The 72089-nt window shown below is 44.8% G+C and overlaps 2 long non-coding RNA genes across 3 annotated transcripts; one reads left to right on the top strand and one right to left on the bottom strand.

Moving 5' to 3' along the window:
* Nucleotides 1–16256: 16256 nt before the first annotated feature.
* On the bottom strand, nt 16257–34872 carry LOC128332072 (uncharacterized). Of its 2 annotated transcripts, XR_008310547.1 has the most exons (3): nt 34752–34864; nt 32431–32547; nt 16257–18025 (listed from the first exon to the last, which is right to left on the bottom strand). It is a non-coding gene; the product is annotated as an uncharacterized LOC128332072 (long non-coding RNA). The 2 variants fall into 2 exon arrangements; XR_008310546.1 differs by lacking the exon at nt 32431–32547 and having other exon boundaries at nt 34752–34872.
* Nucleotides 34873–35113: 241 nt separating this feature from the next.
* Nucleotides 35114–37641, top strand: LOC128332073 (uncharacterized). Its single transcript, XR_008310548.1, has 2 exons — nt 35114–35206; nt 37404–37641. It is a non-coding gene; the product is annotated as an uncharacterized LOC128332073 (long non-coding RNA).
* Nucleotides 37642–72089: the final 34448 nt, after the last annotated feature.

The following is a 72089-nucleotide window of genomic DNA, read 5'->3' on the forward strand; positions in this document are numbered from 1 at the left end:
AGACAGTGTAAGATTCAATGGACAACTAGTGGAGCTAACAAGTACATCTCAACTGAGGTGAGGTAAGAATGTAGATTAGCATAAACATATCTAGGGCACCTTCCCCTCAGTTGATCCAACCTTTCTTCACCACCATAATGCTCCCAGCCCATCACATCAATAGGGCTACTGCTACTGATAATTGGCTTTCAAACACATTAAAGACTATCCCCAAACCACTACTTCCAACATACTGTGGATCTGATATTAACATTCACATTAATCTATTCACATTAATTGTGGCCCAAAGTGTGGCTGTTGGCCTCTATTCCCTGTTCACTGCCTTTAGCCACCAAAAAAGGTCCACCATCCAGACCCCACATTACTACATTACCAATTACAGATTGGCTACCCCAAAGGCTGGCTATCTTTGCTCAGTGTGGCATCATTTTTTGTTCATGCTCTTGTGTGAGGCTGGGTATCTTTCAAGTGGCACCGGTTTTCTCTTTTGTTTGAGTTGTGCTTGTATTGTTCACATGGTTGGGAACTCACTAGAAGAAGCATCAGCACCAACTATCACAATCAGCGATGAGGCATCGGCAACATCATTTCCATTTCAGAAAATACAGCATAAAGGTGGGGGAAAGTACCACCACAGCAATTTCAGATTAAATCTGTATTCATTCACTCATCCTGCTGTCAAAGGCAACAGAGCTACAGGAGCCAGATGGTGAGAGGGAGCCCGTGCTTCCCAAATGTCACTACCACAGGGATAAGGGCTAGAAAGGAAGAGAGAGCCCTTGAATGGAACAGAAAGAGACCAGACTGCTCCAGTCACAGGGGTTGAGTAAGTGAACAGATTGACACTTGCTTGAAAGGAACAGAGAGACATCCTAGACTGTCAATCCAGAAGTGGCTGGAGAACTCCAGCCAGTTAATTTGCGCCAGCTAATCAGCAGCCGGTCTGAAGGGAACCACTGTGACCTCGCAGTCAGCCCTCCCGTCATTCAAGTCCCAGGTAGTGAGTGGCACTGGCAAAGGGTCCGTTTTCTGCTTGAAATCCATTTCTACACGCTTAATGTTAAATTACACAAGCCAGTGGTCAGGCAGCTCTAGTCAGAGGAGACAAATGTCAAGCATCTGGGGTCTATTTTGCTGCTGCTTCTAATGAGCATGCTTGTGCACTTACGGAGCTGGCTGCCCCCAAACGGTGCTATATTAGCAATCACAGTCTTTCTCCCATTGCTAAGAGAGATTTGATTTGGCAAGAAAAAGAGGTCTGATTTCCTCAAAATCTAACAGTGAACACACCACAACTATATAACTATACAAGTCACAAACTTACAGTTTCCTAGCACTGAACGTTTCCCAGTTTACATTTTTTAGTAGAAGTTAACTGTCTGGGCAGGGGCAGCTTCCCCATGAGGCGGATCGAGGCAATCGCCTCAGGTGGGCCTTTGGGGTGGCCTTTTAGGGGGTGGCAGAATGTGCCCCCATTGCCCCCACACCTCCTGTCTAGGTAGCTGATGTTGGCCCTAGGTGGGCCAGAACCAATGTAACCTTCACTAGCCCAACCCCCAATGCCCAAACCCTTAATGAGGACAGTCACAACTAGACAAAGGATTTAGGAGGATGAACAGAACTAAATGGAAGCATGCTTTTCAAGCCAAACATCATGCACAGGGTTGAGTGCTTGGATTGGGGTTGAAAGCTCTGGATTGGGGGCTTGGTGGGAGTAGCCTTAAAGCCCCATATCCCCTGCCATAGTTCCAGTCCAGATAACCCCTCAAGCATACCTTTTACATAAGAAAAAGCAAAGTCATGCCTAGTTTGGCCCTAACCCTCCCTAAAAGAAAATGTGACATAAGCCTGAGTCCAGTCCCCCCCTCCCAATTCTTTGTCTCATTGTGACACCATGATAATCATCGCTGCTGAACAGTAACCAGATCCCTAGAAGCAACCAAGGAATTTCCTATATGAGAAACTAATACTTCAAACAGACAGTGCAATCCATAGTTACATTTATTTCCTTTTGATATGAATGGAGAGTATCAACCAGTCTATTTCCCTTACATTTGTTAGTTCCATTGAAAGTTCAGAAACATATCACTATTCTTTGTATAGAAGAACCTGTAGCAAGAGCAGATTGAGTACTATAACCCACTAATCCAACTTCATGTTCAAAGAAAAGCTAAGAAAATCCCTGGTTCTGTATTATAAAACATTTTGGTACCTAGCCTTCAGAATATCATCAAAATTCCCTTATGGTGTTGCCTACTCTCAATCTTCCTGCCATCTTCCACTTCTAAGTAGCTAAAGCAAAGCCAAACATTTATTCAGTCTTGCTCTTCTTTGTTTCCCAGCCCTCATAACAGTCACCAGTGCTGTATTCCCAATTCCTTATTATTTACTGCTCTAAAAATCCAATATATTTAGTTGGGTTGGATAGAAGCCATATACCAGTACTGGCAGGTGATCCTGAATATTGAGTTGTGTGCTAATATCTTCCCTAGGCTTGTTTTCCTCTTCTCCAGAATGTAGTTTTGCTTAATTTTACCTCAGTGGTCCAATGCAGTCATAATGCAACTTACTCATCTAACCATTGTTAGGCAATTGGGAGAGTTTTCCCCAAACTTTTATCTTTCATCCATATTTAATTCATCTGCACAGTTATAGCCACCTTAACGGACTCTTCCATTCCCTGATTAAGAAAAGAAGGCCTCCAGCCTTATGTCCGTTTTCCTCCTCTCTTCTTGTGTGAACATTGTCCCCTCTCTTTTAGTTTTGGAACTAATTAAGCTTATGCCCCATTCTGGAAGTTGAATGGGGCATAATTTGTGTATGTCTGAATGTGTGAAATTGTGGTTTCACTGCAAAATCAACCTGTGCTTTCCCTTGCCAATCTCCAATTTGGGCCTTCAGTTTGTAGTGCGATTCGCTGCTCCAACCTGAGGTTTGGAGGTGACAGTGTTACGTCCAAATGAAGATGCCTCCATAACTGTGGTTTCATGCTGTTTCTTGAACCAAAATCATAAGAGCGGGCAGCCCGGACCTGGCCAGGAACATGCCCACTCCATGCTTGTTGCACTTCTCACTGGCCACCTCTCCAAGCACTTGCCTTGCCCCTGTCTCCACGCTCCTCAAGCCATTGCCTGGCAACAGGGACACCACCTTCTCCCATCCCAAGCTTCTCAGTCAGTCAAAGTGAAAGGTCACATTGGGGGGATGCCCGCTTTCCACTGTGTCTCTGCCCCCCCCAACCCGGTAATCAGTAGAGAAAAGGGACAGGATGGCAAGATGGGAACTATCTGGTCTCCAAAAGCTGCAGTTGTGGCAGCAACATAAACCGGGCAACCCAATCATCTCGCTGCAAAGATAACATATGGCTGAGCAGCAATACCTGGGGTCAGGTTTAAAAGTCAACCCCACACAGGAATTCTTGAATGTCTCTACTCTATCTTTTGTACAATGATGTTGGGGAAGGGGAGACATCCCCTTCCCCTTGGGTAAAAGCATGCAATCTCTGGTGTTACTCTTGAGAAGAACCAACCAGGAGGAGCAGTATTGCCTCCAGACAATGAAGAGAGTCTTCCTGTGTAATGACAACGAGGGCTGCTCTGGAGTGGACCACTCTCTCAAGAGTGAAAGGCCGTGGAGTGACACACTTGGGCTGGATGGTAGTTGTCACCCAGCCTGGTTGCTTGACTGGTTGCTTGACACAAGCAAGCTGCAGTGACAGGTACTCCAGCAACACCTTTCTCTGTCCTGGCAACTGCCATAAAGAAGCAGTCCAAGCAGTCCCTCTGCCAGTCCGGTCATCCATTGACACATATCCATGTTTGGTTTTGGCCACTATGGCCATCCTACTGTCTTGGGATTGCTCATAATCAGGCCTCTCCTCTCCCACAATCCCCCACGGTGGCCAATCTTCATATGCTTTAACACCAGTCCAAACCCAGGAAATCTGAATGAGAGTAAAGATCTGTCCCAGGTCCTGGTGTTTCCTTAGTATGCCTACCCGGTGCCGCACAGACTCAAGGAGCGGCCACAAATCCTTGGGGGTATGCCTGGATAGGAAGGGGTCACAGTGTACAAATTTTATTATTTACCAGAGAGAATGGTGGCACTACTTGGGGCCCTCTTGATTTGGATGCCCTTACTCATGAGAGCACAATCCAATGGAGGCCTGAAGCTCATTGAACCTCTGGTCTTCCCCAGTGGACTGGCCCTCTCATGAGAGGGCTAATCCCCAGGCAGCAACCTGACATGGGAGCAGGAATGTCCTTGATGGCTTTGCCAGGGTTGGCCATTTCAAGAGCATCCTTCATCACAGAGGACAAGATCCCAGGATCCTTTGCCTGCCCTCATATACATATCCCCTCCTAGGAAGTAATCATGATCCCTTCCCAGAGTAATAGAAAAATAGTGCCCTTCTGCATCCCCCTAGTGCCAGTAGTTGTGCTTGTGGGAGACTGTTTTGCTGTGGGACTCTTACGGGAGTGGTGGTGCAATTGCTAACAGGAGAAGGGCTTAATTAAAGGGATTTAAATGGCCTTTCCCTGCTGATGGTGGGCAGTCCATTCCAAAAAGTCACGATTGTGCTCGGCATACCACCTTGAAGATTGTGGCCAATGGCTGCCACCCTGCAGACATTCTGATGCCTTGCCCACAGTCTGGCAATGTGAGCATGATGGAGTTTCCTGGATGTGGCCTCAGCGGACCAGGAAGAGGGAGTGGCTCCCCTGCCCTGAAACTGGAGGTTGCTGACCTATGGTTGGATGAATGTCTACGATGCAATTCATGATTACAAAAATTAACCTCAAGTTCATCTACCATGGTTTGCCGTTATGTGCAAATGGGGCCTTAGTATAGTTCATACATAGCCATGGTTAGCATTATGTCTGCAGTTATTAAAGCTCTTCTCACAATCCATGAGAAGAGCTTCTGTTGGGCTTGTGGGGAGAACGGACTTAGCTTGCTCTCCCCACAGACAAGCAGCCGCTCATAGCTGGGCAACTGGATCGGCCGCCCACATGGCTGCCAGCTCTGTCACAGAACCGGCAGAGGCTGTGGGAATCGGGGACTGCGTGGCCGCCGGAAGTTCCAGGATGCCCCGTGCAAGTGCGTGGGCCATCCTGGAGAGACCCTCAAGCCTAGGAGGCTGCATGCAGCTCCCAGTTGTGGGTCTACCCGTGTGTCGCTGCATGATGCGGCAACACACAATCAACCAAATGAGGTTAACGGAGCACTCACTCCATTAACCTTATTTAAGGGGAGGGGGAATTGGTGGGCTAGCCGCCTTGGGAGCACCAGGCTCACCTGCAAGCCTGGTGGTTCCCATGATCCCTGGGAAGCAGGCTAAGCTCCCTTAGCCCGCATTCCAGTGATCATGGGAATAGCCTCATTGTAACACTAACCATGGTTAGCCAAAACCAGTTTGTAAACCAGCTTCTAATAATAGTTGCTAATTGTGGTCTGGCACTTATTATAGAGCCAGGTCTCATGATCAGTGAGACCCGGTTTTGGAGTGTGCGTGGCGAGGGAGCCCTGGGCGGCTGGATCGGCTGCACACACGATTGCCGGCTCCGTGACGGATCTGGTGGGGGCTGGGGAGCTCGGGGGCTGCGTGGCCCCCGGAAGCTCCAGTATGCCCTACATGAGAGCGCAGGGCATACTGGGGAGATCCCCGGAGCTGGGAGGAGGCTTTTCACCTCCCCTCCGGGGTTCTACTCATGAGTTGCCACAGCGCGGAGCCGTGCCGTGGCTACTCACCATCGGAAAGCCCAGGTTTGTAGAGCGCTCGCTCCGCAAACCCGGGCTTTGAGTAGGGCTAAAAACGCGGGCTAGCCACTTGTAAGCCCGCTTTTGTAAGTTTACACAATCAGCAAAAATCAGGCTAGGCTCTCCTAGCCTGATTTTTGCTGATTGTGAGAATAGCCCCATAGTTAGCTAAAACAATGGGTTAGAGGACATGCAAAGTATAGCTCTCTTCGAAACCGAAAGGGGGTGGGGGAGATTGCCTGAGAATGCAAGGGTAGTTGTTCATGAGCCCATAGGGCACTCTGTTTACCTAACCATATGTTAGCTAATTGGGCAATGTTACATCTACGGTATACAAAGGCAATATGGCAATTTTATTCTAGTTCTCCTCTAATTCATATTGTTCTCTATAACCTCTTCCTCAGAAAGACTATTGTCCTGACCATTCAGTAGCCAGTTGCCCTTTACAAAATCAGTTTCATTACTTATCTTCAGCTAAATGTTATGCCTGCCTTTCCGTTGGTATGCAATGGATTTAGCTCTGTTGAAACTGATATGGTGTTAAGCAGAGCCTCGGGCCTGTGATCAGGGAGTAGGAAAAACATTCAAACCAGTAGAGATACATTGATTTACACCAGCGAGGGATCTAACCTTGTGTCAAGCTCCTTCTAGGCAGAAAAGGCTCCATAACATAATGATCACTCTCTGGAGACCTCATTAATGTATACGTGAATTCTTTAGTCAAAAGTGTTATGATTTTAAAACTGCAGCTTATTGACATGAGTTAAAATGAAGGAACACAAAACCTTTATCTTTGATCCATATTTAATTCATCAGTTTATGTATAGCCACCTAACTCCTTAACCAACTCTCTCTTTCATTGTCTAATTAAAAAAACCCAAAAACTAGGTCACAGCTTATGCCAGTTTCTTTAGGACAAGCATTCAGAGTCTTATTAGAGTACTGGAACCTTTAACAGTACTTGCCTTTTCTTCATAATTACATCCCTGGCTTACCTTGGCCTACTTCAGTTTGCCAAGTGGTTGTAGGTTTGGCTTAAGCCACAACAAGATAGCTAATTTTACTTCCAAATATACTGTAAGAGTGCAGCCCACACTCTTCCAGAATATTCTGTGGTATTAGTTATTCAAGACATGAACATGTTTTGAAAATTTGAGGAGAGGAAGGGCAGTCAGAATGGTGCAATTTTAATTTAATATTGTTGACTGTACAGTAAACATGATGTGGCTGACACTGTGGCAATGAAAAATGTCACAATCTTGTACGTTTCTCTCTCCCTCACATCAAATCTATCCATTTAATTGCACAGCTATACAGATAGCTATCAACCACTATCTTATTGGCTGCATCTTCTTGGCAAAGTGATAAAATAGGTACTTGCATCCCAAATCCAGGTTCTTGTCAGTTCGAACTATCAGCTTTTCCCTTCAGGAAAGCAGCTTATCAGGCAACCTTAAATCTGCCAGAACTCAACAACAACTGTTGTTTCCATGGCCCGTAACCAACCCAGCCATTGCTGGTTCTTTTCCTTTTATTGGTTCTTTATGAAGAAGACGGTTGCCCGGAAGGTCTTTGTGAAACCCTCCTGAGCAATGTCAGTTTTCTTATCAATATTCTTTGGATCCCCCTCCAAGTTCCTCAGATCTTTAACTGGAAGAGAAACCACCGTTGCTTTCAATTTCACCTCAGGCAACATTTAAGTTGCAACGATATGCTTTATTCCAAAGGCACATAGAAGACAATATGGATGGAGGACCCCTCTACTAATTCATCTGCCCATCTTTATCATTAACAACTTCACACTTAACATATGAACATAGAAAGCTGCCTTATACCGAATCAGATCATTGGCCCATCTAGCTCAGTATCGTCTACACCAGTGGTGTCAAAATGCAGCCCTCCAGCTGTTGTTGGCCTACAACTCCCATCATCCCTGGCTACTAGCCACTGTGACTGGGTATGATGGGAATAGGTCAATCACAGCTGGAGGGTTACAGTTTGATACCCTGGTCTACACTGACTGGCACTGGCTTCTCCAAGCTTTCAGGCATGAGTATTTTCCAGACCTAGCTGGAAATGCCTGGGTTGAACAGGGACCTCCTGCAAGCAAAGCAGATGCTCTACTACTGATCTATGGCCGCAGCCACAAAGGTAGCATGTGTAGGAGACCCATTTAGCCTCAACAAGATGTCTGTATTGAGTGCCCTTAGACCAGGGCTGCACAACTTCAGCCCTCCTGTAGATGTTGGCCTACAACTCCCATAATCCATGACTTTGGCCAATGTGTCTGGGAATTATGGGAGTTGTAGTCCAAAAACAGCTGGAGGGCCAAAGTTGTACAGCCTTGCCTTAGACCCTACTCTGGGACTTTTATTTAAGACTAGTATTTTTAAGCCCGTTATGATAACGGGCGCTAGCTTTCTATCCCGTCTTTTCTGTCTCTCTCTCTCTTTCTGTCTCTTCCCCCCACCCTTGTCCCCTCTCTCTTTTTGTTTTTTGTTTTGTTGTTGTTCTCTGTTTTTGTTCTTCCTTATTTTGCTTTTACTTTTTTTTGGGGGGGGGGTGGATGAATAACGGCCAAAATGGCCCATGAGAAGGTGGCCGCCCCCGCCTATCGCCCTCCCGCGCACCCAGCTGCCGGAGCCCACCTTACCCGCTCCAGCCCGAAGGAGAAGAGAGGAACTCGGAAACAGAGCTATTCTCTGTGTTAAGCTGCTGCCTATACTGTCGCAATGGACGCAATAGGCGTCCTTTGCGTCCATAGCGGCAGTTTGAGCAGTGACTTAGCACAGAGAGGAGTTCTGCTCGTGAGCTCCTCTCTTTTCCCTCGGGCTGGAGCGGGTAAGGTGGTCTTCAACAGCTGGGAGGGCGATAGGCGGGGGCGGCAACCTTCTCATGGGCCATTTTGGCCCTTAATCTTTTTTGGGGGGGAGCAGGGAAGGTGATTTTGGGCAGCTGGGAGGGCGGGTGAGCAGGCGGCGGTGGCGGCTGTGAGCGGGCGGGAGCCTCGTTGGCGGATTCGCCGCCACCTCGCCCAGCTTCATTTTGGGCAGCTGGGAGGGCGGGTGAGCAGGCGGCGGCGACGGCTGTGAGCGGGCGGGGGCCTCATTGGCGGCTTCGCCGCCACCTCGCCCAGCTTCCCTGTCCCCCGTCTCGGTCTTCCCCCGCCGCCATTGCCCTCGCCTTTTTCAGGGCGGCCGCTTCTGGTTGCCTCGGCCTCCTCTCGCCGTGCCGCAGCTCATGGCCGAGGCGGCAGCTCCGCCGCCGCCTCGGCCACTTTCCCCCGCCGCCACACACCGGCTAATGGCCGCCCGTGGCTGTGGGACACTGGTGTCTGAGGTCCTGTGTCCCTTGGGCTCTTCTGGGCCTGTGCTTCGCACAGGCCCAGAACAGCCCAGGGAGGCAGGGACGCAGATCCCCAACATTCCAAAGCCATGGCCACTCACTTAGCCTTTTATTATATAGGATACTGGGGTCATACAGGTGATTCTGTCTTGATACTTATTAAATGAAAGAATTACTCTTGTCTTTTGAATTCTCCATTTTGAAGCAGTTTGTTTTTCTACCAACTTGTTCTGCTGCTCTGGAAAACACTATGGTGTGCAGAACAGAATTATGGAGTTGGGAAACTCTTTACACCAAAGTGAAATTTGCTAGAATTCTCAGATAAGGATAAAGAAGTGAGGAGAAGTAAACATTTCAAGATTATAGCTATATTAGTAGTCACATATTCTAAGAGTTCTCTGTTTCATAACATGTACACCCAACTGAATATAGTCGCACATACAATTATAAATATGACATTTCAAAATTTGCAAGTGTTTGATTTTGCCACCTACATTACAATCTCTAAAAACAAATCTGCTTGCATAACTGGTATTTTAAAAAAAGAAAGAAACATACATGCATCTTTTTGTTAACAAGTGCAAGGGATAACACCATTGCACTTTTCATTCATATCTAATGAATTTATAAAATAAAAAATATTTAAAAATATTAAAAATATATAAAATAGAGATCTAGATCTATCTAATGTAGATAATATCTATTTTTATATTATCTAACTTTTTTCTTAAACAAAAAGGTCTTAAATCCAACAAAACATGCATGGATCAGCAAGAGCTACCTGACCAAAGCCCTTTTTTAAAAGCTGAAATCAGGGGTTAGCTGTGCCAGTAGTGGCCAGTGCAGGTGCTGCCAGCGGGGGAGCCCACAAGAGGCATCTTTAGGGGAAAAATTAGTGCTTACCTCCACTCTGGCAGCACCTGCAAACTGCTCCAAGCTAAAGTGCACCGCCCAGGACTCCCTGTGGTAGGAGATCAGCTCCGCTACTCACCTGGTTTCCACAGAGCTGATCCCCTGCCAGCAGCCAGGTGAGTGGCAGAGAAGACTCACCACCATAAATAGTGCTGGGGGGCACGCTGCAGCTCAGAGCGGCTTGCAGGTGGTGCTTGAGCAGAGGAAGCACCTTCTCATTTATGCTTAAGGGTGCCTCTTGCCGCTCCCCCTCCCACCGGGCAGCGCCTGCACTGGCCGCTACTAAGCTGTGCAAGAACTGGAGGGGGGGATGAGGCACCACCTGCTTTCTATTCTAAGCAGCTGAGCAGTGAAACTTTTGACTTTTAAAAAAATCTGTGGGCACACAACCCTGGGTTTTGGATCATGGAGGGGAATTGTGTACACACATCTGTTTGCTTGGAGAACATTGGAAGTTGCCTTATGTCAGCCTATTTGCTCTCCTAGCTCAGTATTGTCTATGTCAGGGATCTTTCCCATCTTTCTAGGAGTTACCAAAGACTGGACTTGGGACCTTCTGCATGATATGCATGCATTCTACAAGCTATCTAAAGCAATTCTTCCAAGCCACAGCCTCTCCCTTTAGCCACTCCTCATACAGCTAGTATGCAAAAGTCCTCTAGCTGGTGTGGAACAAAAGAGGTTAAGAACTCTTCCATCATTGAGATTCATATAATGGAGATCACATTAAAGTAAAAAAGGGGAACAAGACACAAAGGACCTAAGGCAGAAATCCTACACATACTGACCACATGGTTAAGTAGTAAGTCCCATGAAACTCAGGGAGAAATACTTGTGAGTACACTTGTTGAATCAGGCTGAAAACCACTTTTTTAGGTCATACAGTGAGGCGGGTCTCATGATCCGTGAGACCCGCTTTGGCCGGGTTTGCAGGGACAGTGGGCTAAGCCCTCTCTCCCCGCAGACGAGTAGGGAAGGAGCCCTGGGCGGTGGGATCAGCCGCCCACACGATTGCCGGCTCCATGACGGAGCCAGCAGGGGCTGGGGAGTTCGGGGGCCGTGCAGCCTCCGGAAGCTCCAGTATGCCCTGCGTGAGTGCACAGGGCATACTGGGGAGACCCCCGGAGCCGGGAGGCAGCTTTTTGCCTCCCCTCAGGGGGTCTACTCGTGTGTAGCCATGGTGCGGAATCGCGCCGCAGCTACTCACAATTTTGAAAAACGGGTTTGCGGAGCGCTCGCAGGAGCAGGACAAACCCGGTTTAAGGGGAGGGGTACTTAGGTGGATCAACCGCCTGGGAGTCACCGGGCTTGCCTGCGAACCCAGCAGCTCACACGGTCAGATGAAATCGGGCTAGGCTCCCCTAGCTTGATTTCAGCTGATCGTCAGAATAGCCTTAATGAGGTGGGTCTCACGATCAGTGAGACCTGCTTTGTAAGAGTGAGTGGGGAGAAGGGGCTTAGCCCGCTCTCCCCGCACATGAGCAGACAATCTGCTCTGGGCGGCCGAACCAGGTGCCCACACGACTGCCGGCTCCATAACGGAGCTGGCATGTGCTGGGGGAAGCAGGGGGCGATGCACAGGGCATGCTGTGCACAGGGCATGCTGGAGAGACCCTCAGAACCAGGAGGCGGCTTTTTTCTTCCCCTCCGGGGGTCTATCCATGAGTAGCCGCCGCACAGAGCTGTGCCACGGCAACTCACGATCTGGAAGCCCAGGTTAGCGGAGCGCTTGCTCCGCTAACCCGGGCTTAAGGGAGGGCTAAATAAGCGGGTGACCCGCTTTGACTCAACTGGGCTCAGCTGTGAGCCTGGTGAGTCTCACGATCAGTGGAAAGCAGACTAAGCACCCTTAGCCCGCTTTCCACTGATTGCCAGAATATCTCCAACGAGGTTATTCTCACGATTGGCCAAATTCAGGCTAAGGGAGTTTAAGCAGATTTTGGCAGAACATGAGAACCACCAGGCAAGCATAAAGTGGGTAACCTGTGAATTTACCCCTCCCCTTAGACGAGGTTAGTGGAGTGAGCACTCAGCTAATCCCATCTTTTTGATCATGTATTGCTGCGGCGTGACTCCGCATCCAGGCAACACATGAGGAGACCCCCGCCAGGAGGCTGAAACAAACCTCCCGGTAGGCGTGTGCACGGAACCGCCACACTGCGGTCCGGCACTGGGCTGGGGGGTCGCTTTAAGAGCAGCGGGAGGGTTTACTTACCCCTCCCGCCGCTTTCCGATGTGGCCCCCGTAATTCATAGTGTAATTGGGGTGCAGGATATCTCCCTGCCGCCCCTGGTGGCGCAGTGGTAAAACTGCCACCCTGTAACTAGAAGGGTTAGGGTCCTTCCGAGGTCGGTAAAATGAGTACCCAGAATGTTGGGGGGCAATATGCTAAATCATTGTAAACCACTTAGAGAGCTTCCAGCTATAGAGCGATATATAAATGTAAGTGCTATTGCTATTGCTATTGCTATTATGAAGCATCTCCTGTTTCACACCTGTCAGTGCTGACCATGACTAGCAGTGGTTCTCCAGGCTTTCAGTCAGGGATCTTTGCTATCATTTCTAGGAGTTACCAAGGATTGAACTTGGGAGGGACCTCCTGCATGAAAAGCATGTATTCTACAAGCTAGATGAAGCAATCCTTCCAAGTTACAGCCCCTCCCCTTAGCCAATCAAAGGTTTTTCATATACAAGTCCTGGCAGGACTGGGAACAGAACTGGCTAAAGTATGGAGGCAAATCCTCATTTGGGTTGATAAGAGCCAATATGAATTTGCATGGATTTTCGTACGATTATGAAAATTTCTATATCACATTTCAGTAAAATATTCAAAGTGGTTTACATAACAAAAGGGTCTGCAAAGGGTCTTGGACGATACAGATTGTCTAGACCCTCTCAATCTGTCTTTGGAACTGAAACTGCCTTGGTCGCCCTGGTGGATGACCTACGCCAGAAACTAGACAGGAGGAGTGCTGTTGGTTCTGCTGGACCTCTCAACAGCAGATAATTAAACGGTCCGAGTACTGTACAGCTGAAGTGTGAGTCTAAAGCCAAATCTTGTCCTCATCTTCAAATCATCCATACAAATGGCCTACTGCATGAGAAGTTGCTACAGATTTAAATGTTAGTGCTGGCTATTCAATTCCGTGCTTAGTACCCAAAGTTTTTTTAAACTTTATTATGATTATATGGTAATCTCCAAAGGGTTCAGCTTATGTGTGAAGACAAAGTTTGTCAGGACCTTTGAATGACTTCTTTGCACAATTTGGAGATAAATTTCTGCTGGCAATTTAGAATGATCAGTGCTATAACTGGAGAAATGTGATTGATATGAACAGGGTGCAGAGTTCTACAGTTTGGGTGAACTACAGCAGTTGTTGATTAAAGCACTCTGTTTACACTCCAGTAAGTTGTAGTTCTGAGTTCTCTTTTGTTTTACCTTGTCTTCACAAATGAAAATAAAAGCTTTGCCTTCACAGGAAAGCTCACACAGCTGGTTTTTCCTGTTGCAAGGACATACCGTCTGACATTTCATAGACAAACTAGGAGCTTACTTCTAACACCCCAAATCTTCTTCCAAAGATGACTGTCTGAATCCCCACCCACTATTATACATTAGTGAAGGCACTATTCTACCTGTCCTATTCATGCACTATGCAATGAAGTGCTCCACACGAGTAGTGTGGAGAGCCGGATGGGGTTAGGCGGGGAGAGCGGGCTTGACCCACTCTCCCTACACACGAGCACTCAGCGCATCCTGGGGGGCCAGATCGTCTGCCCACACGATTACCATTATCTGTGATGGAGCCAGTAGGGGCGGCGGGGATCAGGGGCCGCCTGGCCCCCAGAAGTCCCAGCATGCCCTGTACAAGTACGCCAGGCATGCTGGGGAGCCCCCCCAACACCAAGAGGCTTGTTGGAGTGCTCGCTCTGCTAACCTCATTTCAGGGGAAGGGCATTTAGGGATATATGCTGCTAGGAGCCGCACGGCTACTGTTGCAGCACACGGCCTCCCAAAACTGGGCTGGGCTCCCTTAGCCTCCTTTTGGGAGTTCATGAGAATAGCCTCAATAACTAGTTTAATTAAAAGCCAGAAGAGTGGTCCCCACCCCCCGCTCTTACTAAGGAGACAAGAGAAATCCATCATTGTACCAAAAAAGGGTTAGCAGCAGTTACAGTGCATATCGCAGCAGGCTCTGTGTTAACGAGCTATCCAAGTGCTCATGTCTATGCATTTGCATGTATGTGCAGCAGAGACAAGATGCATCCATTCTCTACCCTGAGATTTAACTTCGCGAGACCTTGCAGATGGAGCTGAATCGTGACGAAAATTAACGGCAATCCAAGCAACTTGCATTTAAAATGTTGACAAGGCATGCTTAAAAGAGGGGGAAATAGGAACGGATTTTCTGGAGGCAGGGACCAAAATATAGACTGTTCCTGGCAAACAGGGACAGTTGGAACATATGTGTGGTATGCTGAAAGTTCCCTATAGTGAGGCATGGATATCTTCTTCTTCTTCTACTGCGTCTACTACTACCACCACCACCACCAAAGTCCTCAAAGCAGAAAAATAAATAAATAATAAATAAGATGGTTCCCTGTCCCCAAAGGGCTCACAATAAAAAAAGAAACATAAGGTAGACACCATCAACAACCACTGGAGAGATGCTGTGCTGGGGTTGGATAGGGCTAGTTGTTCTTCCCTTGCTAAACATAAGAGAATCGCCATTTTAAATGGTGCCTTTTTAAAAGGGGTGATTCTCTTTTATTTAGCAAGGTGAGAGCAACTGGTCCTATCCTTTTATCCCGCTGGAAAATCAAAAGTTCAAGTATTCTAATCAGGGTGGGAAACTGATTGTCTTTAGTAAGCTTCTATTAGTTTTGGCACTGCTGGAGCCATTCTGTTAGGAGACAGATAATGATTGGGTTTTGTTACCAGCCAGGCAACAGAATTCTCTGCTTCCAATATACCATTCTGCCTTCCAGAAATCTTTACATTGGGGTTTCATTTGTCTTAACCCAATAGGTTATATTTTCAGGTGATTCTTATTGTAAGGGGACAAAACTGTTTAATGTGAATGGGGGGAAATAATAAAGAGCTGATTGGAAATACAAGTAACACATCCAAGACGCTGCTGGTGTAGAAGTGGGAATATTGCTAACCAATAAAAGCTATGCATGAGGTAAGCAAAATGAAGAGGGCTCGGGCATTCTGCCAAAGGATGCCTTGGTGGACATATCTTTTTTCAATAATGAACTCCCACTAGGGCCTGCGCTTTATGAGTCTGACACATCTAAATTACATCCCGCAACATTTTAAATGTTGAAATAATAGGATAAATTCAAAGCAATTAGAGAGCATATGGAATACTGCCTTTCTAATAGTATGCATAAGCATCTTTTGTCAGCTCTATCAGATTTAAGACCCCTGGTGCCTGCAGTGATCCGATCTGGGGTGATAAATGGACACGGTGGTGCAAACTGAGAGTTCTGAGCGAGGTCTGATACACAAGAAGAAAATCTGCATTGCAGTTTGTTTGCCGCGGGGTGGGGGCTTTGTTCCCAAAGAGTGTGAAAGTGAAGCGGAGATCTTCAGCCCAATCAAAAAGCCATTGTTTTACCAGGTCAATGTCTTCAAAGGGGTGCATTTTGGTATTCTCACCTGGCACCACTGCCTTAGGAAGAATGCCCTGCAGAAAACCCCAATTAACCTTCAGCTGACAATGAGACACTTAAATCATTCCTTTTCTTTTCTTTCCATTGGACAAAGGAAAGTGGGCAGGAATCATCTATTCCAAGCATTAAAACCAGGACATGCCTTTTACATTTGATAATAGAAGGAAAAAGCAGTGAGGTAGGCCTCTGTAAGTGTTATTAAAATAAATCAGCAATGCAACTAGAGAGGATCAAGGCCTTGCATCAGGGCAGAGGGGCAAAAGGCCAACAAAACAAGGTGAGATCTCCTTTTTTTTACACGGTGGCTGTTGTTGACACTGATTGAGGATTGTTCTGTGCTCAATAGGCAATAAAATACCAGGGAAACTGCCTGTTCACAAAAGCTTTCTTTCTGATGGGTGGAACTCACACTTTACATGTTTCCAACCCACGCAGTGAAAAGTGTGGTGATTTGTTCCTTTCTGTGTGCTCCCTAACTCTCATACTTAATTCTCTCATGAGGATTGCTGTTTACACAACTCCTCAGAAATATGTGAGAACAGCAGCACACGGAAGATATCTTCTGATAACTTAATTATTTATTGTCTACAACTTACTGGAAAAAAGTACACAAACTTAAGTTGGTTGGCAGGGAAACCAAGCACAACATACATGCAGACCTAGGTTCTAGTTTGCTAGGCCTATGACTGTTCAGGACTCTAAGCAAATCATAAAGGCCCACCTTACAAAGATTTCCACTGCAAAACTGAAAATGTGCCTTGAGTTTTCTTATGTGACCTTCTCATCCTGAGGCCTTCTGAGCTTGCCTCTTAAAAATGCACTAGGCAACAGCTCTCTTGCTGAGACAGTTATTCTCTGGACATATGTGGATATGATGGAATTCTAGATCTGGAAAGTACCACAGCTCCTGCAGGTCCAAACATCAGGTCAGTATCCTCCATTGGTTAGCTCCTGTCTTCTCCCTTGAACATGAGGAAAAAGGCAAGGTTTTGCTATTAGCATTTTCCAGCTCAAATATATCTTCTCTTTACTGTTTGTAAATTCAAAATACTGAAGCTGTACACAAGCTCAGCCTAGCCCAGGCTAGGGTAGCCCAGCCTGGACTAGGCTACATGTGTGATCAAGCCTGATCCCAGCGCTGCCCCTGAGCTAAGCCTGAGTTTTTAACCCTCTGTTAGCTGAGGTTCGCTTAACCTCAGCCAGTGATCGTCTGGGTGATTGTCGCCGAGTTAAATGGCTTCCCCCCAATCAGCCGCTGTTTCTGGAAGCAAGCCAGGGGGAAGGACTGGCACGCCAACCACGGTAGCTGTGCAAACGAGAGCAGCCACCATGCTCGTGTCCTGGGGCAGCCTGGGATGTGGGAGGGGGAAGTCCTCCCACTCTAGCTTCTGTAGACACTGTGCTTCCACTCATGGTCACATGGTCACATGGCATGGCAGAGAGGAGGGTGGCTTGTGCTCACCTGCTGGGGAAGGCAGGCAAGTTCCTAGGCAGCGCACTCAGCAGCGGCCTCAAGATTGCGTGAAAGACCTCACTACATAGTAGTGTCAGCGTTCCTGGGGGGAAGCAATTCTCCAAGGCAAACCTTCTACCCTCCAGCACTAAATTCTAGGAGTGGGCACGGCCTCAGAGCTGAGGAAGGAGGGAAGTTCATTCACTCCCTTCTGCCCCTATCAGCGGGAGCAAAAAGGTCTGAGCTCCTCTCCGGGAGACAGTCAGACTGACAAGCCCATCCCATCTGATCTTCTCAGTCCCTGGCTTAAAAAGAGCCCTGCATTTCAGACACTCCTCCCCCACTTCCAACCTGCTCCATCTTCCCTGGCTGAGCAGTTCTAGTGGCCCGCCAACCCCTGGCTCCCAAAAGGGACTTCTTCTCTACCTCCACCCCCTTCCTTAATATCCCTGCACCCATTTGCAGCTGTGGAGTTAATATTGTTGCTATTCCCTTTCCACCAAGCTGCCATCTCCTGGGATGTCCCCACCCATCCCCTGGCAGCTGTTGCACGTCTCTCAGAATCCTCCCTGACTCCTGAGAGGTAATTGCTGGGTTGGCCTTGGCGTTTGGAGCCTCTGGCTTCTCTTGGCACCCCACCGTTTGGCTGGGTACACAACCCCATCTCGCGGGGAAGGAGAGGAACTCCCGGCAAGTAGTAAATCCATGTATGTTCAGCTTCATCCAGTCCTGGCTCTCTTTCATGTATATCAGTGTGATAACTAACTTTCCAAATACGTGTTTTCCTCGGTCACAGATTACATTTCAGGTGTCCATTTAAAACTCCTTTAGTCTTCTCAAGGCCTGATTTGAAGCTTGATTTTATGCATTCTGCTGCTGTGAGAGGATTAAAAAAAACTGTGTTATGTGTATTTTAAAATTGTGTTATCCTTATTTTTATATTGTTTCACATGTTTTTGTAAGCTGCTTTGGAATGCTCAAATGAAAAGTACGATACAATTTTATAAAAATAAATACAATAAAAATGTACTATATGTATCAACTCTAATTTTCCATTATATGTCACCTGAAAACCTCAAATCTGCAGATACAGTGTTGGGAGGGGGGGACCTCCCTTGCAGGACTGCCTCTTGGATGATGAGACAGTGTGAAGTAGTCACCTCCAAAAGTGAGGTGCAGCAAGTACTGCTGTCCCTCCCACCACTACAAGCACCACCCTATCTGCCTGCCTGCTCACTGCTGCCTCTCCTACCTCCATTCTCACTGTGGTGTTTTTGGTTAATCCATTCCTTAATCCAGGCCAGCTTTTGAATTGGACTTTAGTTACTTGTATGCCTGTCCTAGAGTAGAAGCAGAGCTAAAAAAAAACAGCAGCCAGCAGCAAGAACACAGAAAAGCAGTCTGCACTTGCCTCTCTGTACATAATACCTATTTTAATAAATTATTAATATTCCTGATTCCACTCCACTGCATTGTTCTTGCATACCACAACTCTTTCCTTTGGATTCTACACTCACCTCGCTTCTTCCCTGTGATCTCCCTCCCTCCCTCCTCCTGCTTGCTGCCAGTGACTTGCAACATGTCAGTGCATGGCATGCCAGCCACCACTTCTTATCCTCCTCCAAGCCTTAGGTAAGGGGTGGCGGGTGGAGATGAGTAGTGAGCAGTGCTGTGCTGGGGATGGGGGTGGATGTTGAACTAATATTCATCCCAAAATCAGTTCTGGATTCCATTCTGATCGAGACTCAGGAAAGTAGAGACCAAAACTCATTAAGACTTGAAGACTTAATCTGTTCATGAATGTCTGACTGGAGCCAACAAATTTTCCATTAGTATTCCTTATGTGGTTAGATATGCCCCTGCAGTGGATTAAAGCCTTTGTCTCAGAGCAGCTCATGTGAGGGGGCGGGAATGCTGAATCATCCCCTGGCGAACTGCCTGGCTGGGCTCCTCATAAAACTAATCTATATTTCTGGTATAACTAAATTACTGCCACCACCACCCCTCTTATTGACAGAGCTTGAACCTCCCTGGGTCTGGGGTGGAATCCCAGGGAAAACTTTATTTTGCTATTGGAGAAGTACAAAAACCTTCCACGTGAAGGCCTACATGTGATGAGAAAACTGATAGCTGCTGAGTTCTTAAGGACACTTTTGTACCAGAACACTTTTGCACTGAGCGCTTGAGGATGCTTTTGCCCCTTTCCACCCTCCCTTTTTCTTGAATTAAAAACCAACTCTGAGAGGCTTGTAAATAGGAAAGAACAAAAACACAAATTTTATTCAGTTACTACAGACTGCTTCCGTTTGAGGCTTTAGCTTTCTTAGATACACTCAAAAATACTTAGTAGGTTACAAAAACAGGTTGTATTAGGCTTCAGTTTAGGTTGCATTTAGGTATGCTTAGATGTTTATAGAGTCTTGTGCAATGTAGTTAGGCTAGTGTTTCTTATGTTAATTACATTGCAGGTAAGCTATAATAGAACAGTATCAGGGATATGCAGAGCACACACACACACACACACACACACACACACACAGAATTCCTAATGCACAACCTGACTAAACAAACTGTTCCCTATGCTGAATTCCCCTTTCCTTTAAAACTCATGAAAACTCCAGATAAGAATCAAACTTCCTGCAATTCTGTTTTTCAAGAATCTGAAGTTATTCAGTGAGCAAAATCTTCATGCTGGCCTCTGCCATGAGGGAGCAAACTCCATGCCCTTCACTAAAGTCTTTCTACATGTGCTTCTCTCCAGCACAGACTGCCCTTCTTGTTCTCAGAATTGCTAGCAACTGTTCTCTTGGGTCCCACCTACCTGGTGTACTGTTTGGCTGACCTGGAGTTCACCAGCCTGTCAGTTGAGACAAAGGTTCACTCCCTGTTAACTCTTTAGAGGGAGGGGAGGCTGATCACTACAGCCCCAGATGATGTTGTCCCCTTCCTACATATTCTGATCTCAGATTACAGACTTCTAGCCCCAAAATGTTGCACTTGCATCACTCCCAGTCCTTTGAGATGTCAAGGTAGAAGAAGACCCCACAAGCCCATGTCTCTAGAGAGTAGGGTCAGGGGCTGTGGACTTTGAATTAGGAACTCTTCGTCTGACTCCTAGCCCCACAGAGTGCAGGAGAGAAAGCTAGTGTTGTGTAGTGTTGTGGCTGGAAATGCAGGCTGCAAACTGGGTCCAAATCCCTGCTCACCTACAAAGTTTACTAGATGATTTTGGGCCATCCAGTGAGGCTATTCACACGAGTGAGCAAAAATGGGCTAAGGGAGCCCAGCCCAGTTTTGCTCGCTTCTGTGAACCACCGGAATCGCACCTGATCCTGGTGGCCACACAGCAGCAAACCCACCTAAGTTCTCTCCAGCTTAAATGAGGTTAAGGGAGCGAGCCCTCCCTTACCCTCATTTTTTTGATTGTTTGTCTGCCATGACTGCTCGCAGCTGGGGCGGGCACACAAGGCAGGGAAGTGGGCTGCCAGTAATGCACCTCGCACTCACACAGTGCATTATTGGGGCTCCAGGGGACAGGGCACCGTGAGGCAGTACTTCCCTGTGCCTGACCCCTGGAGTGGCTGAGTGAGGCACGAACATCAGGAGAGTTGCCGCTCATCTGAGTGGGTGATCCGCCAGCCCAGGGATCAACTACCGATCATCTGCAGGGAAAGTAAAGTTAATCCTCCTTCCCCGCAGTTAGCCCCAAAGCTTTTCTCACTGATCATGAGAAGAGCTTCAGTATCTTCCTGTTTAACCTACTTAGTAGGACTTTTGTGAGGTTAAGAGGGGAGGCCATGTAAGCTGCTCTTGGAGAAAAAGAAGGATAAAAACAAATTAATGGTAACAATTATAGACAGTTTGGGCTACAACACTAGCACCACAACCCTGGTCCTGGGAATAATGTGATCAGAGAGAGACAATCCTCTTCCAGTTTCTGTTATACAGTTCCCAGATCTGCTGGGCTCTCTCTGAGGGAGACCCCCAAGTGATGTCTCTGACCTGGCTGATCATTGCTGCTACCTACCTACCTGCTTCAAGTACTTGACAGTACCTGTATATGAATGCCTAATAGTTGTAAAACAAGTTTGGGGATCACTGCAATCTGTAGGAATGTCTGTGGGTGGTAATGGAGACACTGGAGCAAAGAAAGCCAATTGCAGTGGGAAGGCTCTGGTAAAACCTATTCAATACAGCAACAAAGTACTTTGAGCATTTTCCAAACAGCTGACCCACTTCTACAAGCCATCATGCCTTCCAGATTGAACTCTGCCAACACTACTGAATGCCAGAATGATGACTGTCCTGCGCTCTCCCTATTAAAATGTTAACTGATACAGTCAAAAACTGACATTCAAACCAGCACAGTCTGATGTAGCAAATTAAGGCCACAAAGGTGGAAATATCTCTGGCAGCTACAGAGGCCACCTGCCTTTGGGTTCATTCCAGTTCCCTTTCCACAGCTGAAATATTGCCACAGATTAATATCTCCACAACCCAGCAGCCCAGGGAGCTTTTCTACAATAACAACAATGGGAACTTTATATCTGTAATAAATTGTTTAGGTTTTCTGACAGTGGAAATGCCTGTTAGCAATGGGTTCCACAAATATTGCTAAATGATGGGTGGAACCATTTGCTTCTGCTCCATATGAACTGCATTTTCTAGCTGGAACATCACTGGTTGTAAGAGTGTTGGAACATAATGAGGCTGTTCTCACAAGTAGCCAAGAGAGGGCTAAGGCAGCCAAGCCTGCTCTTGGCTGCTCATGAGAAGCAGCGGGAGGCAATCGGCTGTAGGCACCGCTGCTGCAGCAAACCCACCTGCAGAGCCCGCAGCTTAAACAAGGTCGAAGGAGAAAGCACACCCTTAGTCCAATTTTTCCAATCGTCTGCCAGGGCTGGCAGACGGCAGGGCTCCCGGCCAGCACAAAGGGATACCCACAATGCACCATGCACCCACATAGTGCATTATGGGAGTTCTCGGGCAGCAGAACGTGTTCTAGCCCTCAACCTTTGTGCTCCTGGAGATAGTGGAGGATTGTCTGAGTGTGTGAACCATGTACCCAATGCCCTCTGTGGATTGTCTGTGGGGAAGGTAAGGTGACATAACATTCCACCCTGCACACCTGCCAAGACCTTCTCACAGATTGTGAGAAAGGGCTCATTGTCTGAATAGGTCTAACCATGCAATAAAAAGCATGCAGCAACTTGATCCAGTATAATTTTCTAATCTAAAATATTCTCAATCTAAGATAAGACAAAGCACAACAATTGGAAATCACATAAATGGAACTAAATATGTCGCATTAGAGGAATGGCGAAGTCCCTTGTGTGGAAAGTAATATAGTCCGTATCCGTAAGATCCATATGGTATGGAACTTATTGTTTCTTGTTTGATTGATTTAAGAGATCCCAGTACACAATATTTATCTTTTGGAATAGAGCTAACATCAGCACAGTTATCATGCAAGTGGAAAAGCTTCAGAACTGGGTAGACAGTACAGGTGAAACTCGGAAAATCAGAATATTGTGCAAAAGTCCATTAATTTCAGTAATACAAATTAAAAGATGAAACTGATATATGAGACAGACGCATTACATGCAAAGCGAGATAAGTCAAGCCTTAATTTGTTATAATTGTGATGATCATGGCGTACAGCTCGTGAAAACCCCAAATCCACAATCTCACAAAATTAGAATATTACATGGAACCAAGAAGACAAGGATTAAAGAATAGAATAATATCGGACCTCTGAAAAGTATAAGCATGCATATGTATTCAGTACTTGGTTTGGGCCCCTTTTGCAGCAATTACTGCCTCAATGCGGCGTGGCATGGATGCTATCAGCCTGTGGCACTGATGAGGTATTATGGAAGACCAGGATGCTTCATTAGCGGCCTTCAGCAATTCTGCATTGTTTGGTCTCATGTCTCTCATCCTTCTCTTGGCAATGCCCCATAGATTCTCTATGGGGTCAGGTCAGGCGAGTTTGCTGGCCAGTCAAGCACAGTACACTGTATACTTTTGCTGCTCATGTGCGGGGAGAGCAGGCTAAGTCCGCTCTCCCCGCTAACCCTCCCCAGGTGACTCCCACCGATCATGGGAACCGCCTCAGTGAGTCCCTCTGGAGGTGGGTCTTAGGTTTGGTCTCACCTCTCTTTCAGCTGGATTGGGGTGTATGGAGGAAAATGTTTAGTTTCATGGTAAGAACACAAGCTACATGTGTAGGGCATAGCCATAGTGTGACAGTGAGTTGACAATGGGAGTGTTTTACTGCCTCCTTTGAGCTTTTGTTGGAGATGAGGAGGCTGATCTTTCTTGTGTGGGAGTGGCTTTCTGGTGAAGTTATGTGTCGTCTGCTTTGCTATTGATCGGCTCCTTTTATTAATACTAATTTTCTTGTATTTTTATTGGCATTGTATGTATTATTGATATTTGCATTGTTATTGCTGAGTTATTATCTCAAGAACAACACAGTTTCCAGACTCAGAGTCTCTTCCCCTAGCTTAGAAAAAACCATGCTGCTGGCCTGTGTTACGAGCTTTCTGAGAGAACTGCATATATCTCTTCTTAAGACCTGTGTTGAACCTGAATGAGTCATCAAGGTTCAATCAACAACACAGGCCTCCTAAAGCCTCCTGCAGCAGCTTACACATTAACAACAATAAGGCAGATCAAAAGCAAAATTAAAGAGAATTTAATTACAATCATAAAAAAGCAGATATAGATATTTTAAACACTTAAAAGGCAGAGACCACATGGCTGTTGATAGCCCAAAAGCTTACCTAAGGGTTTAGATGAATCTGTGAAAGCTTATAAGGCCAGCTACACTTCCCTGAGGGGTAGGGTTTCCATATTCAAGCTCTCCAAATCCTGGCACCCTAATTTGTGTGTTATGCAAATTAGCTTGGAAATAACTTACATGTTATGCAAATTATGCAGATTAATTGATGCACTGTCCAGTTGACTTGTGTGTGCCATGGATATCTACCAACAGTGGACTCTTGATGCCTTGTTATGCCTTTATATTATGAATATGATGATTAGCCACACATGTTCTGTAGCATTAAGAGGGCAGAGCAAGAGCTGCATCCTCACAGAGAGGCTGCGGCAAAGTCAGCCAAAGACTTGTCCCACAGCCAAGTACACAGAGTAGGAACATTTTTGCTGCTCTCCCTTCCCTCCAAAAATACTTTTTGGCTTCTAGAAATATGTGTGCATGCTTGGCTGTGCGACAAACCTTTGGCTGTGCTCTACAGCAGCCTCCCTGCGAGGGTGCAACTCTCACTCCACTCTCCGATCACTGTTCAACATGTGGGGCATTATTGTTTTGATATATTTACATAGCACTGGCTGCAGCAAAAGAGTTACAAAGTAATTCTGCTTGTGCAAAGGAAGATAGATCGTGAGCCTAAGGCGCTGGCACAAGGAGGTGAATGCATGGCAAGAGAGGCTGTTCTCACACATAGGCAAATCCAGGCTAACAAAGTCAAGCCCGGTCTTGCCTTTGCATGAGAACTGCCAGGATCGTGCCCGATCCCGGCAACACCTCGGCGACAAACCCACCAAGCCAGCCACCCTCTTAAATGGGGTTAAGGGAGCTAGCACTTCCTCAGCACCATTTTTAAAAATAATTTGCCAGCCCCAGTTGCTTGCAGGCGGGGCTGGGAGACTGAGGGGCTCCCGCCTGGTGTCGGGACAAATCCCCATAAGTTCCCCCGGAATGCCCATAATGCACAGTGCATTATGGGCATTCCGGGGGCCAGGCCAATGGGTCCTGGCCCATGACCCTCTGTGCAGCCTGAGGCGGCAGATGCACGTTTGGGCACGCAGTCTCCATGCCCAGACCAACAGTGAGGATTATTTTTGAGGCTTCCTCCCCTGCCCCTTCAAGCCCTTTCTCATAGATTATGGCTCAGTATCTGGCAGTTGTCCCTGATAGAACACAAGAGCAGAAATTATACTGGTTGTCAAGAACACAATAGCAAAAAATATTGGCTGCCAAGAACTTGCACAGCCAGTTTCCTTGCTGCCTGTAGCCCTCTTGAGTCATAACCACTCATGGTTACAGGTTACCCACTCACAGCTCATTAGCTGCAGGGCAGAGTCATTTCTTTCATGAAGGATACCTTGACAAAGGCAACCTATGCAAAGTTTAGCACAGAAGCTGATCTAAGAGCCTTCTAAAGACTTGGGGGCAATTGTGACATCCAATTGACAGGTAATTTACATTAGCATGGATAACAAAGACTTTGACAAAGGCTGATGATGCATACTCTGTATGCTTACTCTATTGATATTGTTCTTAGAATTTAGTCTGAGGGTACATGGTGCAGATACATTGCTGAAGGTAAGCAGATGCAGGTCTGGCCAATCACGGAATGGGTGGTCACCAGGAAGCCCATCCTAAATTTCATGGTGGAAGAAAGGTGGGATAGGAATGTAATTAGGCTTGCCAGCTCTAATTACTTGGAGTCTCCAGGAACTGGTATCCATCTCTAGCTCATTCAATATTATGAAAATGGGGGGGGGGGTAATCGCTTATGAGAAAATTATGGGCAGTCGCTTCAGTGAGAGTTGGCAACCCTAAATGTAATAAGCAAATAAAATTACCCATTTTACATTTACACAATTAACCAATGGAATCTATGCTGATTAAGGAAATGAGGTGACTGCTGATTGTTTTTGGAATATAGGAAAATGACTCTCATCAGAAGAGTGATTTCACTCTTGAGACACAGAACTGGAAAACAGTTGTCAGGGGAATCATAATGCCCTATGTACAGTATAGCTGATATAGCTTAACATTTTTCTCAATACCTAGTATATATAGGATATGTCTGGGACTGAGAGCAGACTGCAGTGCCACTGATCTCTGGTGATTCACCACCCACAGGAGGTGTCTCTTAAGCAGCTCTCCAACTGTGCCAACAACTGAATAGATGAGAGCACCAGAGGAAGCATAAAACTCCTTTGTCCCTCCTGTCTGTGGACTTCAAGCTAAGCTTATTTTTCAGCCAAAGTAAAGAATTAGTGCCTCACTTGGTGCACAGAGATGCATCTGAACAATGCCCACCCCCTTCAAGGCTGAATTTAGAAAATCAGCTCGATATATTTAGGGCCCTGGCGTCTCTGTGCAACAAGAGTCTTGGAACAGCATGTGAAGCACAAAGCTCTTTAAAGGCTACAGGCACTGTGAATGCAATTCTCTTAACAATGGCTAATCCCGCCTCTTACAGTAATCTGCCCTCCTGTGTGCTGCCTCCCCCTCTCCATTCTTTTCCAATCTACTCTCTGGAAGTGCTTCTTCCAAAAGGCAATTTCAGTTTCAAGGGGCACGATTAAGGAAAAGCTAAATACTGCTACATAAATGCAATCTGCTCCTACTTCTGTATTTGCAGGAAATGTCATGTTTGAATCAGGTAATCCATTTGCCCGTTTCACTGTAAAACAGGTACAAATATATCAGCTTTCTATGGATTGGCTCTCTGTCGTGTATCAACCTTGAACCAGCAATAGCATTCCAATCAGCAAGAGGGCTGCTTACGTTTACAAGTTTCTTAAAGATTGGAGCCTGCAGTTGAGAAGCTTGCTAATAAGGGTGCCATTCAGCACCCATCTGTGAAGATGAGTCCTTTTGTGAGTCCAAAATGTGAGACCCATTCATGAAAATAATAGCTACCAGTACACAGTCTAAATCAGGCCTGCTCAACTTTGGCCCCCCCAGATGTTTTTTGAACTACAACTCCCATAATCCCCAGCCACAATGGCCAATAGCCAGGGATTATGGGAATTGTAGGCCAACATCTGCAGCAGGGCCAAAGTTGAGCAGCCCTGAAAATGAAGACAAATTGAAAACAGCCCCTCATTCAGTTTTGGTATCTGCTTGTTGGACTGTTTCACACAGAGTGGAGGATACAATTGAATGTGGTTTGTAATGCTTTTGTGTCTAGTGATAAGTAGAATAATGTGAAGTTCAAGATCAGGGCTTTATTCACAGCAGCCCAGCCTTGAGCTCTTAGTGAGGTACTTTAGTACTAACATGGAAGTGTACAAAATGTTATCTGGTGAAGGCACAATGCATCTAGCTGGGCTCCTCCCTTCCCTTGGACGGCATCCTAGACACACATTTGGTGATGCTGCAAGAAAGGGAAGCAGCATGAGCTGCATCTAGGGAATCATTGTACTGAGTGAGTGCCCCAGGATATCCAACAGAAAACTGTTCAGCTCAGTTGACGGAGCCAGTTTTAGCATCAGTTTGATAATTTACAATATAAAAAGGCAGGAAAATGGCATTGAATGGGCAAATGGGCAAGGTTTAAACATATACATATATATTTGCTGGTCAATGACTGAATAAACTTATAACTAACATATATATATAGGGAAAGGCCATGGCCAGTTCATATGAAAAATAAACACAATGGAAAAACAATGAGGCTATTCTCACGCGCAGTGGAAACTGGGCTAAGGGAGTCCAGCCTGGTTTCCACCATGCGTGTGATCCGCCAGGAGCTGCATGGCTCACGGCAGTAAGCCCTCTTAACCCCACCCCCACCCCGTTTAAATGAGGTTAGCGGAGTGAACACTCCAGTAACCCCGTTTACCTGGTCTGTGTCGCCGTGATGCGGCTGTGCGCCATGGTGACTCACAAGGAGACCCCCGACCGGGAGGCTACAACAAGCCTTCTGACATTGCCCCCCCAAATGCCCCACACACTCACATGGGGCATTCTGGGGCTTCCGGGGGCCAGGAGGCCCCCAATCCCCACCGCCCCTACTGGCTCCATGACAGAGTCAGTAATCGTGTGGGTGGCCAATCCAGCTGCCCGGGGCAAGCTGTGTGCTCATGTGCAGGGAGAGCGGGTCAAGACAGGTCTCCCCGCAACCCCCCTGCAGGTGCTTCACACTGCTCATGTGTCTTTTAAAGTAAGCATCTTAGAGTCTGAACAGTGTACACTCAAAAGAAAGGGAAGGGAAGCATTGTATTTATACAAGTTACAGCCGGGGGTCAATGGTAAAGAAGAATAGAAAGAAATCTTAAAGTATATAGGCTATTAAAGGGTAAGCAATAATTTAGTTTGCATCCTCCTCCCCCCGCCCGCCATTTCCCTGTCAGAATAAGTGTTAAGCAGGCAAAGCTGTGAGTCATCAATTTCCACCTTCCCCTGCCCTGCCGCACGCTTTTCACATGCTAATCAGGTGCCTGATTAGATTTAGGGAGAGTATCTGGGATATAAGAGTGCAGATTTTAAACAGTGAGACATGGAACGCTGAAGTTGATGTCGGTACATCACAACATCTGTTCTTTATTTGTTGTTTTTAATTTCTTTTAATCTACACAATAAAAAGGTCTGGAGAGAAGAAAAGGGTTAAACCTCCTTCCCCAGCACCATGGCGCAACTCAAAATCAGAGGATTCCTTCAGAAGGTTTTAGTAGAAACACCAGGACTTCAAATCATCATCCTGTGTCTTGTGCAGTTCTGCTCTAAGTTTCTTTAATTAGAATACCAAGAACTGAAGGTGTGGAAATGGGAAATCTGGGACTTTCAAAACTTTCTAATTTCCCAACCCTGCTGCCCTCATTCTGTCATATTATTCAAGTTATACATAGGTATTTTTCAAATTGAAATAGTTGTCTTTAGTTCTGAAGATTCTGAAATTGTTGGACATGTTTTGATTGAAGCAGAAATGAACACAAAAGGTGAGCACAGCTCTGCAGGGGGCGGGGCAGTGAGAACAGGAAAACATCACTTTAACCTGTGGCAAAACTTATCCTTCGCCAGTACCCAGAATACTGTTTGAGGTGGAAGTGCCCAACTTTGGCTCCCATGGGGAGGCTGTCCCACCCCTGCTCTTCAGCTGCAAATCAAACTTTATTTTGATGATGCTGTTCAGTTGGCTTCCATGCATACAGTGGCGATGGGGCAGCCTTCCTGCAGGATGCTGGGCTGGGTCAGGCACCCCTTCCACACACGGCATTCCGGGTACCAGCAGTGGGCATGCATGCCATGGGTGAAAGTGATATTTTCCTGTCCGCACCCCCTCCCTGCAGCGGTGCTCATCGGCTGCTACTGGAACACACAGTACACTAAGAGCAATATGTGTGTGTGCAAATGGTCAAGAACAGGGATCATGTAGAAGAACAGAATGTGAAGGCAGAAGTCATTCCTTTTGACATGAACACAGCCCCACAGTCTAGTCTTGTGGCCCACCAGATGCTTGACAATTTAACTACTGATGGGAGTCAGTACATAGCTAATGGGCTGCATTCATCAATGGGTTGCAAACTGAACAGGTCTGTCCCATGGTTCCTCAGATTTCTGAATTTACAGTGGGTTATCATTCATTCATTCAATTTCTATACCGCCCTTCCGAAAATAGATCGGGGTGGTTTACACAGAGAAATAATAAATAAATAAGATGGCTCCCTGTCCCCCGAAAGAGCTCACAATCTAAAAAGAAACATAAGATAGACACCAGCAACAGTCACTGGAAGTAATGTGCTGGGGGTGGACAGGGCCAGTTACTCTCTCCCTGCAAAATAAAGAGAATTACCACGTTAAACGGTGCCTCTTTGCCAAGTTAGCAGGGGTCCACATTCCCCTAAACATTTTCTTCACTCAAATGAATGCTGGTATTCGGAATATTTATTTTATTTATTAATCAAATTTGTACACCGCCCCAAACTTTTGTCTCTAGGCGGTTAACAATAGCATAAAACAAGTTAAAATATATACAAAAACTTAAAAAAAAAACCCACAATTTAACAAGTTAAATATCACCTACAAATTAAAACCTTAAAATTCTTACCAATATGAGCTTGGTAAAACGAAATAATGTTGAGCTCCAGAGACATAGGCTGGGTTTAGGCATGAACCCAATATGTTGAATAAAAAAAATAATAATGGCCCTACTGAACCCCAACTTCAGCACAGCATCCCTCGAGTGGCTGTTGCGGGTGACTATCTTATGTTTCTTTTTAGATTGTGAGCCCTTTGGGGACGGGGATCCATCTTTATTTATTTATTTATATTTCTCAATGTAAACCACTTTGGGAACTTTTATTGAAAAGCAGTATATAAGAATCTCTCCTGCCCCCTGGAGCCACCTGTGCCTCCTGAAATGACGTCCCTAAAGGTGTCTGAACAGTACCTCGACCGCTCCTGCTCGGCTTACTGGTTGCCTGCTGCCAGCTTGTACCTGAACTACTGCCCCCTTCTTCTTGCCACTCATTCACTCAAGGTAGTAAAAGCTATTTCTCCAGGGTGGCTCCTCCTCCTGCTCCTCCTCACCACAATCAGCCTGCTTGCCTGCTGCTGCCTCCACCATTTCTAGTCCAATCCTGGAGAGCAACTGAGAAACTCAGGCAACACACGGCAGCCATTATAAAACGCATGGTCCATGCAAACAGATTATAGGCTGGGTTCAGTCTGCACTGTGCTCCATTCCTTTTGAGCTCTGGTTTAACTATTATTTTATTTTATTTTATTTTATTTTATTTTAAACATTTATATCCCACTCTTTCTCCAAGGAGCCCAGAGCAGTGTACATGGTTATGTCTATCCTCACAACAACCCTGTGAGGTAGGCTAGGCTGAGAGACATGTGACTCGCCCAGAGTCACCCAGTGAGTTTAATGGCTGAATGGGGATTTGAACCCAGGTCTTCCCAGTCCTAATCCAACACTCTAACTAGCAAAAGATGTCTAATATCAATCCCAGAATTAATATTAGCATGGACAGTTTGCCATAGCTTTCTTTTTCATATATCTACCCTACTACCTCAGAATGGCTTACAAATTAAAAACAACTACATTAAAAAAAAAGCCTGATGAAAGAGCTACAAACCATAAAAACCACAAATTAGTAACAACTGTGGACAAGGACATTAGAGAAATAAAGCTACTGTAAAATCTGATATAAATTAGTCTATAATGAGAAATGCTTGTTTTTGTTTAAACAAAAATGTCTTCAGTAACTGTCTAAGAGAAGTGGGATCTTTTGCAAAACAAAACAAAAACCCAATCTTGATGTGATTGCATGAAAGACTGCAAAAGATTCCTTTTGGGTGGTGTTTTCCTGATTTGTTAATGTCCTCCTCCACAGCAGTAAAACACTCAACAGAAAGTATCTTTTGTACAACTACAGCCAGGTTCTTTTCTTGCAATGTTTTACCAACAAGAGCACATGCACATTAATGAAACATTGCACAACAAAAATCTCAATGCAGACAATCACAACAAGATAGCTTTTTGCAGTGTTTTATTAAGGTGTGTGTAAGGTGTGTGTGTATCCGTAGTGCAGAGAGGGCAAAAACACTAACTAACAGAAGAAACTAGAAGATGCAGCAAATCATGCAGGAATGGTATTAAGAACAGAAGAACAGCCCTGCTGGATCAGGCTCAAGGTCTATCTAGTCCAACATCCTGCTTTCCACAGTGACCCACCAGATGCCTCTGAGAAGCTCATAGGCAGGAGGCGAGGACATGCCCTCTCTCCTGCTGTTGCTCCTCTACAACTGGTATTTAGAGTAATCTTGCCTCTGAGGCTGGAGTTGGCCTATAGCCACCAGACTAGTAGCCTACTAGCCATGTCCTCCATGATTTGTCTAAGCCCCTTTCAAAGCCATACAAGCTAGTGGCTATCACCACATCCAGTGGCAGAGAATTCCATAGATTAATTATGTGCTGTGTGAAGTGCTTCCTTTAGTTGGTCCTAAATTTCCTGGCAGTTAGTTTCATAGGATGACCCCTGGTTTTAGTGTTGTGAGAGTGGGAGGAAAAATAACCTCTGTCCTCTTTCTCTATTCCATGCATAATCTGATAGACCGCTACCATGTCTCCCCAGAGTTGCCTCGTTTCCAAACTAAAAAGCCCCAGATGTTGTAGCCTTGCCCCATAAGGATGGTGGTTCCAGGCCTTTGATCATCTTGGTTGCCCTCTTCTGCACCTTTTCCAGTTCTCCAATGCCTTTAAGATATGGTGAGCAAAACTGTATATAGTACTCCAAATGTGACCACACCAGAGATTATGTACAAATTCTGAAATTATTAAAAGAAAAAGGAAAAAGACTGGAAGATGACTAGTGAATTGGACCCACTCTTTGGAAGTGGAAACAAGAACAGATAATTCAGAACTCAAAAATCTGGAGAATAATTTAGGAGAGAATTTCAGAAGCATTGAGTCCAAAGGAGCTCCCACCACTAGATCTGGCTGGGGAGCCAAGATGGCAACAAAAAATTAAAAATAAGAACAAATACATATTTTTGCAGGACGAACCTGTGAGAAGCGGGGCCCAGGTTTCTTCCTTCCTTGTTCAGCAAGAGGTACCAGAAAGAGGAGAGAATACCCAAGGTTTGGTTTTTTTTTCAGTCCGTTAGCAATTCTGTTCAGGAACTGGCAAAAGGCTGGCACACTTAGCATGAATTTTATTCTATTCTACTGCTGCCAGTACAACATCTAAGTGGTATGGTATGTTTTGTCCAGTCCTCATTTTTAATATGTATATCAGTGATCCACTTTTTTTTTTAAAGGGGTCCACTTTGGCAAAAAATCATTTCCTACCACATTCCACAAAGTGGGGTTCTTTCCCCAATGCGTGTGTGGGGATGGCCTTTGAGAGAAATGGAGCCCGGCTGAGCTCCAGCACCAACTTGGAAAGGTACACGTGGAGCACTGGGAAGTGTAGTTCTTCCCAGCATGTTCCCTATAGAACTCCATAGAGGACATAGGGAACTGCCTTATACTGAGTCAGACCATTGGTCCATCTAGCTCAGTACTGACTACACTGATTGGCAGCAGCTTCTCCAATATTTCAGGCAGGAGTCTTTCCCAGCCCTACCTGAGACCTTTAGCATGCAAAACAGATGCGCCAGAGCTCCAGGAGGGCTTGCCAAGATGGCTAGCACTGGGAACAGCCACCTCCAATATGGTGCCAGAGGGGCTGTGTGGAGCACTTGGCTTGAGCTCTGCACAGGCCTCATCAACAAGCCACACTTAGGGTCGGTGGAAACTACTACTGGCTCAGTGAAGGTGCATACAGGGCCTTCTGGCCTTCTGTTTCCTTCTGCTTTACAAAACATTAAGCCACAACTACTTTTCCCTTGTAAAGGTCTCTAGGGATTTTCCAGAAAATATTTCTTACCGAGCAAATATAAATCTTTAAAAAGATGTGTCTTAAAGCAAAAAGGAAGAGGGGACAGATAATTTGCTTAAAATGAGCAAAATTAAATAATTATCACACTCCTTTCCCTAATCTCCCCATGTTGAACAACAAACAGAGCATGTTATCTTCACACTTCAGAGTTTGTTTTTATTACAGTTACCAACAACAGTTGTTGACTAAAAAGGGGGCAAAATTAGGTGAATTTCAAAGATTCCCTACTTGAGAGAGATGGTATAAAAACCCTGCCCGTAGCTGGACCAGGAGTATAAACTCTAATCAAATTCATTTTTAACCTTTGAGATCCAACTATCAAGAATAGCCTTGCAAGATCAGGCCAAAGGACCATCTAGTATAGCCTTCAATTCCCAGCAGCACTGGCCAGCCAGATACATCTAGGAAGATTATAGTCCCCAGTATCTGGTATTTGGGGGTAAACTGAATCTGAACATAGAGGATCTTTTATGAACGTTTGTAAGCACTACTCCTAAGGATGTGTGAGCCGGCTTGACTTCGAGCCAGTTTGGCTCGAGGGGTTCGGGTCAAGCCGAACCTGGCCTGGTACGGCTCAAAAAAGCTCAAGAATCACTGGTAAAGGAGAATCTGGTAAAGATTCCCCTTTACCAGTAAGGGGGGGAACCAGGGGACTTAGTTAAAGGGAGTTGGGATGGGAGGGGAGCAGTGTTCCCTGTAACAGGAATTCCCAGATGTTGTTGACTACAGTTCCCATAATCCCCAAGCAAAAGCCATTGCAGCTGGGGATTCTGGGAGTTGTAGTCAACAACATCTGGGAATCCCTGTTAGAGGGAACACTGGAGGGGAGTGCTTTTTAACCTTAAAGTTGCCATCACTGGCAGCTGTGGCAACCTCCGGGGTGGGCAGGGATAGCAGCGGATGCTCCTTCCTACCCCTGCTGGAGCAGGCAGGGCCATTTCGGACCCATTTCAGGCTTGTACACATGTGTAGAAAAAAATAATTGGGCATTTTTAACCTCCACACATGCGTAGAAGCCCAAAACGGGGCTCCCACCACCACCCCTGCCCACCCTCGAGGCCACCACAGCTGGTGGTGGCAACTTTAAGGTAAAAAGCACTGCCCCCCCACTCCCTTTAACTAAGTCCCCTGGTCCCCGCTTCCCCTTTGTTGTTAAAAGGAAATCCTTACTGAATTCCCCCTTACCAGCAGAGCCTGCCTCCCCTTGAAACGGGCCTGGTTTGAGTGTGTACAGAGCCAGGCTCGATCCAGTTTGGCTCGAGTCTGGTTCGATTCCAATATTGTGCACACCCCTAACTACACCATTCCTCTTACTCAGATATGAACATTGGAAGGAATACCATACACACTAACTGTGGAGTACTCAACACTGAACTCAGTGAAGCTATTCAGACGAGCAGAAAACAGGGTTACCTCCTGAAAGCAGATAGAACTCTATTTTTACCTCATAGCAAACAGACAGGCACATGCTGCAAACCCGGCAGGGAGTGTGAGTGACAGACGATTAACATTTTAAGGTTCTCTCCAGCCATTGCTAGCATTGTTAGTCCTCCAGCCCTGCCCATGGCAACAGCAGTCGTGAGTGGACAGAGCAAGCACGTGACCCAAGGAGACCACTCAGAGGGCTCCAAGCTGCAGTCCCTCTTTGCTGCTCCCTGATGGGTAGCCTCAGTTAACCCTTTCCTAGCAATTGCAGCACTGTCAAAGGAACTGAACTCCGTCCTGATGCCCAAAAGGAGAGAGAAGACTAGAGCAGCTGCAGCTGCCAACCAGCCCCAAAGGGAGAGTCACCCTCCCCAATGCACTCCTCAGATCCAGGAGGGACACAGCAGATGCCCCCTGGAGCAATTGTCAGATGCCGATGAGAGCAATTGCAAGATGCCCCCATAAGTAGCCCAGGTACAAGGCACACTCCGTACACCGCAGCATGGTTTGGGAAGGCAGAAGGGGGAACTTTCCCCTCTCCCGCTCACCCTCCCCGCAGCTGTGGCTGTGGGCTCTGTGACACCCCCCCACCCCACCCCACTGTATAGTGTGTGTAGAAGGTAAAAAGGAGGCCCCCCCCACTGCTGCTGTAGCCAAGTGGTGACTCTGCCTCCCCATCAATCCGCCACTGCCACCCCTTGCTATCCTCTCTGGGCGTAGGAGGGTGGGCATGTGGGGGAGGGTGTCCCCATCACCCACCTGCCCTGATGCTGCCACTTGCTACTCTTGCAGTGCCAGCAGGGTGGGAGAGTGAGTGGCAAAGTGTCGCCCACACCTGCACACCCTCATTGGCACTGCTGTCCAGCTTCGGGAACTGGACAGTTGGCTCTGAAGGCTGCGGGCAGCAGATGGTTTGCTGAGCTGCGCCGTGAAGTGGCAGGGAGCTCAGAGGCTGTCAGGCGAGCAGGCGACAGTCCCTGGCAGTGGCAGGGGGAAGCAAGGACTGCGAAACAGAGATAGAAAGACGGAGGACAGAGAGCACGGGCACGAGACTTGCGGGGGGCAAGCGGGGGGCGAGGGCGAGCGAGAGCATTGCGGGAGTGGCGAGAGACTTGCGGGGGGCGAGCGGGGGTGGCGAGAGCGAGCAACTTCCCCTGCTTGCTGAACCTGGTTTTAGAGGAGGGGCTGGGAACTGGGTGACCCTCTTTTGACAGAGCCCTGTTTGGGAGCATGCTAAGGTTCCACACGGTAGTGCTAACCCCGCCTTCAGACCTCAAGCCCTGTTTTTGCTGGTCGTGAGAATAGCTTCAGTATGACTTTCTTCTGAGTCAACCTGCATAGGGTTTGTTATGTAAGTAAGCATAGGATTGGGATGGAATACAATTATAGGGCGCTTCTCAAGTGTTTATCTTGCTGTGGAGAATTCAAGCCAGTAACATATGTTTCTAGCCTAAAACACAAAAACTGACATGGGATCAAATCCTGAAGGTTTATACAAAACATGTCTATTCTAAATTAGAAGTGATATGAAAATAGGTGAGTGCCTGTATTCTTAAAGCAAATTCCCCTACAAGTTGATTCAGGTGAGCTGCCAGCCTTTTATCACCAAATTATAGGGATGTGCAGAAGCGGCTCAGTGTGAACGGTTCAAGCTTGAACCATACCAGCTCCCACCCCCAAAGTGGGGTTGGTCCAAGTTCAAGCCGAACCGGGTTTGGTTCAGATTGAACCAGTTCTGCCTGGTTCGGTTAGTTCAGATTGCTTGCAAAGGGGAATCCAGTTGAAACTCAAACTGAACCACCCAGAGCAGTTCCGTCACATCCTTACCAAAATTCCATCATGTGATAAAAGAGTCAGATGCTCAGGCCACTATGGATAACTTCAGTGAAGTGAATGATGTACTCAAAGTCTACTTTAAGTTCCTTGTAGGAATTCACATGGATTTTCTTCTAAGGTGATCCTTGGGGGGGGGAATAAAATATTTTAATTCAGTGGTTCTCAGACTTGTGTCCTCAGATGTTGCACAACACCCATCATCTCATTTAAAGGCAATTGTGGCTAGGGATGATGGGAGTTGTAGTCCAACAATATCTGGGGACCCAAGATAGAGAACTCTTATCTTAATGAATAGGACATCCCCTCTCTTTTGTTATAGGGAGAGGAGTAGATAAATATACCCACCCTTTCCAAATGGCTATTTATTTATTTGGTCTATGAAATTATTGCCACAGAACAGAAAGGGTTAAAATCTGTCGGCCAATGTACTTGCATCAATCCCCTGATATGATTAGGAGAGTTTCTTGGAATAACATAATTACATGTATTAGATCATTATTGTGGCCAAGACTCATAGAAGTGATGGATTCTGATACCTTTCTTCTTCTACTGCTGAATTAGCCCTGCAACTAATGCAGCCTCTGCAGTCCCATTGTGCAAAAACATGGCATAACCTGCCATCTTCCTTGGCTTCTCCCAGGTCCCCTTGATTAAATTTGGCTTTGCTGAAACTATGCAATTGCCCCGCTTGCTTTTGAAAGGTTTTGTTTCCTCCCATTTCAAATGTCTCCTTGAATATTTCCTTCCTCACATAAACCTTTGAATGACCTCCTGCATTTCTGTGCCCATCCCTGCTTCCCTTTCTCCTTCTCAGTCTGTTTCTTTCTCTTTGCAGGCAGCTGCCTCCCTCTGAACTTTGTGGAAGCATCTTTCTGGTCCTTGTCTTTCACCCACTGCCAGGGGTGTGATTGTATATGCAGTCCTTGAAGCTTGAACAGGCATCTTCCTTTGTCCCAGAGATGATGGAAAGTTTGAGACTTTGATCCCTGGTGCTATTGTGCAGGATGGATAAAAACCGCAATGCTCAGACAAACCAGATGCATTTTATGGTACAGCATAAAAGGACAACACAGGTGCCAGTTTGAAACTAGCATCCTTCTAACCAATCTGAGTCGGTGCACTATTTAACAAACTTCCCCCCTCCCCCCAGGCAAATACTCCCCAGTGATTATGTTCATTTGCATTTATCCATAATGCAGAACACATGTTCACCAGGCACCATGAATGTCAGCAGAGTAAACCATAAATGTCAAAGACATTTGTAGCTATGAAAGCGGAGGAAAACTGGACTGAAAGCAACCAGCCCCCTTCCCCCATGACCTTTGTGTCTTTGCAAGCACCACCTGAGTAATGAATGAGCTATTTAAAAATAGCTCGTGTCCTTAGGTAACCGAAGAGAGTGCTTTGCAAAGAAAGAGCAGGGCTAAAAGTAGATGTTACTTTAAGCATGTGTTTGGGGGCTAGTGTGCTTGTCTTTTATTCAATGAACAGCAGCTGGATCAGCCTCCCTCCTGCAGATCAGGATTGGCAGGGCAGGGGGAGTTTAACCCTAATCCCACCTCCCTCACTAACTGCTAGTTGTCCTGGGGAAAGAGCTCTCGTGGAATCAACGCAAGCTTTCTCCCCCCTCCCCCCAGTGCAAATAGCAGCCATGGAAACTCTTCTCACAATCAGTGAGAAGAGCTTCTGGCGAGTGTGTGGGGAGAGTGGCCTTAGCCCTGTGCAGCCCGATTGGCCGCCCACATGACTGCCAGATTGGCTGCCCACATGACTGCCGGCTTCATCACGGAGCTGGAACTACAACTCCCATCATGCTTGATGATTGACTACTATGACTGGGGAAGATATTGTAGTCTAACCACAGCTGCAGAGTTGAAGTTGTGCACCCCTGGTCTAAACAATCCTCTCTGCATTGAAGAGAACAAGAAGCAGTTTTAAGAGCTGGGCTGTGAAGCTGCATCAGAGGCACGTTTTTGCACCTCCACGCTGCTGATGGTTGAAATGGGAGGGGGTCCCAAGAAAAGGAAGAGCCTGGCACAGTCTGTTCAAGTGCTTTAGCAGTCATCAGCATTATAAGCATACAAGTGGTTTGTAGCTATCCAGGCTTCTACAGGCACTGTCCTTAAATTGGGGTGAATAAAGCTCTTTCATCTCCTTACCCACCTTCTCTCCTCCTTCAATAACTGCTCAGCCAGGCATGCCGTTAAGCCCAGACTCCCCCCTCCCCCGCACAGGGCCCCATGATTTCCCACAAGGGAAAATATGTCCTTTTATATTTCTGAAATGGCTTGACCTAGAGTTCTGGATTTGGCACGGATGAAGGACAGGGTAGTACGACTCTGTGTATTGATTCTGAAGTGGATCTGTCAATACATCAATTTTTAATGGTTTTTTTTAAATTAAAAAACTTCCCCCAAATCCTATAAGTGGCTTGTTCCATGGCAGAAAATTATAAAAACTTCTAGAACTGAAGCCCCCCTTTGGACCATCATTTCACCTCAATGAGGATTCTGTCCTTTGCCTTCATAAAAAATGCAGCATGCCCCCCACACTTTGCCCAACCCTTTACATTTCCGGAATGGCTGGGCTTACAGTTCTAATACTGAGGGCACATGTAGCCCAAGATGGCAGGATAATGGGTATTTTTATTTCAAGAAAATCAGTCAATCCTGTGATTTTTAACAAATTTTTCTTTACTGCAGTAAAGCCGCCAGAAAGTGTTCCTCTATGCATAGACTACATTCACACGTAATTTGAAACCGGATGTTGCCAGACCCACACTTATTTTTTCTAACCGTAATGGCATTGCAGATGTTTGTCCAACCACGGTCTGGAAACCTCTGTTTTCAGGGCAGGGTAGCCCCTCCCCATTCCTGGTCTGCAGAGGCCACATCCCACCAATTCCATAGTGCTAACATCGCCAGACTGTAGGCAAGGCATCAGCATGTCACAAGAGTGGCAGCCATTGGCAACGATCTTGAAGGGTATGTGCCAAGCGTGAACATTTCTTGTCAGAACAGTCCACTTGGCAGGGAAAGGCATTTAAATCTCTTTAATGTCATGTAAGCCCTTCTTCTGACATCGATTGCACTGCTGCCCCGAAACAAAACTGCCTTTCACAACCACAGTTGGGGGGGTGGGGTGGAATGTTTGGAGACACTATTTTCTTGTTACTCAGGAAAGGGAAAGGAACATGGTGATTTCCTAGTAGGGGATATATATATGAGGGAGGGCAAAGGATCCTGGGGCCTGGTCACTGTGATCAAGGATGCTCTTGTGCGGGCTTACCGCAGCAAAGCAGTCCGTGGAGATCAAACCACACTCCTGTCCCTGTGGTGGCTTGCCACCAGTGGACTAGCACTCTTATGAGAGAACCAATCTACTGGAGAGGACCTTAGGCTTGGCAAAACATCCGGTCTTCTATCAAACTGTACATTCATTAGTTCAATTCAGACCAGCATTGCAATTTATGCAGATCTGCTGCCACAGAGAATCATGGGAGAGGAGAGCCATGATTCCCAGCGACCCATCACCGATCCAGGCAAAAACAAATATGGACAAATATGTGGATGGGCAGGCAGAGGGCATGCTTTGACATCTTCATGGCAGTCACCAAGACAGGGAGCTGTTGTCAGGGTACCCATCCCCGTGGCTTCTTTGTATAGAGCAACCTGGCTGGGAGGCATCTGCCATCTGTCCCCCATGGCCTGACACTCTTGTGTGATTTTGCCATTTGACAGGCTGGCCAGCTTGGGATGGGATGTGTCTCAGTTGCCAGGCAACTGCTTTTTTGGATCAGAGACAGAGGGTAGAGCAAGTGCTCAGAGAGGCAGCCAGTGAGAAACACCACTGGCATAGAGTGGGTAAAATCCCAGGTGGGTCTGCACAACCATTTCTATGATTATGTCTCAAGAAAGCAAATGAAACTGTAGTTATTGCACCATCCGCGTTCGGACCTAATGCTGCCTCCAAAAATCCTCAAGTAATAGCAGCTAAATTCACTGCAAACTGAAGATTCAAATTGGAGTTTGGCAAGACAAACTGCAGGTCGCTTTTGCCGTGAAACTGCAGTTGCATGCATTTGGATGTAATGGAGCCTAACCTCTACCCAGTTTACCTCCAGTTTCATGTTACATGCTAATGCGGCCATAGAGTACTTCACACTTAGTGAAAGTGGAACTTAGATCTGAATAAACTAACAAGATTTATTTTTAAAAAAACAAATGCACTAAGCTCAAGCTGGTTTGAGATCCAAAAGGTCTGCATGAAAATTGTGATGCAAGGGGCATGTGTTGTGGTTTTATTTTATTTTATTTTATTTTATTCCTTACAAATGCATTATATGTCCAAGTTGGTTTTGTTTGAATTGTGGGGCAAGGGACATGTTCTGTGTCCCAGTTAGCTTGTGAATGGTCAAGAAGCTGTGTTAATCCATTGGAGATTGGTAATCTCCTTCCCTCCCTCCCCCCTCCCTCTCTCCCCCTTTTTCTTTTATTTCTCTTTTGTTTTTGTTTTTTTGGCAAATGCACCTGGCCCAGATCTTGGGGTTTGTGGTGAATGATCAAGAAGATGTATCGATCCTTTGGGGTTTGTGTAGTCTCCCCTCACCCCCACCACCCCACCGCAACAGACCTGTTGCGGTGGCTCAGACCTGTGGGTTTGTGGTGAAATGTATATATACAGAGAGGATGCTTATTTTGCAGGGTGGGGGCATAAGCTCAGTAGGTCCAGGGTCCTAAATTACCTAGCTGCACCCCTGTGCTCAGCAATAAACATGATCCTCTGAAGCAGCCAAAGAGCCAGCCACATATTGGGGCCCTTTCCCAAGTGGCAATCATAATCGTGAATAATGTTTCAGTCATAATAAAAATACATGTTTATGATGAACATGCCTGAATAAAGGACTTTTATAATAATGAAGAGAAGCAGCTCCCTTGGTAGATACAGGGTAGAGAAAGAAAGAGAGCGGCCCACTGACTGAATGGGAATTTGTGTCTGAAGGTCAGTTTAGCCATGGACTGTATGCAAGGCCTTGAGAAAGCCAATGTACCCCAGGCTTAATTCATACCTTTAGGAAATTGGAGCAGCAATGATCTCTCTTTAAGATTACTATGGGGATAAGTCAAGGAAAGGTTTCCTCTTCCCACTACATACACATCATTCACTGCCCAGTTGATTACTTATTTTTATTCTATGTACCCAGCCTCCTTGAATCATCTTTAGAAGTATGTTTAGAAGTATGACAGAAGAATGTATTAATATTTCTGTATTATAAACTCTTTTATTGTGTGTGAGCAAGAATCTACTGATATTTGTCAAGAATATATAGTTAGGGGAAAGGTATATATAGTATGACCAGTAGAAGAAATGACATTTTATGCATTTCGTGTTCTTGTTTTCTTTAAGAATGAAAGTATTTGCTATCTAGCTAACTTTTGGAGAAACATAGTTTAGAAGCTGGGACGCCTGTGCCTTGAGGAGAGATGCAGAAATGTTTGACCTGATTTCAATGGACTGCTGAGATATGCACTTTAACTGCAGAATTGCCATTTCATTCCCAGCTATTTTTGCTTTATATGTGGAAATAGTATTTTTAAAAATAGTTGAATTATTGAGATGCTTGCATAGAATAAAGAGAAGTGGATATTGAATGGAAGCATAAGTGAGAGCTGCAGAAAGCTTGACTTGAAGACACCTGTACATTTTTCCTGATGTCTGGGCACAATCCATCAGGAGGATTGTGCAAGACCCTTTGAAATGAATAACTCCCATGCAACTGTGCTGGACTAACAGTGCTAGCAATATTCCTGTAGCTTTGAATGGACCAGACTTGGTTCCACATGAACATAGTTTATTCTATAACCATATAAAGCTGCTCTTTGTATGGAGTCAGAGCACTGATCTAGCCCATTTACTGAGGCTGTTTTCATGCACAGCCTAACCCAGGGGAAGTCCAGCGTGGGTTAGGCTGCATGTGAGAACTGCTGGGATTTGACCCAATCTTGGTGGGGCAGTACCGCCTAGCCTGCCTTTTAGCCCAGGTTAATGGTGCCGGCACGTCATTAACCCTGGCTCTGGGATCATGTGTCTCCTCGGGCTGCATCCAGCCTGAGGAGACACAGAGATGAGCACTAGAGCACCCATCTCCTGGGGGAATCCCCCAAAGCACTTTGTGTGTGGTGCATTGTGGGATACCCAGAGGCTGGGGCGCATCATCCCGACCTCTGGAGCTCCGTGTTGCCTGGTGCAGCAGTGGATCATCTGGGAGTGTGGTCCACACTCCCAGCAACATTTAATGGATCATCTGGGAGGAAGGTAAGATTCGTGCAACCTCCCGCCCCTCCTGTTCCCCCACCTACCCATTCATGTGAATGGCCCCACTGTCTATTCTGACTGGCAGGAGCTATACTGAGGATGAAGCTCCCATTCCTGAAATCCTTTTAACTGAGGATAGTTGGGATTGGACCTGGAGCCCTCTCTATGCAAAACATGTGCTCTCTAGACAATACCTTACTCCAGGGGTGTGCACAAAACCGGTTGGCCCAGTTGAGTTTGAGTCCAGAGCAGACTCGAACAGGACCGGGCATGTTTGGTTTTGCACACCCCCGAACAACCCCAGCTCAGCTCAAATTCGAGCTGGTTCAGAGGGTTCTAAATATGAATAAGAATATGTACTGTATGTATGTGTGTGTATATATATATACACACAGTGTATATATACACTGCAGAGTGCAGTACAGGTCACTGCAGGTCCAGGTCATCTGAGGGACTCTGGGAAGTGTTGCTGCAGTCACGAGGGGGTCTCAGAAGGTTCTCCCTCCCCTGCTGGCCCTTCTTGGTCTTCTTCAGGCCTTTCCAGCCCTCTCCCAGCTTCCAGTGGCCATTTTGAAGAAAAGCATGCTTGTGCGATGGCCATTTGCATGCCTGGAGACTCCACCATGTGGAGGCTGCCAAACAACCCAGACCTGGACCTGGTGGTGAGTTTAAAAAAATGTTTTTCATATTTAGAACCCCCGAACCAGCCTGGGGGGTTCGGCTCGAAGTCGAGCCTAACCAAACCAAATGGGGCCCTGTTTGAGCCATTGAACAGGCCCAGTTCAATGGCAAACCAGCTTGACCTCAAGCCAGTTCGCACATCCCTACCTTACTTTGATGGCATTGGGCAGAGACACAGCTTAAGGTTTTGCATGGTAACACCTTCAACATTGAACATAAAGTTTTCTGCAGAAAGTCAATTTTGCTCTTTCTTAAAGCTTTACCATCAGAGCCACTATAATTATTACTTTAATATTGAAAATGTGTTATTTCATATTTGTATGCGTATGTCCCAACTCAAATTAATTCATTTTAATTGCATACACCAATTACAACATCAGACTCATTTTCTAACATATTATTTATTCCTTGCTGATTACATATCCTCCAAGATTGCTTTAATATTTCACTGGGCGCTTTAAAGTCAAATAATAATATGTACTTCTAATTAAGCTAACTTACATATCTCACTGCAGATTAAATCACTATTTAATATTTTATAACATGAACTACCTTTAATTCACATACCCGCCCCCCATGAACAACAGTCTTTCAACTCTTCCCTCTGCTTGGTTTGACAGACCTTTCCATTCTAAGCCTACACAGTTGAGTACATCATATAGCTCAGGGTATAACCATTCTCCTTTCACATGGAAATGTCAAAGAAGCACCTTGTTGACAGAAATCATCTTCAAGGAAAGGATAAGCACAGAGCTCTTGACTAAGGGGCTTGGTGACAGCATAAAGGCAGTTGACCATTTTCCTGTAAAAGAAAATCCTTCTATAAAAGGAGGAGAGTGTACACATAGTGAGCCTACAAGACCGAGGAGCAAAGGCCCTTCCCATTGGAATAGGTCTCAAATTCCACACACCCCAATGTAACTGAAGTTGCTATGATTCATGTTATTTAACTGATGTATGGGATACAGTCAAGGCCCCAAGATATGCTGGTGCCAGAAGCAGAGCATCAAACGCTGCTTCTCCATTGCTGCAAAATCATTCATGACTTGTCCGCTACGTCTTAGCAAGCTGCTTGATTCAAGTGGAGAGACTGTCATGCTCAGCAGCCTAATTACAATAATGGCAGAATCAACCAAGATGGCAGTTGTGCCAGTTGTGGTGTTTTTGATTAACTCATTCCTTGATCCAGGCCAGCTTTTTAATGGGGCTTTAGTTACTTCTATTCCAGTCCTGGAGTCGAGGCGGGGCTAACAAACAGCCAGCAGCAAGAGCACAGAAAAGGACTCTGCACTTGCCTCTCTGTAAATAATATCTATTTCATTAAACTATTAATATTCCTGATTCCACTCCACTGCCTTGTCCTTGCATACCACAACTCTTCCCCTTGGATTCTACAACAGTAGGTGGGTGAGTGGTTGCACTCCTTTTCTGTGATTCTAGAACCGCTGAAAATAATGACCATGGCATCTGGAAATGCGATTGTGCAATTTTGAGTAGTAGTTCACAAGCTGTTCTGCAATACCACGGGTTTTGTTTTGGATTCCTGCAGTGGTGCAAGTGGTTTAGAACCACCTGCATCACACTGTGAGAATGTCAGTCAATAATGATGATGACCATAATTATAATTAGAAGTAGTAGTATGATTAACTTAGATCCTATTAATTTTAATGGTGCTCAATCAGGATTTGCTCTTTTTGGACACACAATCCTCTACTTCTTGACAGTTCCACCCTGAATGTATCCATGAGCAGGCCTTGACACCTTCCCGACAATCTTCCCATAAGCTCACTAAAATGTACATCTCCTCAAATATTCTGATTGGGCGAATTGTGCAGATAGATAGGGCAAAGATGAAGGAAGAAGTTTGGAACTGGTAAACAAGTAGCAAGAATAGGCTGAGGAAGGTAATCCAGCAGCTGGAAAATGGAGAGATTTTAAAATATTCTGTATCAACTTTTGATCATGTTTTCAATTACTAAGCACTGGGGAAGATTCTACAGGTTAGAGAGAGACTCAAAGTTGAGTGGGAGACAGTTCCAGGAACAGAAAATGGAAGGGCAAAATGCCTGGAGGTGGAGCAAAAGGAAAGCATAAAATGCAGAAAAATAGAGTAAGAGAGGCATTCACTTGGCCCCACTTCTTCTTCTCATATAAGTTTCCAAGATGCATTCTTTTATTTTTCTCGATAAACCTTAAAAGCACCCATTGAAATGAGAACTGTCCATTTCATGGAATATGTATTGGCAGTATAAATAATAAATATTGTTTTGAACAATGTGGAGCAGATGAGTCATGCAGACACTGAGTAACCTCACTAGCAATCTAAAAATAGTTTGCTGATGGCATTCTGAATGCAAGCTAGAAGAGCAGTCATATCTGATTGCTATTTTGCCAAGGAAAACTTGATGGTCCAAAGTGTTACTGGAAATGTTTATTTATTCCTCTTTATTATGCATCATCAGTAACATAAGTTACTAGAGCTGTGAGAAAACATACACGCAAAAAAACACACACCCCACAAGAAATTGTGAGAGTCTTATTGAAATTGATTTGGCTTCTGTCAAAGTTTTTTAGATGTGGTTCCTGAAGAGAAGTTATCAAATTGGCTTCCGATTTTACTATAAGCAAAATCCAGTGGCAACCTAGGGCTGTGTGAAACCAATTCACACCACCCATCCCCACCTGAGAAATTTCACTGGTCCTATTACAATTTGTGAAACCAGGGTTGCATGGAAGTGCAACCATTATACATAATGGCCATACTGTTGAACAACTCTCTTTATGCAGTTTTCGCACTTGCACAACAGCACTCTTGTGCTACTGTGCAAATATTATGTTCCATCACATGCATAAAGATCTAGAATAGCACTGAGTTTCTTATGTAAGCCCTGGAAGAACGGCGGTTTTTATCTCTCTCTCTCTCTCTCTCTCTCTCTCTCTCTCTCTCTCCTTAAAATGCTCTTTGGTATGATACTAAAAAGATCTTAATATTATTTCAGTACATTAGGGATGTGCAGAAACCACAGTTCGAGCACCAGTTCAACTCCACGGGGGGGGGGGCTTTAAGAAAGAGGAGAGCAGATCCTTATCTGCTCTACACTGCCCCATGCAACTTCCTGCTGGGGCAGCGCTTGGCCCAAGTACCCTCGCACGGGGCCAGCTTGCACATGGCATCTGCGCATGCACGGGCACCATTTGCATGGTCAGAATGGTGCTGTTGACCACACAAATGGTGCCTGCATATACACAGAGGCCACCATGTGCTTGCTGGAGCCACGTGGTGATACTTAGTCCAAGCGTCGCTCTATCAGGAAGATGCATGGGGCGGCAAAGAGCACACGAGGACCTGCTCTCCACTTTCTTAAAGCTCCTGCTCCCTGCTCCCCTCCCCATGATGGCGAATCAGTGCTCAAACCGCAATTGCTGCACATCCGTACAGTATAACCATCTATTTAAACAATATTGTTTTAATAGATTAGGAGGAAATATAAATATAGGTTGTCACCTGGTCTTCTCCATATACATCATGTCAATATAATGAACAGATCAATGATAGAGCTATTTTAGGTGATATGTGCAAATGGGAGGGAAAGGGGATGGCAACTTTAAAAGATTTTGTGAAAGACAGGATGGTTGTTCCATTTGAACAAATTATATATAATGGCTACACTGTTGTACAACTCTTTTTATGCAGTTTTAGAACTTTAACAATAGTACTCTTGCAAAACAATAGTACTGTGCAAATATTATATTTCATCACTTGCATAATATTGCACAGTATGTCTAGCCCTGGAGTTTTGGAGATATAATAATCTGGCTTCTTTTTCTTATACTTTTTCCTTTCCTTTCCTTTTCTTTTGTGGAAATCATTTTGCCTTTGAATTGATTTCGGTCAAATGGAGGGTGATTTGATGATTCTACCCTGAATTGAATCACTGAAAACAGTGGCCAGATCTGGGGTAGAATAGAATCACCCCTGATTCAACCCAAATCGATTGAGGCAATTCGGGCACCAATTTGAGGCCCATTTTGCTGGGGAAATATACCTCAAAATGGTGCTTCTTTCTGGGGAGAGCTGGTTTACCAATTGGGATCAGCAGGTAGACCAGCTCTCTGAGGCAGAGCTGAGGTCTGGTCTACCCGTTAATCCCAATTGGTAGACCACCTCTTTTGGTTTTCTGGGGCGATCTGGTCTACCAATTGGGATCAGTGGGTAGACCGATCCTCTGCTCAGGACTCACTGATTTCAATTGGTAGACCAGCAATCCCCAGAAAGGAGTGCCATTTGGAGGCCCATTTCCCCAGAAAAATAGGCCTCAAACGGGCCAAGACAGCTGTTTTCGATGAATGAGGGTCTGCGATTAGATTCTACCTCAAATTGAATCGCAGATTTTGATTCGTGCACACCCCTTCCAATCATTCACAGGACTAGTAATTACATCCCATCTAGATTATTACAATGCACTCTATGTGGGGCTGCCTTTGAGAAGTGTTTGGAACTGCAGCTGATCCAGAAAGCTGCAATCAGCCTGTTGTCTGGGGCTAGTTACTTGGAGCATGTGACTCCCTTATTATAACAGTTGCACTGACTGCTAGTCTCTTTCTGAGCTTAATTCAAAGTGCTGGTCTTGACCTTTAAACAGACTGAACAACTGCTTCCTTCCATAGGAATCTGTCCTGGTATTAAGATTTTCTGGAGAGGCTCTCTTTTATGTTCCATCATTGTCTGGGTTGTGATTTGCTGGAATACAAGAGAGAGCCTTCATTGTGGCTGTACCCAGTTTATGAATCACCCTTCCTAAGTAAGAAGGTTCATCTTGCCCCCTCACTAATGGCTTTCCACCATGGGGCCAAAACCCTCAATATGCCAGTGGCTAATTAATTCATATAATATCATCGATTTTAGAACTATTCCCTGTTTTGTTTTGTTTTGTTTTAAAGAAATGTGCTGCTGGTTTTTTTAAAATGCTATTCACTTTCAAATGTTCTTTGATTTTAAATTTTATGTTTGTATTCTAATGATATTAGAATGTATACTAATAATATTATATGCTGCTGGCCACCTTGGTCATTATTTACAGAAAGGAAGGATATAAATATTACTAATATATCCATTCGGAAACCTCTACCTATTTGGTCCAGGATACACCTCACAGGGAAGAAGCATCATCAAGCTTTTGTTTAGATGGAAAGCCACTGCCAGCCCAGAGAGGCCCAGAATGGGCTGAACATGGCCCAATATGGGCCATTTGAGACAAGGGGGAGGCCAGAGGGGAAGAGAGACTGCCCCTGGCCGTGGCAGCACCCCTGAAACCCCACAATGGTGGTAAGTCCACTCATTGTTATTGTAAAAAACAAACAAACAAAAACCCTGGACTGGCCAGTTGGGTTCGGCTCAATCTTGAGCTGAACTGGGTCTGCTCCGGCTCAGGAGTGAGCCACTGAGCTGGGCCAGTTCAAGTGTGACCTCAAGACGGCTCGTATATCCTTATCTGCCGAACCGGTAGCTGTAATACTGCCCTCTGGTTGTCCATTATGATGGCCATGAAGCCCAGCAGAGACTAGGTTAGAAGCACGTTCCTTTAGCCTCCCATCAGCTTATTGGGGGCCAGCTCTTATTTTGCTTTTCTTCACCCCAAAATAACAGCCATTCCACCTGGCTCCATCAGAGAGGCAAGTGAGACACTGAGGCGCACTCCATCTGCTTGACTGTGACCAACTTTGCTTTGGTTCCCCTCCTTCCAGAACTCTCTTCTTCAGTGGCCATTTCAGCTGATCACGAAGCCTTTCATATAACTTTATTTAAGAATCAACACTTGCGTGTATTTCCTTTTCTTTTTCCTCCCATTACTTTTCATGACTTCTAGATTGTAAGCCTGAAGGGATTTCCTGTGTTTTTTAATTTGTTTACAGAACGAAGAAAATGTTAGCTTTATTATTATTATTATTATTATTTACACAGTCAGACAGGTGTTATTGACTGGTTTGTTTTATCCAGACATTGAGTCCTTCCCAAGGACCTGGGATGGCTGAAGTATTATTAATATTTATTTATTTATTTATTTACACAGTCAGACAGGTGTTATTGACTGGTTTATTATTATTATTAATTTACACAGAAAGGTGTTATTGACTGGTTTGTTTTATCCAGACATTGAGTCCTTCCCAAGGACCTGGGATGGCTGAAGTATTATTAATATTTATTTATTTATTTATTTATTTACACAGTCAGACAGGTGTTATTGACTGGTTTATTATTATTATTAATTTACACAGACGGTGTTATTGACTGGTTTGTTTTATCCAGACATTGAGACCTTCCCAAGGATCTGGGATGGCTGAAGTATTATTAATATTCATTTATTTATTTATTTATTTACACAGTCAGACAGGTGTTATTGACTGGTTTATTATTATTATTAATTTACACAGACAGGTGTTATTGACTGCTTTGTTTTATCCAGACATTGAGTCCTTCCCAAGGACCTGGGATGGCTGAATTTTATTGTCAATGTTGTTGCTGTGGTTATAGATATCATTGCAGAATATAGGCTGTTCCCAGTAAAGTTGCTTTTTGTAATTGGCTGATGGTGATTTCTGTGGCCCCTATGGTGTTGAGGTGCTCTTCAATGTCTTTTGGAACTGCACCCAGGGTGCCAATTACCACTGGGATTATTTTGATTTTTTTCTGCCACAGCTTTTCAATTTCAATTTGTAGATCTTTGTATTTTGTGATTTTTTCTATTTCCTTTTCTTCTATCCTGCTATCCCCTGGTATTGCTATGTCAATAATTTTAACTTGTTTTTCTTTCTTCTCGACTACAGTTATATCTGGTGTATTGTTTGGCAGGTGTTTGTCTGTTTGTAGTCGGAACTCCCATAGTATTTTTACATCTTCATTTCCTTCAACCTTTTCAATTTGATGGTCCCACCAATTTTTGGCTACAGGAAGCTTGTATTTTTTGCAGATGTTACTGTGTATCATCCCTGCTACTTTGTCATGCCTTTGTTTGTAGTCAGTCTGTGGGATCTTTTTACAACAGCTGATTAGGTGGTCCACGGTTTCATCTGCTTCTTTACAAAGGCGGCACTTGCTGTTTGTTGTTGATTTTTTGACTTTTGCTCTTATTGTATTTGTTCTTAGTGCCTCTTCTTGTGCAGCCAGTATTAAACCCTCTGTTTCTTTCTTCAAGTTGCCATTCTTAAGCCATTGCCAGGTGTCTGATTTTCCACTTATATTGTGCAAATATTGACCATGCAGGGGCTTATTTTTCCATTTTTCTGCTCGGTTCTTGACTTGTTTTTTCTTGTAGGCCTGCTTTCTTTCATTGGTGTTGAATAGTTTCTCATTATTGACCATTTGAAGTGCATCTTCTTCACTGTCCTTGATATATTCTTCAAGGCCTCTTTTCTCCTCCTCTACTGTTTGATGGACTTGCAGCATTCCTCTTCCACCTGAGCTGCGAGGGAGGTATAGCCTAGCTACATCACTGCGGGGGTGCAGAACATGATAGATGGTCATTATTTTCCTGGTCTTACGATCTAGCGTCTCTAGCTCTGCCTGGGTCCAGTCTATTATTCCTGCAGTGTATCTGATAACAGGTATAGCCCAGGTGTTCATGGCTTGAATGGTGTTCCCGCCATTGAGTTTGGACTCGAGGATTTTTCTAACTCTCCTGATGTATTCACTTCCAATTTTTCTTTTAACTTCAGTGTGTGCAATGCTATCAGCCTGGAGAATGCCCAAGTATTTGTAATGTTCTTTCTCTTCCAGGTTCATGATGTTGCTTCCATTGGGCAATTCTATTCCTTCTGTTTTTGTTATCTTTCCTCTGTTCATTATTAATGCAGCACACTTGTCTAGTCCAAACTCCATTGCTATATCACTACGGTATATACGGACAGTGTTTAGCAGTGATTCAATTTCTGACTGGGACTTTCCATACAACTTCAGATCGTCCATGTACAGCAGGTGGTTTTACTTGATGTTTTAGATGTTTGGTATCCGAGGCCTGTTTTGTTTAGTATTTGTGAAAGTGGGGTCATGGCGATTACAAACAACAGAGGGGATAGTGAGTCCCCTTGGAAAATGCCTCTTCTAATGCTAAACTGTCCAAGTGTCTCGCCATTGATTGTTAACTGTGTACTCCACATGCTCATTGCTTTTTTTAATAAATACCTGAATCTTTTTGCTGACACCAGTTGTTTCTAAACATTTTAGTATCCATGTGTGAGGCAATGAATCGAAGGCTTTCTTGTAATCAATCCATGCAACACTTAGTTTTGTTTTTCTTCTCTTGCAATTTTCTAAAATCATTTTGTCAATCAGTAGCTGGTCTTTTGTGCCTCTGGTGTTCGGGCAATTTCCTTTCTGTTCAACTGGAAGCTGTTTGTTAGTTAAGTGTTGCATCATTTCATCTGCTATTATTCCAGTTAATAATTTGAACATGGTTGGCAGGCAGGTTATCGGTCTATAATTACTTGGAACTGCATCTTTTGCTGGGTCTTTCATGATGAGATGAGTTTTCCCAGTTGTTAGCCATTGTTCAATATCACCTCTTTGCAAAATGTGATTGAACTGTTTTGATAGTTGTTTATGAAGGCTTGTTAGGTGTTTAAGCCAAAAGCCATGCAGTTCATCGTCGCCTGGTGCAGTCCAATTTTTAATTTTATTTGCTCTTTCACTTATTAATTCTGGTGTTATTATTAGATCTTGCATTTGTTGGTTACATTTTTTGACCTCTTTCATGCAGCCTGCTTTTTTATTATGATCTATTCTATTGTCCCATAATTTCCTCCAGAATTGCACTGTTTCTTCTTTATTTGGTGTTTCCAAGTTTGTTGCAGTTTCTCCTTCTATGCTTTGGTAGAAAAGTCTCTGATTTGACTGGAATTGGAGATTCTGCCTGTGTTGTGTAATTCTGGCTTCGTATGTGCTAATCTTCTTTGACGCTGCTGTTATCTGCTGCTTTATTATTTCCAGGACTTCTTTTTTATATTTTTTGTTGTTATTGTTATTATTATTATTATTATTATTATTCATTTACACAGTCAGACAGGTGTTATTGAGTGGTTTGTTTTATCCAGACATCGAGTACTTCCCAAGGAACTGGGATGGCTGAATTTTATTGTCAATGTTGTTGCTGTGGTTATAGATATCGTCTCAGAATATAGGCTGTTCCGAGTAAAGCTGCTTTTTGTAATTGGCTGATGGTGATTTCTGTGGCCCCTATGGTGTTGAGGTGCTCCTCAAGGTCTTTTGGAACTGCACCCAGGGTGCCAATTACCACTGGGATTATTTTGATTTTTTTCTGCCTCAGCCTTTCAATTTCAATTTGTAGATCTTTGTATTTGGTGATTTTTTCTATTTCTTTTCTTCTATTCTGCTATCACCTGGTATTGCTATGTCGATTATTTTGACTTGTTTTTCTTTCTTCTCGACTACAGTTATATCTGGTGTATTGTGTGGCAGATGTTTGTCTGTTTGTAGTCGGAAGTCGCATAATATTTTTACATCTTCATTTTCTTCAACTTTTTCAATTTTATGGTCCCACCAATGTTTGGCTACAGGAAGCTTGTATTTTTTGCAGATGTTCCAGTGTATCATTCCTGCTACCTTGTCATGCCTTTGTTTGTAGTCAGTCCGTGGGATCTTTTTACAACAGCTGATTAGGTGGTCCACTGTTTCATCTGCTTCTTTACAAAGGCGGCACTTGCTGTTTGTTGTTGACTTTTCTACTTTTGCTCTTATTGCATTTGTTCTTAGTGCCTGTTCTTGTGCAGCCAGTATTAAACCCTCTGTTTCTTTCTTCAAGTTGCCATTCTTAAGCCATTGCCAGGTCTTGGTGATGTCTGATTTTCCACTTATATTGTGCAAATATTGACCATGTAGTGGCTTATTTTTCCATTTTTCTGCTCAGTTCTTGACTTGTTCTTTCTTGTAGGCCTGCTTTGTTTCATTGGTGTTGAATAGTTTCTCGTTCTTGACCATTTTAAGTGCATCTTCTTCACTGTCCTTTATATATTCTTCAAGACCTCTTTTCTCCTCCTCTACTGTTTGATGATGATGATCATCATTATTATTATTTTCACATTTATATCCCGCTCTTCCTCCAAGGAGCCCAGAACTGTGTACTACATACTTGAGTTTCTCTTTCACAACAACCCTGTGAAGTAGGTTAGGCTGAGAGAGAAGTTACTGTCCCAGAGTCACCCAGCTAGTTTTATGGCTGTATTGGATTTTGAACTCGGGTCTCCCCAGTCCTAATCTAGCACTCTAACCACTACACCACGCTGGCTCTCAATTTCCTTGTTATTATCAATGTTGTTGCTGTTATTATTATAGATAGTGTGAACTTAAAGAATTGGGAGAACTAATAAGGGGAGTTTTTGCAACACCAGATTTTGTAGGCAAGTGAATGCTACACTTATCTTCCACCTCACTGACTGAATCAAATTATTAATGTAGTGTAAATATTGGCAGTGCCTCTCCGTTTGAAGTAGTTTACCATATGAAATCTCAATAAGCTGCTAATCCTTGAAATAAACATTTTGAAAATATGCTACAATTCCCTCCTGAAATCCCTCATCTTTTTAAAAGGTGACTTTCAAAGGCATTGAAATCTTTGGTGAAGAAGGCCCATTTCATACAACTGCTCAAGCCCTAATAGCTTGGTTAGATTTCTCTAGCTCTCTAGGTGTGGTGGCTTCAGACATTCAAGGAAGTGGTGACAGTGGATAGTACACGTACCTTTGAGTCCAAGCAGTGTTGTTTTATTAATAGGTCAGCAAACACACAGGCCTCAGTCTGTATCCGGTTTGTAGGCCTGCAGTTGGCAAAACAGGAATACATATTGAGCATGCTCAGTGTAACCAAAATTAACTATACAAAATTAATTAACCTAGAGGCAAAACTTCTGAACTGCATATACAGTATACTGTCCACCATCCGCTCCTCAGTCTCCACCACAGTTTTTAGAAAGCATGTGAAATCTTGGCTTTTTACCCAGACTTTCATATGATTGTTCCTATTGCTGCTGCTTTGTATCTTTCTTATGGTTATATTGTGCTCGTTTTTTAATCTCTTAATCAGATCTGTATTTTTATATTCCAGCTGATATTTTAATTGTGTAATTTTTTGTAGTCTTGTTTTAACTTCTGTGTGAACCGCCTTGAGATTGCTTTCATGACAGGCGGTATAAAGAGAACAATAAAGTAAGTAAGTAAGTAAGTAAATAAATAAATAAATAAAATACTACAGATACACAAATGATTTGCATTTAGTCTTTTTATATAATTAAAATTCTATCCCACATTTCTTCTACTGAGGAATTCAAAGTGGTATAGAATACAGCATAGAAATATAGAATAATCAAGTCAATATTAAAGCAACATAATAAAATACTATAATAATAGAAAGCAGAGTATGTTATTCAGTCAGCCCCCTGACAATGACCTTTTAATTAGTTGTGCCAGAGATAATATAGTGGCAGAGTCATAAAGGTCTCCTGAGGGATGGTGCCACAACTTCCTGTATAGCATGGAAAGTAGGCATTCGGGCCAAAAGGCATAGTCTGTATACTTACCTGGTTCATACTTGCTGTGGAGAGCCATGATCAGCCTTGTAGGTTAGAAGGCCTTGTAACTTAGGGGAGGAAAGCTGGTCCTGTGGTAGCCAGAATTAATTGTCCCCTTTGCTAAGCAAGGTCTTCCCTGGTTTGCATTTGAATGGGAGACTGCCTGTGAGCACTGTAAGATATTTCCCTTATGGGATGGGGCCGCTCTGGGTATAGCACCATGCAGAAGGTTCCAAGTTTCCTTCCTGACATCTCCACGGTAGGGCTGAGAGAGACTCATGCCTGCAACCTTGGAGAAGCCGCTGCCAGTCTGGGTAGACAATACTGAGCTAGATGGAACAATGACCTGACCCAATATAAGGCAGCTTCCTGTGTTCCTATGTTTCCAAAGTGCGCCATGGATACTTGTGGTATAAAAAGGCCTTTAGCTATAAAAATCTTACCCATACAGATCAATTAGTTGGCATGTATGCATGAATTTAAGAAGTTGCCTCGTATGTATTTCTGAGTACACCTGCACACCTGCCAACATGTCCTTATGATCCCATGGGAAAATGGGGACATGTTGGCCGGTATGCACCTGAGGCAAGAGATCTAAGAAGACTCAGTTCAAACATTCTCTCAGTGGCACGCCAGCTGCTTCAGCCTGCTCAGAACTCCATGTAGCTATGTGAATGTTCGATTGCTTTCCCATCGAGGGAGGTGCTGCATTGTCATGGATACTTCTCACACAATCTGGCAAGTCCATGCGGGAAGGAGATTCAAATGTTCTCACAGCCATGTGGAGCCCCAACTAGGTGGAAGTTATTTTCAGATCAGCCATGTTGCTGAGGGAATATTTAAATGGGGGCTAAAAATGGCTGAATAAAAATCTTGTTAGTGCCTTAATTACATGTACATCATATTTCTTAGCATGTTAATATAGCATTTTTCTATCCACCCACTCAAAAAACTCACTCTAACATTTGCTTCATTCAGTGTTTGGCTTCTATTTTCCCATAACTACTGTTTGGAAGTGCGGGCGGCAGGGGAGGAAGATATCAAGAAGTCCACATTCTGATCTCCTTGATGAAAATCCCACTAGCTATTATCCCTGTGTGCATCTTCCTTGAGGTTTAATATTGTATACAGTGGATTTGCTATAGGAGGAATATGATCGCAAAAATTATAGCTCAGCTTTTTCTTTGCTTTGAAGAAGAGGTGTTTTTACACGCTTTCCTGTAAAGCTGAATCCTTAAAATGAACTCTCTGTGGCTTGAGTAGAAGATATTAACATCTGAAACCATGAAAAGAAATTCTTTTCATATACTGCTCTAAATCCTCTCTCAACTCTCCCAAAACACTTAATTGGGGGTGGAGGGAGAATTGCAGAGAGAGAGAAACTAAAAAGTAGAAGGGTGCTTGAAGCAACATCTAGAAACAAAACTTACACTAAGGATACAATCTCATACTTTCAAAAAATGGTTTGAGCAGCATAGGATCTGATGTAAGCCTCCCTCCACTAGCATAATTCAAGATATGCTTTCATCATCTTTTCTATGCTGGTGGGACTGCACTGCTACATCAGTGGAGCATCTCACTGGTGTATCTGCACTGCCACTGGAACGCCGGATGTCAGAGGCCCCCAAATGAGGCAGAAACACAGGCATGTCATGAGTAGGAAGCAGGACCTGACTTGCACCAAACCTGTACCCACTCCATATTCTGGATATGCCCCCAGCAATTGATTAATGTTATGCTAGCTCTAGAGGCGCAAAAAAGCATTTATTGAATACCACTCTGAATCACTCACCGACAAATACAGACAATGCAGTCAGATCCAGAAACTATATATGCCTTGCTGCTAGTACATCAGTACATGTGACCCTTTCTGTCTCTTTTTTAATGTGCTCTCTCTAGGCAGTGTGGGTTCATCCTCCCCAGGGGCAGAAGCTCCACATCAGATGACCATGGTGGGTGTGATAGTGGTTCATGCAGCAACAAAAGGCAGTGAACACAGCAGGAAGATTAACGGAATCCTTATTTAGAAGGAAAATTGCTTTTGGGTTGGAGGTTACCTCACCCACCCCTCTCTGTGTGTAGCTCTGTGGTGAGAGGCCATCAGGCCTAATTGAGGCTGATGGCCTCCCTTAGTGGTTCCTTCATGCCAGGGGGGGCCCATCTGCTTCTCCTCTCTTGGCGTCTCCTTGCTCATGACCTTTCACAGCAACCAGTAACAATCCCTGCCTCTTTCTCAGGCTGTTCATCCAGCTCCTTAGATGCACCATGCTATGATCTACTGGAGGATGTGTCCAATGTCCTCTCTCTCTTCTTTTGGAAGGCTATGCACCTCACTGCCTTAAAAAGTGAAAGGGGAGCGGTTTTTCTGGACATCACCTGACACTCTATGTAATGGGACCAGTCTCAACTAGGTTCCCCAATCTGGTGCATCTTCCTGGGTCACCCACTCATCCTCCATTCCTAGGCCCACATTTGGCCTCCCCCTCTTACCCATTCCTAGGCACCTCAAGTACCACTGTAGGATGTTTCCAGTGGCAGCTTTCCTCAGCTTTCTCTGCTGCAAGCCCCCTCACTCTATCTCCACTGGCAGCCCTCCAGCTGGTACAGAAGACCAACCCTTCTGGACACCTGGAGCCATGCAGACCACACCTGGAGCCATGCAGACCACAAGGGGAGCCTACAACATGATCAACAGCTGTGTCCACTGTGATTCCAGCTTTCTTTGTAGGGTTGTCAACCTACCTGTCAAATGTGTTGATGTCATGGGGGTGCATCCCCATTACTGTATCCGCACTACTGTGTATAGATTGACTCCTTTCATGCCTGGCCAATGCGAAAGCATCATTGGCCTTTCACTCCATGACTAGCTCATGAAGGTGGTATTGCCATGGATTCTTGGGGAGTAGCTAGCAGGGTTGTAGCTCCCTGGGGGTACCCCTCACCAGCTCTTCTTTTCTCCTCCCATCTTGTGCTTTGGACATAAGACCACAGTAAGCAGGATGCTGGCATAACCATAGAGAATTCATGGTAAAGAACATAAGAGCAGCCCACCAGATGCCTCTGAGAAATCCACAGGCAAGAGATGAAGGCATGCTCCTCTCCTGCTGCTGCTTCCCTGCAGCTGGTATTCATCCTGCCTCTGAGGCTGGAGACAGCCTATAGTCACCAGGACTAGTAGCCATGGATAGACCTGTCCTCCATGAATTCATCTAAGTACCTTTTAAAGCCATCCAAGCTGGTGGCCATCAACACATCTTATGGCAGAGAATTCCATCAATTATTTATTAATTTATTTACTTACTCACTCACTCATTTATTTAATTTATCCAGTTTATACACAGCCCTTCCTAAAGTGGCTCAGGGGAATTTACACTAAATTTAAAAAACAAACAAACAAACAACATAATAATTAAAATTTTAAAAAATAAAATAAAAAACCAATTAAATGCAGATTAAAATTACAATTAAAACTAGATATCATTAATTGTTGTGTGATTATATGTTGTGTGAAAAAGTACTTCCTTTTGTCAGTCCTAAATTTTCCGGCAATCAATTGCATTGGATAACCCCTGGTTCTCTGTTCACTCTCTCTCCAGGCCTGCTCAACTTCGGCCCTCCTACAGATGTTGGCCTACAACTCCCATAATCCCTGGCTATTGGCCATTGTAGCTGGGGATTATGGGAGTTGTAGTCCAAAAACACCTGGGGGGCAAAAGCTAAGCAGGCCTGCACCATGCATAATTTTATAAACCTCTCTCATGTCTCCCCTAAGCTGCCTTTTTTCTAAACTAAAACGCCCAAGATGTGGTAGCCTTGCCTCATGTGTAACTGTTCTGCACTTGTTGACTGAGTTAATGTATGCACTTGTAGACCATCACATACAAAATATTTGGAACCTGAATTTGTTACCGCACATGATGTGTGCCATTTTACAGTTTACATGCCCTTTTACAGCTCCCTAAGAACTGTGTGGATCGTGGTGAGATCCATGACTGGTGAATTCCCATCCCATGGAGGGAGATGCTGTGTTGGCATGGACACTTCCCACACAATCTGGCACATCTATGAAGGAAGGAATTGTAAGTCTTCAGCAAAAGCCTTTCCATAACAGTATATTCCTGTGTTGCTGCAGCCAGATGTCATAAGAGTACAAAAGGGTAGGAAAAGCAAATCTCAGAAGTAATACAGGTGTGAACCAGCAATATTAACAAGGGCTCATGCACACAACCATTTGACCTTGGGGCAGATGAGGTTTTCCACTTGAACTGCCACGTGCTGAGCAGTTTGTCTGACTGCTGACCTGGAATGGCTTTCATTATTGATTTATCCACCAAAATTCTATGCCATCCCTTTCTTCAAGGAACTGATGGCAGTGTGCACGAGAGTTATCCCATGTTGTTCTCATAACAACCCTCTCAGCTACATTAATCTGAGACCAGGGGCGGAGCCATTATTGGGTGGACAAGTTCAAAGAACCCAGGCTGTGCATAATCAGGGGCCGCGCCTCATGGCCCCGACACTCCCCCTGCGTCTGACATCAGACGTGGGGGTGCTGGTTTAGCTCCTGAGTGGGGGCTGTGCGGCCCCCGTTCAGGAGTTAAATGGCCTCTGTGTTCGTGGCGTGGCCAAGAGTGGCTCTTCCCTGCCTTTAAGGAAGGGAAGAGCCACTCCTGGCTGTGCTGTGAATGCAGCGCCAGCCCCAGTTTAGCTCCCGAAGGGGCCTCATTGCCCCTCAGGAGTTAAATGGCCGGCACTGCGAACGCAGCGCCGGCCAGACTCCAACTCCTGAATGGAGCTGTGTGGCTATGTTCAGGAGCCAGACCATGTCCCCCGCATCTGAAGTAACACGCGGGGGTGGGAAGTGCAGGGCCGCCCCCCTGGCCGCACACGGTCACTGGAGGTCAGGCTCCATGCCTATGAAAGACTGAGACAGGTCCAAACTTACCCCGTGAACCTTATGGCTATCTTGAGATGTGAAGAACTTATGTCACCTTGGTCCGTGTTTGCACTATGCCCAGGGCACCAAACTGACTGGTCTGGCTTTTGGTTTCAACCCAATAGCATTTCAGGTAGTTGTAATCTAGTAAAAAAGACCATCTGGTCTCATCTCAGCATCCATTTGTTGGCAGAGTTTGGCCATTTGTATGACTGGCTCCATCCACTCTCACAGAGGTAGACTGAAAACCAACGCTGCCACAGACTTAGTCCTTCCTCTACCACCAAGTCCTGCTTCTACTGCCAACCACTAACTGCTACCATATGCTAGATATAATGAGCCCCCACCCCTTCCTAATACTGAAGCAGACTGTCATACAGTCTTTTATTATTTATTTGTGTCCAACTTAGCATTTACCAATGCCTTCATTAAACAGAAACCAGATGACTAGTACTTGCCTGGAAGCTTACTTTTGGAGGGAACAAAATAGAAGAGGGGAAGGGAGGACGTACAGAAAGGATTAGAGTATGCATTGTAAAATAAAAGTGCAGTGCCTTCATAAACAAATAGCTGGAAGTTGCTTCTGTAAAAATTAAAGCAAAGAAACATTTCAGGAAAAGAAAGTGAAAAGAACAATGTGGCTGGATTATTCTGTTGCAGCAAAACTAAGAAAAAGAGCTATGCAGCACCTTATAATCACAAATTTATTGGGATTTGGAATAAATATCACAGATGTATTGGGATATGTATTTTCATGAAGTAGAGCCCACTATGGCCACATTTGCACGTAATGGGAAACTGGAATTAAAATAGGCAGAGGTTGCTAAACTTGTTTGTCCAAATGTGTGCAACTCTGGACCCATTGGGAAATCAACCCGAGTTTGTGCTCTGTAAACTCCAGTTTGAACCCTCGGATTGTAGTGAATTTCAGCAACCTAACCTGAGGTTTAAGTTGTGTATTGTTACAAGTGAATGCAGAACTGGAGACTGCATTTGCTGTGAACGGAGTTGAGGGAGTAAGCTCCTCCCTCTCTCCAGCCATGATTGGCTGTGCAGGCTGTCTTTCATGCAAGAAGAAAGCCTGCACCGCCTCATCTCTGCATTCTCCCTGAATGCAAAGAGCCTGCTCTCCATTTCGTCCAGATGTGGACAAGAGAGTGAGGTGAGGTGGGGAGCACAACCGTGGGTCCATTGGACCCACATTCTACATTACTTGTGAATATGGCCAATATCAGTGACAGTGAGGTATAGTGATTAGAATGTAATCTAATGTAATCTAACCTGGATTCAAATCTCCACTGAACCATGACATTCACCAGGTCAGCCTGTCCTAGGTCAAGGGTGTGTTTTCTTTAAGGATAAAATAGTTGGAGGACACCATGCTCATCTGAGGAAGGGTGGGATATACATATATCCCAGATATGCATATATCTGATACTAATATATCAAGTGCATTATTTGCTGAAGCAGTATATAAATATTTGTTGTAGTAGTAGTAGTAGCAGCAGCAGCATCAATAGCAGTAGCTTTGACTTGGATCAGACATACATGGAGATGAAAAAACTGTAAACAGTAGGCAAAAAAGCCTTGAAACACGAGGAAGAACCTGTAACCTTTTAATGGTTTATATGATAAATACAGTAACTATGCACAGCAGCAGTAGCTGGCAATGATAACAAAGATAACGCTTCATGCATCTAGAAAATGGGGCTTTGAGTATTTCTAAGGAAATCTAGCAGAAGAAGGAGCAGCTTACAAAGGGGGTCATTTTCTCTTGGTTCCCAAATAATGTAATGGCTTGAACATTCTGTAATGGATTTGCTTTGCATGTTTACATGTACACGTACAACATAGGAACTACTTCTGCCCAATCCATCCTACAGTAAAATCCCAGCAAACCAGATCGCTGTAGCCCTTCGTGCCTGATAGCAACATCCCCATCCCCCCCACCAGTATACTCTCTGAGGAATGCATCTGGTCATGCAGGGTCTGTCACGACTTATTGTTTTGTTCAGTGACTGCTTGTATACCAGTAGACAGTGGCCTTTTGAGACCTGGCAGCACATGCAGTCATAGGTTATCCTGTCGTTTTGAATTTGCACCGAACACTAGAAATCTTCTGAGAGAGGTCCTCTATTTTCAGGTTTTGGGTGGAGACAGGAATGAAAGCATGCAAAAATAACTGGCATGTTCCAGCTGCAAGTATTATTGGGCCATGACTGCTTTGCAAGCAGAGATGCATTTTCCTAATCATTGTCACCCCCTGACTACTATTACAAATATTTTTTAAAAAAAAGAAATCATGAACACAGGCGTTTTATTGACTGCTTACACAACTGAGTCATGACAGGACTTTCTTAATGGAAAGGTGTACATGGTGAAGGGACAGATAATTGTTTAGTAAGACATTTGGATGCATTGTTCTAGAGACATAGCCAAGCAAGCGAACAAATGTGAAATTATTTCAGTAGTCACCAGGAGCTTTTCCAGACTGCGAGCTTTACTGTGGTGGGGAAATGGCTTAGCATGATTTAGGCCGAGAATATATAAAGTGCCTTTAAGCGCATACAAGTGTAAATAAGCATGAATCAGAGTAAACCAGGCTGTTTGCATTGCTGCGCCTTCACTGCCGCCACCTACTTCTGCCTCCACTGACAGCCTTAAACGAGCTCCTGCTAGCAAGCGGGCAGATCAGTTGTTTCCTCTCACACACGTGAGAGAAGACGCAACCTGCCCACCCATGTGCCAGTAAGAGTCGACTGGGAATGGCAGTCGGTATGCATTCCTCCTCTGCTCCCTCCTCTCTCACTCCTCCTCATGGCACGTGCCTATAGCCATTCCCAGTCAGCTCTTGCCAGCAAGAGGGTGAATGGGTTTGCTTCTTCTCTTGCTCATGCATGAGAGAAAACAACCGATCTGCTCACTTACCGGCATGAGCCCACACAAGGCAGGCAGTGGAGGCGGGCAGTGGAGGGGAGGAAGAGGAGATGGTGGAGGAGGAGGAGGCAGGGAAGGAAAAGGCAACAGAGAAGGGGAAGGCAGCCACACAGCAGCTCTTGCTAGTTTTCCCAGCCACTGAGCCGTTATTTACATCCCAAATCCCTGTTCTTTAATTGGTGGGGACAGAAGAGGAGGTGACAAGGCAGGGGATGTTGCAGAGGGGACAGCCACACCGCCATCTCATACCAGAGTATCTGGCACTGCTATTTTTAACCCTCTACCAAAGTGCAACTTTAAACACACTTACATTACATATTATAGGCCGATGGTTATGCATCATCATGAAAAAAAGCAGTTGGCTGCATGAACAGCATTTTGTTGCTACACTATTGAAGTAGCTGTGAATCCCTCCCTCGTATGAAATTCCCCCTCCCCTAAAGGTAGCAAAGCAGGAGTAAATCTCCATTTGGAAAACCTCCATGAATTAGACTGGCCAAGACCATTTCATACAGGTTACCCTATCATCAACTTGCTTGTGATAGCTGGGAACAGGCCTCGGCCATTATGATGTAAAGGAGCCATTTTGTGAAACAATCCATCTTCTCAGAGAGATGGAACAATGCAGCAGAACATGTACCTAGTCCTAGAACCAGTGAGATAATGGGCAAGATCTTCATGGCAAGAAGAAATAGCTACAGTACCATGGTTCTAAAACCATAATATTCAGAAGTGGCACCATAACATAATCCCACTATATTCTATAATATCCCATTGAAACTTAGCCAGATTAGAAAATGGGTTTGGAACTTAGCTAAATTAGAGACATTACAGAAAAGCAAATTAGTGAAAACTTTTGGAAACATTCTCTTCAATAGGATTGGCTAATGCTATCATCAGGGTAAATGTCTAGGGATGGAACTTTCCTTCTACTGAGTCTATAGAGAAAGTGTTAGGCTAGCAAGGTTTTGTGGCCATGTTCATTCTTAAGTTCGTGTTTGTCCACCTGATACTTCGTGAAGATACACACACCCCTGGGGCCAGTCCCCTCTCTTTCAATGGGGCAGAAGGAGAAGATCACTGCTGCGGCGGCTACTACTACTTACTACTACAACAGATATTTATATATCACTTTACAAGAAAAGTTTCTGAAGCAGTTTACATAATGAATGAATGAATGAATGAATGAACAATTAAGATGGATCCCTGTCCCCAGAGGGCTCACAGTCTAAAAAGGAACATAAGATAGATACAGTCACTGGAGGAATACAGTGCTGGAGGTGGATAGGGCCAGTTGCTCTCCCACAATAAATAAAGAGAATCACCACTTTTAAAAGGTGCCTCTTTGCCCAGACCATTTGAAGATCACTAGCCACTGTGATGCTTACATATTTGTGAATGATTCTTACTAAATTAACTTTGTTAGACTGGCAGTATCTAACAATGTCAGTGAACCTTTTTAATAAACTACTTCCCTTCAGCCCCCTCATTAATCACATTTCCTTGATAAACATGACTTTAAAAAAAACCATGGAGAAAATCTCTAATGTTTTTTAAAAAGTGTCCAGGGTCATGTTGAAGATGTCTTGTGTGTGGCAATTTTAGGTTGATTCCACATGTTTGAAATCCTCTCTGTGGGATTGGTCAGGGCCAAAGAACTTGTTAAATGAAGGATCTGGGATACTGAGCTTCAGAATGACCTGTTGAGGACATCTAGTTCATTCCATCGTCTCAATGGTGGGATGAGAACTCACCCAGCATATTATCTATATCTCCTCACCTTCCCTAAACATAGATGGGCCTTCTCGGGGGCCCATATGAATGCCCTCCCCTTGGAACTACTGGCTGGCAGATATAGCAGAATTCCAGTTGAGCAGAGATATTGCCCCTGTAACTCTGAGGAGATTGAGTCAGTTACACATGTGCTCCTGTGGTGTGTCTTTTATATAGGTCTTAAGTGAAGCTTACTTGACCCTGTTTTACATAACTTGCCAGGACAATCAGACGAATTCTATGTCAGATATTTAACAGATGTGAATCCGTCTATCACACACACAGTTGCGAAAGTCTGTTCTGCAATACAAGTTCAACGTGCTCTGCTCGCTAACAGTTAGATCCAGTGTATCTTCTAACAGTTAGATCCAGCCATTATCAATATGGCTATGTTTAAATTTTACATCTTTTAGAAGTTTTGATATTGGTCATTGACTATAATAAAGACTGACTGGCTGACACATGTTTGAAAACGATAGTGTGTTACCTCAGTGTATCCTAGGTAAATGAATGCAGTGCTGCGAAAACTGGCATAAAATGTCACTTTCCCTGGGTATATTCAGGATGTGCTATTAATATTTATAACTTGATAGAAAATAAGAATAAAAGAGGATAACAGCAGACTGGAGAGCATGTTTTGAGAAACCAGTTTTGCCATTTAAGACATAAATACCATACTGAGTAAATAAAACAATGAATGTTTCATTACCATGAGGATTACAGACCCAACCCATCCCTCAGCTCCGACACATAAGATGGTGCAGTGAACCCCTCCTTCTGCATGAAGACAAGTTCACCTCTCCCCTTATCCAGCTATGTGTACCACCACCAACCTTACCTAGCAGTACATGTACATGCCTTACCTCTGCAGTCACTAGCACAACTGCTCCTCCTCCTCTGGTTTCCTGGATTTTAAAGTGGAAGAGAGGAATGAAGTGGAAGAAGCAATGAGCTAGAGCATCCACTGCAGCCCACCACACTTCTCAACCCACACTAGAGTTGTGCTTGAAACAGGATTCAGGATCTGAATCACAGCACAATCCCTTTTAAATGGAGGGCTTATCCACCCCCTTTAATGCAGAGGAGAGCAGGCCCCTCCCTGATCCTCCTACGCTCACCGCCACTGCCATACTGGTAGCGCTCCACCCAGCTCTGCACACACCGGCAGTGCTCTCCCTTAGCAGCCCCCATGCAGTGCCGGCATGCACATGGCCTCAGCACATGTGTGGACAGCCATTTGTATGCTGACGCAGTGTAGAGGCAGCTGGGGGAGAGCACTGTTGGCATGCACGGATAGCTGGGGAGAGTGCCGCCAATACGGCAATAGCAGTGAGTGGAGGAGGAGCAGGGTTGGACCTGCTCTCCTCCATGTTAAAGAGGCTGGATAAGCCCTCCATTTTAAAGGGATTGTACCACAATTCAGATTCCGCATTTCAGCACATCCCTACTCCATACTTCTTCTACTTCCATTTCATTATTCTCTTCATTTTTAGGAAGCAAGAAAACCCCCACTAACTTGGCAAAGAGGCACCTTTTAACGTGGTGATTCTCTTTATATAGCAGGGGGAGAGTAACTGGCCCTATCCACCCCCAGCACAGTATCCCCAGTGACTACTGCTGGTCTATATTTTATGGGTTTTTTTAAAGATTGTGAGCCCTTTGGGGACAGGGATTCATCTTATTTATTTATTATTTATCTGTGTAAACCACCCTGACCCATTTTTGGAAGGGCAGTATAGAAATCAAATGAATGAATGAATGAAGAAAAGAAAGAGGAGTTGCATTATTCTCTTCATTTTCAGGAAGCAAGAAGAGGAGATGCATTATTCTCTTCATTTTCAGGAAGCAAGAAAAGAAAAAAACAAGAGGAGGAGCTGCTGCTTTACCACTGCATAAGCAGGGGTGCCATGTTGAGGCTATCCAGAATCTATCTATCTATCTATCTATCTATCTATCTATCTATCTATCTATCTATCTATCTATCTATCTATCTATCATATTTTTATACTGCCTGATATGTACATCTCTAGGTGGTGTACATCTCTAGTAGTGGCTGATGGGTGAAGAGCAGGCTGACAACCTCCCCTGCCAATTCGTCAACTTTGCCGCTCCTAAGGCTGAGGAGAAGGTTCGGAAGAGGTAATGGTGGCTCTTGGTCATTCAGTTCTGCCTGCAGTGGAGCTGCATACTGACACTGATTTCAAAAGAAAGAAACAATGTTTCAAGTAGTGAAACCAAACCCTAGTAGCTGAGATCCTGTGTGCAGGTTGGCTGCAGGGGCGCCCTTTGGACCAGACTCCTGGGTGGAAGTCCGGCCCTTCACACTGCCCCCCACCCAAATGTCCTGCAGGGGGGTGGGGTTCCCATGATGGTTGGCCGAGCACGCTACCATGACTGTGTGGGCACAGGGAAGTGACGGGTGGCTTGCCTGCTCCAGGCCCAGCCAGGCCCAGCCCAGGCTCACTGCTTTAGCCCCCGGCCACGCACAAGAGGAGATCAGTGGGCAGGAGGGCCATGAGTGAGCCACAGGCTGGCCGCAGCTGCCCTCAACGTCACATGGCCAGCCACCCGGCACAGGCTGGTAGGACATTTTTGATTCCAGGTGTCCCTGAGCATGTTCTGGTGTTAAAAAATAGCGCAGTCAGCTAATTTAAGCAGCAGGACTGTCCATGCAAAATGTGGTACGTGCAGGTCAGTAGGAAGTACCTTATTCATAGCTTCTTCTAAAAATACCCCCAAAACAGTTTCCAGCTTTCATTATAGAGCATGTTCAGAGCATTACAGAGCATATTCTGGGTTTAAAAAATAGTACATTGCAGCTTATCTTGAGGTGGCCAGGAATGGGGGTGGGCAAAAGACCTTCAGGTCCAGGCTCCAAAATTACCTAGGTGCACCTCTGGCTGGCTGAGTCTTCCGAGCCTGAACCTTTTAGGGATTGCCAAATATACACTCAGATATTCATGATCTCCTGTTCCATCTCATCAAAGATGCCAGTGGACCAAGTATGAACTGAAGATGCAAGATTTTAAGCTAAGATGCTTTCCCTTTAAGATTCCTACATCTCAGACAGAAGACAAATGAAGTCCCTGCTGAGTTCATTTAAAAACAAAACAAAACAAAACCCCTTGTATATGCATCTTTATCCATGGTAAAGATTTTTTTATAACTCAAAGTTCTGCATCAGCTATTCAGTAGTTTTGGTCAGTGTGCTGAATTGTTTTCCGAAATATAACTTCATACAGTTTACCTTTTCTTGCTTGTATTTTTCTAATTATTCCTTAGGCCTGCTCCTGTATTGATAGGAAGCAACGGAGAACCATTCAAATAACAAGAAATTTAGTTGTGGCTTTCAGTGCAAATTGATCATATGTTTAATGTTCTTAACTAAGCTGCTTATGTCTTTAATCCTGCCATTGCCGTCTCCAAAAAGTCCCTTCTTCCCTTTTAACTTGACATTTTTGAGGGGCCAGCAATGCCTGTGCTACTGCCCAGTTCAAGTGAAAGAAACATGGAGAAATTATTGCTGTCAGCTGTGCACTCTAAAATGCCCCTGCGTTTCTCTGTACAAGAAAGCTTTAACATTTCAAGATAGTTTACAGCACTGAAAGGGATGCGGGCATTTTGTTTGCATTTAGAGGAGCCAGAGGCAAGGGGAAAACCAGCTGTACATAAAATTCTCAACTTCACATTTCTCATGCAGTTTGATGAACAGAATCATTGAAGTTTGTTTCTTTGATTGCTAAGCATGCTCTCTACACAATCTCACTGGGATTGTAACTGTGGTTCAATTCTGCAGCTAAGTTGTAAGCTTATAATAACAACAATAATACTAATATAATGAAAAAGAGAATTCTGCTGGCTGTCATAAGCTGTCCAAACAATGCCTGCAGAAGATGAGCTGCCAAAATTCATTTAGCTAGATAACAACAGGTTTCAAAAGAGACAGATGGACAGAGAGACAGGTGCATGTGTGCATGCGTGTATTTGTGTGTTTTGTGTACCAGTAGAATAATCATTTTAGACATGCAAAGAACAGTTCTGTGGCCAATGCTGAGATCAAAACTCAGTTAGTTATGCTCAGCAGATCATCCATCCTTTCTGAGGACCAACATCAGAACAGTTTCCCTAAAACAAGCCTTGCTCTAGAGATCTTTCTCCCATAATAGCTGGTGAGTATATTTCATAGCATATGGCTTTGCACTACCTTTTAAGCTTGGTAACTAATAACATCCAACCTGGGAGTACAGCTGGGAGAGGTTGACTGGAGATTTGGCCAGCATGGCATAGTGGTTAGAGTGTTGGACTAGGACCAGGAAGACCTGAGTTCAAATTCCCATTCAACCATGAAGCTCACTGAGTGACTCTGGGCTAGCCACTTATCTCTCACCTTAACCTACTTCACAGGGTTGTTGTAAGAATAAACATAACCATGTACACCGCTCTGGGCTCCTTGAAGGAAGAGCGGGATATAAATGTAAATAAATAAAATAAATTCAATATGAAGACAACATTCAGCTCTATCACTATTTATCATCTGATCCTAGGGTTTCAACATATGCTTTGGACTCTGGAGGTGGTGATGGGTTGGATGTGGCTAAGCTGAGACTGAATCCAGACAAGACAGAGGTGCTATTGTTCAGTAGGAGAGCCCATCAGGACAAGGGGTTCAGTCAGCAACTCTGGACAGAGGTGCACAAAGAGCAGGTGCACAATTTTGGGTCACTGCTGTTCCTGGCTCTGGTTCTGGATGCCCAGGTGGAGGTGGTGACCATGGGTGCCTTTGCACAGTTCTGGCTAGTGTGCCAGCTATGCCTCTTTCTTGAGAAGGCAGATCTAGCCACTGTAACCCATGTCTTAGTCACATCATGGCTTGAATACTGCAATGCCCTTTACATGGGGCTGCCCTTGAAGACTATTAGCAAAACATAGTGGCCAGGGTTTTGTCTGGAGCTGCCTATTGGGACCATGATACACTCATTTTGAAAGAACTATACTGGCTGCCAATTTGTGGCTGTGTCCAATTCCAGATGCTGGCTATAACCCTTAAAGCTCTAAATGGTGCTCCTGGATGTTCCTACGGACCTGACAACATCATCAGAAAGGGGTCTTCTCTCTGTTCCTACCCTAAGAAAGACTTGATTGTCATGCCTGCAGTACAGGCCCTTCTCAGTTATTGCCCTCAGGCTTGGATCACTCTTCTCAAGGATATCCATTAAGTGTCCTTTCTCACTGCCATTGATCTGGCTCTTCACTCAGGCTTTTGACCCTTAAAGAAAACATTTGATGGTAGTGATGGTGGTGCTAGATTTATAGCTGTATTGTCTGTAGGTTTAAAAAGAAAGTATGGGTTTTATAGTTGTTTTTAATCTGCTGTGAACTGCTTTGAGATGAACTTGTCATTAAAGGTGATATACAGATTCAACCGTCAGTCGGTCAACCAACCAACCAACCAACCAATGATGAGCTGCATATTCTGATCATCCTGGCCAAGCATAATCTTGCTGAATCAGGTCACAATCTACAGTATTCTTTTTCCAACAGTGGACAGCTACTGCTTTTGGAAGTCCATGTGCAACAGGGCTGGCACTACCACGCAGCAGGCTGAAGTGATATGCGAGTGATTGACTTGAGGGATTTTGAGAAACTTGTATTTTCCTGTTTGCTTCTGTCAGAGTAACTTCAGCTCATCTCTGCCACCCCTGCCTCCTTTTCCTCTTCCTCTTGCATTCTCCCCTTCCTCCTCTTCCATCTGCTTGCCCCCACTTCCTGGCTGTCTGGACAGAAGGCACAATACAGCTACTAAGCTCTGCTGTTGCCTCTCCCATCACCATTATTATAACGTTGCTTGGTGCAGCAGGAGGAAGACAACTCACCCTCCAGGGAATCATGGAACAAGCCCTCACAAGAGAAGATGGAGCTGTTTCCCAGTAGCAGCTGCCTAGGAGGTTCTGCTGCTAAATATCAACAGCTGAATGAGCCACCAAAAATGCCTGGGCATTAGATTATGACATTAGATGCCCCAAGTTATGGGGATGCAGGCTGGGGGATCACTCCCTGATAATCCACCACCAGAGGCAGCCAACTCATTTTGAGGCCAGTCCTGGATCTGGATAAGTTCCTCCATTTAAATAATGGGTTTTGGATTTATAGCTCTGTCTCTTAGCAACATGAGCTGTCATTGTCTGTTATTGTTTTAAACATTGTTTTTTAAGAACAAAAAATCAAAACCCTTAGTCTTGATGTTAGTCGAAGTTACATTTCAAACGTGCATATATTTAAATATAACAGGATATCCTAATTCCCTTGTCTTACAAATTGGGCAAATTCACCTGGAAGATTTCTTCCACTGAATTATATTGGTGTTGTTGTTAACTGACGTTTTGTGCATGGCAAACCCAGGATTCCCAACCCAGCAGGGCTGCTGTGCAAGTGAAAGGCAGCCCCAGCTATATTGCGCAAGGGCACACTTGCTCAACTATTTAAAAGAGTGCATGAGCACTTGCTCATTGCTACTCTCAATGGAAACAATGAATTAGGACTGTGCAAATGCCCATGCACTCTTTTAAGTAATTGCACAATACTGCCAGTGCACCTTCCACATGTAAAAGCCCTGGTGGGTCAACGTCATCCATCATCATCATCATCATCAACAACAACAACATTAGAATGTCTCCCTAGTTTTGCCACTCCATTCATAGGGTGGGAAGCTGGGGTCATTTGGGGGATTTTTAGGGGGCATATGAAATGGGCTGAACTTATTACTGTTCCTGGTTGGCTTCAAATGTATGCTGTGTGAAATGTTCTTCTGAAGTCAGTCAAGTGAGAGTAGTTGTACCTTCTCTCACTCTAGGGGGAATCATAGAAGGAGGAGAACCTGGCCACTGGCCCTCAGGAAATCCAGGAGCACTGCCACCACCAAGATCTCAGAAGAGGTGGCAATGGTATGTTTCAGAAAAGGTCAATGCCAAGCTGGGGCTTTGGCGAGGTAGGGATATGGATGTGGGAGGGGCACAGATCTCAGACAGTTGCAAAGGATGAACAGCAGGGAAATGGGGTAAGGACCCTGGAGAACTCCAAGCATAAGAGCTGGGTAAAGTAAAGTAAAGTTGTGCTGTCGAGTTGGTGTTGACTCCTAGCGACCACAGAGCCCTGTGGTTTTCTTTGGTAGAATACAAGATGGGTTTACCATTGCCATCTCCCGCACAGTATGAGATTATGCCTTTCAGCATCTTCCTATATTGCTGCTGCTTGATATACCAGCAGGGATTCAAACAGACAACATCTTGCTCCCTAGGCAAGTCAT

The sequence above is a fragment of the Hemicordylus capensis genome, chromosome 6, assembly GCF_027244095.1.
Source record: "Hemicordylus capensis ecotype Gifberg chromosome 6, rHemCap1.1.pri, whole genome shotgun sequence".
NCBI lineage: Eukaryota > Metazoa > Chordata > Lepidosauria > Squamata > Cordylidae > Hemicordylus > Hemicordylus capensis.